The 70,970-nt window shown below is 42.6% G+C and overlaps 4 protein-coding genes, 1 long non-coding RNA gene and 5 other non-coding genes across 14 annotated transcripts in view; 5 read left to right on the top strand and 5 right to left on the bottom strand.

Moving 5' to 3' along the window:
* The window catches only part of LOC141789400 (uncharacterized), a 9,523-nt gene extending 421 nt beyond the window's left edge, over positions 1–9,102 (bottom strand). The window contains exons 1-4 of the mRNA XM_074668801.1: positions 8,650–9,102; positions 7,253–7,437; positions 4,764–4,905; positions 1–199 (exon numbers count right to left, since the gene is read on the bottom strand). The exon at positions 1–199 is cut by the window's left edge and continues 421 nt beyond it. Of these exons, the coding sequence (XP_074524902.1) occupies positions 10–199; positions 4,764–4,905; positions 7,253–7,385 (465 nt within the window). The 5' untranslated portion in view covers positions 7,386–7,437; positions 8,650–9,102 and the 3' untranslated portion in view covers positions 1–9. The remainder of the gene's footprint in view (positions 200–4,763; positions 4,906–7,252; positions 7,438–8,649) is intronic.
* A 4,761-nt stretch (positions 9,103–13,863) lies between these two features.
* On the bottom strand, positions 13,864–18,253 carry LOC141789461 (uncharacterized). The gene is made up of 2 exons (XM_074668868.1): positions 17,623–18,253; positions 13,864–15,260 (listed from the first exon to the last, which is right to left on the bottom strand). Exons 1-2 carry the CDS (start codon positions 17,934–17,936, stop codon positions 15,023–15,025), a joined length of 552 nt encoding a protein of 183 aa, XP_074524969.1. The 5' UTR covers positions 17,937–18,253; the 3' UTR covers positions 13,864–15,022.
* Positions 18,254–20,755: 2,502 nt separating this feature from the next.
* Positions 20,756–31,477, top strand: dhcr24 (24-dehydrocholesterol reductase). Its single transcript, XM_074668565.1, is given in 10 exon segments — positions 20,756–21,097; positions 22,871–23,026; positions 25,069–25,174; positions 25,608–25,726; positions 26,174–26,198; positions 26,201–26,388; positions 27,608–27,751; positions 30,448–30,645; positions 30,718–30,896; positions 31,001–31,477. Coding segments are annotated over 10 exon segments (1,500 nt in total). The 5' UTR covers positions 20,756–20,866; the 3' UTR covers positions 31,155–31,477.
* Positions 31,478–38,620: 7,143 nt separating this feature from the next.
* Positions 38,621–38,726, bottom strand: LOC141789710 (U6 spliceosomal RNA). Its single transcript, XR_012598240.1, has one exon. It is a non-coding gene; the product is annotated as a U6 spliceosomal RNA (small nuclear RNA).
* Positions 38,727–42,847: 4,121 nt separating this feature from the next.
* LOC141789697 (U6 spliceosomal RNA) lies at positions 42,848–42,953 on the bottom strand. The gene has a single exon (XR_012598228.1). It is a non-coding gene; the product is annotated as a U6 spliceosomal RNA (small nuclear RNA).
* Positions 42,954–43,946: 993 nt separating this feature from the next.
* On the top strand, positions 43,947–66,458 carry LOC141789034 (uncharacterized). Of its 5 annotated transcripts, XR_012598178.1 has the most exons (5): positions 43,947–44,255; positions 45,643–46,345; positions 46,640–46,748; positions 56,912–57,047; positions 66,338–66,458. It is a non-coding gene; the product is annotated as an uncharacterized LOC141789034 (long non-coding RNA). The 5 variants fall into 5 exon arrangements; XR_012598174.1 differs by having other exon boundaries at positions 45,643–46,748; XR_012598175.1 differs by lacking the exon at positions 66,338–66,458 and adding an exon at positions 63,900–64,411 and having other exon boundaries at positions 45,643–46,748.
* Positions 47,207–47,312, top strand: LOC141789709 (U6 spliceosomal RNA). Its single transcript, XR_012598239.1, has one exon. It is a non-coding gene; the product is annotated as a U6 spliceosomal RNA (small nuclear RNA).
* LOC141789712 (U6 spliceosomal RNA) lies at positions 48,481–48,586 on the top strand. The gene has a single exon (XR_012598242.1). It is a non-coding gene; the product is annotated as a U6 spliceosomal RNA (small nuclear RNA).
* Positions 51,033–51,138, top strand: LOC141789711 (U6 spliceosomal RNA). The gene has a single exon (XR_012598241.1). It is a non-coding gene; the product is annotated as a U6 spliceosomal RNA (small nuclear RNA).
* LOC141789033 (aquaporin-4-like) lies at positions 56,600–63,199 on the bottom strand. The gene is made up of 4 exons (XM_074668302.1): positions 62,747–63,199; positions 62,466–62,630; positions 58,989–59,069; positions 56,600–57,104 (listed from the first exon to the last, which is right to left on the bottom strand). The coding sequence occupies exons 1-4, from the start codon at positions 63,128–63,130 to the stop codon at positions 56,853–56,855; spliced, it is 882 nt and encodes a 293-aa protein (XP_074524403.1). The 5' UTR covers positions 63,131–63,199; the 3' UTR covers positions 56,600–56,852.
* Positions 66,459–70,970: the final 4,512 nt, after the last annotated feature.

Below are 70,970 nucleotides of genomic sequence, written 5' to 3'. Positions count from 1 at the left end.
GCACACATGCTAACAGACACGCTGTGGCTCCATTTGAGGGCTTTCACCAGCTGGAGTCTCTTCCTGTTTCATCACTGTGTCGTAGGACGGAGGCGGCTCCATTGTCCAGGGTGGTGGGGTAGACGGGAGATATGGTTCAGGCTCTGCCCTCACACTGACTGAATCCTCAGACATCTCCCGACGAATCCGATCCAACCTCCTGCGAAAAGCCAGAGACACCATGAGAAGTTACATCTGCTCTTCCTCTTAATACTCACTATCCAATTCCTTCAACTGTCCTGTTAACTTCCCTTCAACCAAAATCACAACCCCAACCCTTAATCTAACCCAACCACAACCCAAACCCTAACACATTATCTTAATCCAACCCCAACCCTAACTCTTGATCTGATCCAAACCCCTAAACTGAACCTGAGCCCCAAATCTAACCTCAACACCAACTTTAGCCCTAAGACTACATCTAAAAATAACCTCAACCCCAACTCTGAATGTAACCCCAACTTCAACCCTTACACTTTACTTAACCCCAACCCTTAATCTAGCTCAACTCAAGCTCCCAAGCTCAACTCTTTCACTAAATCTAACCCCAACCAAAACCCCAACCCTAAACCTGAATCTAACTCCAACCCAAACTGTTAATCTAACCCCAACCCCAACGTCAACCCTAACACTAAACCGTAATATAACTCCGACCCCAACTCTGAATGTAACCCTAACTTTAAAACTAACACTAAACTTAACCCCTAATCTAATCTCAACTACAACTTCAACCCCTAACCCCAATCTAAAAAGACAAACACCCCTGCACAAACACAGTGTATGGATATAAGACACACAGAATCAGCATAGGGAGGATGTGTGTGGCTTTTAAACTTTGAACACTTTCCGTTGCAACCGTTCCCAAACTGCAGTGGGCAGTGTATCACAAATGCGAGTCTGTTCGCAGTACTAAACTAGAGGAGAAGGTATTTACACTGTTACAACATTTTTTGTTTAAATTCCTCCTCTCTGATGAGTGTGGACGCAATTCAATACCAGGAATTGTTTATCACACATGATGATCTCTGTGTGATGGATCATTACATGCCAGTATTCTTTGTACTTCAGACTCTGGGAGCTCCGGTTCGTTTCTGAGTTTCTGTGTGGAAGCTTGACATTTTTGCAGGTGTGTTACATGGACATGCTCTGCTTGAAAAGGACCTGGCGAGGGGGTGAGGCTGTTAAACTGATGTCATTCATCAGCATGAAGCAGCACAGACCTCACAGATGTGTCAAACAGAAACCAAGCTTTAGGCTGTTGTTGTCACATTTCACTGAGACTGAGAGCTGGTTTTAACAGAGAGAGAGCGCTGTGAGACAATGAGTAAATGAGATGGACGCTGTTTGCTCTGGTGTTTTCTGTGTCTTTACCCCCCTGAACCCAGTTTTAGCTTTGACCTCTGCTTACCTAGAAGGCAGGACAAGGCAGGGCAAGTTTATTTGAAGAGCACAATTCATACACAAGGCAATTCAAAGTGCTTGGTAGCTAAAACCAAATCAAATAACAAGAAGACAGAATAAATCCTTCCATAAAACATTGAAAATTATTACCTTGTGAAATTTAAAGTGAGGAGTTCAGATGAAATTCTTTCAGTTGTCATAAAGTTAAAAAGATATGTTCTCAGCCTGGACCTAAACAGTGTCTGGGTTGAGGCCTGTCTCACATCTTCTGAATACTGGTCCAGATTTTAGGAGCATAGAGCTGACTCTGGACACCATCAGGAGACCCCTCCTTGAGGTTCTCAGTGTCTGGTTCACATGGCTCTAACATGTCAGAGATGTACTCTGACCCTAAACAATGGAGAGACTTGTACCCAAGCAGAGCTGTTCTAAAGCCTGTTCCCTGAGCAACAGGAAGCCAGTGCAGAAACCTGAACGCTGGACTAATATGGTTGTATTTCTTGGTTCTGGTCCGTACCGGAGCTAACCTTGCAGAGCAGATGGACCTGCCTGATTCAGTTTCTAAAATCCTGCAGATCCATCTTGTCAGGCTCCAATGACCAACGATTTCACTAAATTCTGACCGGCCCAATCAGGGAAGAGAGGCAGGAGCAGCGTAAGTGACGAGTAGACGTCAGCAGACTTTCGTACTTGTCAGTCTTCCTTTGATTCTTAAGTTGACTTTACAAAAAACAGCAGCAGTCGTCTAACGCTATTATCACAACTGTTTCTCGTGTTCCTGTAGTTGTTTGTCTTGTTTCTCAGCAGCGGCAAACATAAGCTGCGTCATACCGTGGCTTGATGCGGATTGGTCTGTGGTGAGTGTGTCAATCAGAACGGTCGTCCAATCAACAGCTGCTGATTTTTTTTGAAGGTCTCGCCCCTGAAAACAAATCTGAAGAGCTGCAACCCAGATGGACTAGTGAAATATTTCCGTGGCGGATATATGAAACTGTCTGTATGGCGTGCCAGGTTATACCGGAGCAGCAGTGTTCTGGATGTACTGCAGCTGTCTTACAGTCTTTCTGAGTCAGGTTTAGACACTACTCCTTTGTCTCTGATGTTTTTAAATGGTAAAAAGCTGCTGATGTGTTTGATTTAATGTGGCTGTTAAGGTTCAGCACCGAGATTTCTAACCTGGTTGTTCACATTTAGAGAAAGAGTCTTGGGTAACTGATAACACTCTGTTTCTGTGGACCAAAGACGATGGTTTCAGAAGCAGATCTGTGGGCACAAGTTTAATCTACAGGCCCATGGTCTCCTGCTTTCAGTGAAATCTGAGTGTCATATGCATAGCTGTTGTAGGACAGCTATTATGGCTGCAGCCTTACAGAAGCATGTACATATTAAAGAATAGGGGTCCCAGGATTGATCCCTGGGGAACCCCACAGGTCATCACCATTTGGTCTGAGACACAGTGACCAATTACAACAAAGATATCCTGTCCTCAAGACAGGACTTGAATCAGTTTAAAACAGTTCCAGAGACTCCCACCCATTGTTGTCACCTGTGTAATAAGGTCATATGGTCATCTGTGTCAAAGGCAGCACTCAGGTGCAGCAGTACTAAAGCTGCGTTTCCACCAAGCAGTACGGGTCGGTTCAGTACGGTTTGGGACAGTTAAGTCTCATCCCGTTTGCGTTTCCACAGCAAACTGTGCCCTCTCGTGGTGGGCGGCGTGTAAGCCGGATGCCGGGAGCCACAACTGGTAAACAATAGCGCGACGCCGTAGCAGCTTACCCCGCTATTAAATCCAACAAAGAAGAAAAACGCGACACAGTAAACAAAGAGCACGGATCGAAGACATGCAGCATGTCGTCCTCTCTGTGATTTTCATGTAACTCTCTGTTACAAAGTGCAATCAAGCTTCGTTTCAGAGAAGTCTGTGAGCTGCCAGGAGAAATGCAGCCGCTGTCGGGGTAAGTGACGATTCTTTTGACCAATCAACCGTCTGCAGTGTGTTGCTCCACCTCCCGAGAGCGGATCGGTTCAGTCTGGCACCCATACAAAAGGGTCCCAAAAAAGTGGGACGGCTCGTCTCGGTTTTTAGGGATCCGTCCCGGGATGAGTCAGTGGAAACGCCGCTAAAAGCGCACCGTACCAAGACGAACCGACCCGGACTGCTTGGTGGAAACGCGGCTTAAGACTGGGACTTTGCTGAAGAATGATAAAGGGTGGACACTGCTGAAGCACAGGGTTCTGTTGAGCTTGTGTTTCTTTCCTCACTTTCTTCACTTCCTCCCTTTTATTGGTTGGGGGAGATTTCTTTAACATCCAAACTCATATCTTATTTAACTAACCAAACATCAGGGGAGCTGCAGATCAGGCACATTGAGTGCTTGGTCTGCATGACTTTACCGAGAGAAGGACCCAGATGATCCACAGCCTGACACTGGCTCTTGGCTGACTGTGGTTCCTGTGTCAGGGCCATCAGGTTGAAAGTCCTTCAGAGTAAGCACCACTCCTCTGAGCTCACAGGCTGTTCAGGACCACCAGCCAGCCGGAGGCATGTGTGTGTTTAGAAACAGTAAGGTGTACTGCTGCTGTCCCTGCTCCTGGACAATCAGCAGAGCCTCTCTGTTTACCTCAAGACACCTTGTCGACTGAGACGATGCGTCGTCTTGAGGTGACTCAGGACTAAGTCTGTGAGCCACATGCATGTGTGTCTGCTGCAGACTGACTTATATTACAAAAACAGAGACACCCAAGGTCTCAGTGAAGCAAATCCAAATCAGGTTTTTGATCGCAAGGCCCCCTTTTCTTCTGAGATTACCTCACAAAAAGGTCATGGAAACAAAAGATCTTGGGGGCAGGGTCTCAGGATCACCATGTCAAAGACACTGTATGGTCACAATGATATGTTTTACAATAGGGAAAAATGTTTCTTTGGATCATACAGTTTAGGGGTTCAGGTGAATAGAGAGCAGACGTCACAGGAGCTGTAATTTACAACGCTTTTGAAATGTTGTAAATGCAGGAAACACGTTACCCAGCAGACTGACCCTACGGCTTTCACTCTGAGTTGTGTTGATGCATCACTACAACTAACTAGGATACACTGAACATGAGGCTGTTAGCGTTGTAACTGTGTATGTTTACATGCTGATGTTAGCACTTAGCTGAAGTACCTGGTGTCCTGTGTAGCTCTGACAGCATGTTTTTCTGTGGTTGATCTGCATTCTTAAAACACAGAGAGGCTTTTGGTGCTGTATTCAAAGCCTCCCACCCTTCAGGAGGTCCAGACTCCATCCCCTCAGTCTCCCTCACAGTGTACAGGTGCGTACCTCTGTATGGCCAGGGCCTGCTGAGGGCTGAAGCGGGTCCCTGTGCGCGGGTGCAGCAAAGAGTGTCCTGGCACTGACACCTGGAGTTTCTTCATGGCCAAGCAGAGTCCCCAGACCAGTAGGCCCACTCCGCCCAGTATGGCTGCTCGAGACAGAGATCGTGATCACTATGGTTTGTATAATGAGAAGATCATGACTGCTGAACATGATCACATGGTTTTACTGGATGAAACAGCCCCTTAAAGTGTGCTTCAACAACCAGCTTTAACCCTGTCACATCCTAAACCTTAATACAGTAACTTATAGAGGGATTATTTGTTTATCAACAATGGTGGATGTAAACACAGTTTGAGTGCAGAGGCACTGTTGAGCAAAATGGTTTGTCAACCGACATGAGGGAGTTAACCACCAAAAAACACATTTTTTAACTTAATATCACTTTGACGGATGGTAAATGGCTCTGCGGTTTGTGAAGCAAACAGTGGGTGGTGAGAAGAGATCAGCAAGTGGACAGATATTAGGTGGACAGATGTTATTAGCTGAGAAATTGAGCATGTACCCCAGAGAGGAATTTAGAAAGACACAAGTCACACTTTTTTCATGACTGCATTATACGAGGACACTTACCAAACTGTGACAGACCAGGACATAAACGTCTGTCAATAATCAGAAACCCCCTCTGAACTAAAAAGAGCACACAGACTGCTGAGTCTGAGACACGGTTCATAATAAAAGAAACAGAAACTACATCCAGAGAACTGCACCACGTCAGATTGTTAATGGTTGAGTATTCCAGGCCTAATTGACTGGTTCATTTCATAATATTCCCTTATTTTACTTTGATCCGAAAAACTGTTTCTGTTAATCATTATTTATAGCTTCACTTATTATTTCTTCTCTATATTGAGTCCATGTTTGGTCAGAACCTCGGCCCCAAACCAACTTTTTCATTAAATAAGCAAAGTCATATACAATCCTGTATTTTGAATATTAGCAGTTCATATTGCTTGTTTGTGGTTAAACCTGTTAACTAGGGTTGAATAAAGAAGACACATTTAATAACACACCCACAGACGTCACTGGTGTTTCAGTGTAAAGTGTGACCATGCTAACTGGTGACTCTCGGCCATTAATCACTGATACCTACAGCTGGGAGTCACCAGTTAGCATTGTAGCTATTAACTCCAAAACACTGGTTGCTCTGTAACTGTCCAATCTTGATAGACTCTGTTGTACAGTATCGTTTCTGACAGCTAGGGATGGGTACCTTTCACATTTGAAACAATACGGTACTGATGCCTTGTACCTGGCAATTGGTATTGGTACTCAACAGTACCAATTTTCAGTGCTTTTTTTGTGTTTTTTTGGTAAAAATATAGATTCTTTTAATAATAAAAACTAAGTTTTTTCAATTTGGCGTATTTATTCTCAGTGTATAAACTTGCAATGCTATGTTCATGTCCAGCATGGAAAATCACCTACTCTTCCACTCCCTTACAGTCACAAGGATGTGTTTATGTACCTAAACATGGTACCTTTTGATTTTACACGAGTCGATACCTGGTACTTTTGACAGAATTTGGTCAGTACCTATGAAAGTACCTATAGGGTACCCATCCCAACTGACAGCTGACCACAGAGCAACCTTAGATTTTGATGCTGCTAATAGGTTAAATTAAGTGTAAAAAAAAAACTGAATAAAAGGCTGAATAAATGGAGCTAAATGCTGCTTCTATGACATAGACTGATAATCCCTCTATATTTATAAAACTATTAAGGAGGGTGATTCAGACAGGTAGTTCACCGCGAATTCACTTCCTACACCTTTCTCTTTATCAGTCATCCCTTACTTTCCCCCTTATCTGATCTGATCTAATGTGGTCTGACCTGTTCAAACCTGACCTGTTCTGACCCAATGTGGTCTGACCTGGTCAGACCTAATGTGGTCTGGCCTGTTCAAACCAGACCTGATCTGACCTAATGTGGTCTGACCTGGTCAGACCTAATATAATCTGACCTGACCTGGCCTGACCTGACCTGACCTGACCTGACCTGACCTGACCTGACCTGATCTGATCTGTTCTGAACTGATCTCAACTGGTCTGTTCTGATCTGATCTGACCCAATCTGATCTGATCTGACTTGGTCTGATATGACCTGACCTGACCTGATCTGTTCTGACCTAATCTCAACTGGTCTGTTCTGATCTGACCTGACCCAATCTAATCTGATCTGATCTGACTTGGTCTGATCTGACCTGACCTGACCTGACCTGACCTGACCTGACCTGACATGACATGACCTGGTCTGATTTGACCTGACCTGACCTGACCTGGTCTGATTTGACTTACTGTGGAGGACTAAAGGGGGGTGAGCTCCATCTTCAATGTGGGCCATAATTTGCAGAAGTGGAGGGCAGAATCTTAGTGACTGACTGGTATGAAAGAGAAATCCTGGTTTAAAGACTATGATCCTTCTCCAAACCTTACCCCCCAGTTCCAGAAACAGCAAGGCTCCGAAAAATGAAGCAGAATGGTATGGCAGGCCAACACACACAGCAACAGCGCCCCCAGCTGTCAGCAGGAGGCCTACACAGATAAGCAGGCCCTGGGGTGGTGGCATCTCTGGGGACCCCTATGCTCTCAGGGCCAGATCCTTCTTCCAGCTTCAGAGTCTGCAAAGAGAAGGGGCAGGGTCTCAGTGTACACCTCCTGATAGGCACTGTGTGTGTGTGTGTGTGTGTGTGTGTGTGTGTGTGCGTGTAGGTGTGTGTGCGTGTGTATATGTGTGTGTGTGTGTGTGTGTGTGTGTGTGTGTGTGTGTGTGCGTGTGTGTGCGTGTAGGTGTGTGTGTGTGTGTGTGTGTGTGTGTGCGTGTGTGTGCGTGTGTGTGTGTGTGTGTGTGTGTGTATGTGTGTGTCTCAACATATAGTGATCATAGAAAAAAACAGTTTTTTTCCCTGACACCTGTCGAGTCCCTCTGCCTCCTCTGACTACGGGGACTTCTGATAACTCTGTGAGTACACCACTGGGACAGCAAGGAAGCAGTCTGTGCCTACAGCTGAGCAAGGTGTGTGTGTGTGTGTGAGTATAAGTGTCTTGGTTATTACAGATATTGAAATGAACGTAGCAACTGAAAAATACTTGAATGGCAGGTGAAAAAAAATCTGTTCTGTTTCAAATTTGACTTGACTATTAACCCAAAGGGGTAAGATGTAGCAACAGATCAATAAAGTGAAGGAAAATCATATCCTTACATATTATCCATCTGAATCTGATCCCTTTAAACCCAGGGTCCCCAAACTTTTCTTGCTCAAGACCCAAATGAGAAACTTGGTGTCTCCCTATGACCCAAACTTAACTTTCCCTTGTACCTGACCATTCATGATCCTCCATCACTACTGTTGTTCTCCTTAGACAAACTTCATCAGCTGTGATGGAGGATCATCATATTAAGGCAAGCTTTGTCAAGAGGTAAGTTTACACACACACACACACACACACACACACACACACACACACACACACACACACACACACACACACACACACACACACACACACACACATCCAAGGTTATTTTATATTGTATTTTTGTATTCATTTTAAAGTTAGTGTCAGAGTTGAACTCATGACGTGTCGTGTTAACAGATTTTTATGAGGTCCCTGACACTCTGATAACCTCTTCAGTAACCAGTGTCACACAGCCACCTGCTGTGTCCGGGTGTAAGAGAGGGTCTCAAGCATCTTTTGGATCAAACCAACTACTGGTCAGCGCGGACCGACAGCCTGAGCTCGCGTAAACTGAACTGTCACAGGAGTGGAGATTGACTCTGAGCCTAAAGCTGCTCCACCAGCTTCTCCATCAGCTCGCTGAGTTTCTTTACCTGATCAGCAGACAGGATTTGTCCAGCAGCGGGGGCGTGGACTCAGAGCTTCTTTTCTTCTCTTTTCTTCTCTTCTTTCACTCCGCCCCTGATGCCCGCACAGCCTGGAAACGCTGCCCGCCTCGGTGCTTGAATCCACGGCTCATGGTGAGGTCCTCTGCCGCCTCTCTTTTCTCTCTCCCCGCAGAGGGAGCACATCCGGGTTTGGAGCTCCAGTGGTACCGAGGCTCGGCAGGATGTGGGCAGATGTCGCCAGCGCTGGGCGCTGCGTCCACAGCAGCGGGGTCGGGATCTGGAGCGGGAATGTGAGGGATGAGGAAGTGTTTTTCAAGAGGCAGGCTCTTGGAGACGAGGGCTGGAGGGCAGGGCGGGCTGGACCCTGTCTCTGCGCCTTTCTGCGCCTGTGTTTGGGCAGGCTGTTTACTCAAAGACAGAAAGAGGGTCCCATGAAAGAGGGACCGATGAGCCGAGGAGGAGCTGTGCAGGGGGTGGAGCTGGAGGATGTCCGCTGGCCTACAATCAGGAGGGGAGGGGAGAGGAGAGGAGGGAAGGGGGTGTCAGATAGGTTTTATGTTACTTTATCGATTATGAATAAAGTGGAGAGGAGGGCCAATAACAAGGCCCTGAGTGAATTCATTCTGAGTCAGGAGCCTGTCTCACAGTGAGCTCAGCAAACAGCTGCACCTCACTGAATGAATATACTGTGAACATGTGGTGAATATATGGTAAATAGGTTCATTATTCTCTGACTTCAACAAAAAGAAATGTATAAATAAAAAAAGGGAAACTCATATTTTCCAGAGATGGAGCTCTTTCAGGGGGGAAATGATACAGGCATTTACAGTTTTTCCTTTGGTTATGACGGTTCTGGATGACAGTGGGATAATCTAGTGACAAAGTTAAATCTTGAAAAGTAAAGGAGTCACCCTCCGGTCAGATGATGAACTGTAAACACCTGCAATGGTTTCCTCAGCCTTTAAGTGCTCTCTGGGTCTGGTTCTGTCAGAGACATGATCATGGTCCTGACTGACAGCTGTCCAGGAGACAGACACTGACCCCTTCCACAGGGAGGATCAGACTCTACAGGTTCCTGCTGAAGAAGCTGTGTGCTCACAGGAAGAGGAGAGGAAGGAACAGACCTCAGCCTGGAGAAGCATGTCTCATTCCTCGTGTCAGACCCCTTCTAAACCAGAGACCACCACAGGGGAGTCTGACGTAGACTAAAGGGGAAAACAGTCAGTGGGGGGGCATGTCCTCTGTTGCCAGGGGCGTAGCTACAATTAGGCAAACACAGGCAGTTGCCTGGGGCCCCAAGATTCCCAGGGGCCCCCAAAGCATCTCTTAAAAACTGATTTATAAAGTTCTCTTCAATTGAAAGCATTTCTTTTTTCTAAATCTTACTTCACATGCTTCAAAATACATCAAAAGGCTTAATCTTTAATGCTGGTTTTGGGTACTCCCCCTCCCTTCTTATTCAATGGGCTATTCCATGTTCCAACACATCTGAAAATTTGATTCAGGAAGAAAGTGGTAAAAACACTTTTTTCCCCAATTTTTTCTTATTTTCAACCAAGTAGGAAATAAAAACAATGATGCTCTGAGATCTGAAATAAACACATAAGACTTTTAGGATTTTAAGGACTTTATCTAGCTCAGAAAATAGGATAATTTTCTCAAAATCAAAATTTTGAGTTGATGATAAACTTTATTGCACAAAGTCTCTTTTTTGGATACATAACTCACTGGACAGGGGGTCAAATAAAAATACATTAACTTTAGAATAATAGAACCAAAAAGTATGGTAACTGTAAATATCACCTCTTTCAGTAGATTTTTTTCCAGGTTTATGTTGTGCTTGATGTTTACATATTTTTTCTTTACTAAATTATCATTTTTCAATATTTATCTATTGGAATGTTTTTCACTTCATACTTTCTTGTTTGTTACTGTTACTCTGTAAATTCTCCACTGTGGGACAAATAAGCTGTCAATTGACCATAAAAGATTTCAAATCTAGGACAAAGTGGACTAAATTATGTATTCACTTTTTTCAAAATCAAACTAAAGTACAGAACTTGAGGAAATGCATTTAGTTGCGTTAAGTTACCATGTACAAGATTAGCACTGTCTCATGCCTTGATTCTCAGAAAGAGACAGTGGACCCAGGGAAGGCCAGTCTAGCTCTGAGGAAGATGAGTTACAAGGACATGGAGGGCCCCATTGACTGGGTTTGCCTTGGGCCCCCAAACGACTAAATACGCCCCTGTCTGTTGCTAAGGGGTCCACTGGGTTTCTGAAATCCAGAGTCAACACAGATGTTAACCAGGACATGTTAGAGCACTGTTAGTGCTTCATCTGCTGACGAGCTTCATGGAGATGATGGTTTCACTGTCAGGCAGGACCTGGCTCCTCTCCATCGAGCCAGAAGAATAGCGCAGCAGATAATTGCAAATTTCACACAAATACTCTCTAAGAGACATTCTTTTGAAATAAATCGTTAAAAACTCAAGATGGCGGCCATTTTTCAAGATCGCTGACATTTCTATCAAACGCTTGTTGTTTCAATGTTCAAACGGTGATGCAAAGATGAAATTTTTGAAATATAACATTAGATATGTGAAAATTCAAGATGGTGGCCATTTCTTGAGAGGGCTGCCATTTCTGTTGTACGCAGATTTTTTCAATAATTCAAATTGTAATGCAAGCTTAAAAGACAGCACACTCCATTGGTCACTCATTCGAATGAAGAAATCAGACAATTGAAAATTAAAGATGGTAGTTTTTTAAGATAGCCACCACCTTAGTAGAAAATTGGTATTAACACTGTTTGTGAGGTCACTTTACCTGAAACCATTTACAGTCATTTTAAATTTCCAAACTGAAGGTCAAGAGTGTTTATTTGGCTGTGTTTAATCTAACTCTTTACCCTCAACCGGTCTAATTTGGTCAAACCTGCCAGGAGTGCCTCCTCACAGCATAGCTCACAGGGTTCATTAAAGTACGCAAACTCCCTTACCGCGACAAGGTAACAGCCACAAGAGACTTTTGTTTGTTTGTTTTCTTTGTTTTTGGTTTGATTTAATATTTCTAAACCTTTTTCTTCTTCGTCTTCCTCTTCTTCTTCTCCTTTTTTTTTTTTTTTTTTTCGCTTTTTCATATATCTAGAAAGAAACAGTAACTTTGTCAATTCAATTCAGGGGAAAGGGAAACTAAAGGACAGATGAGTAAGTAGCACAGATGTGACGCTGAATTGTCATAGCAGCAAAATTACGATTTAACCAATGATGAATGGCAATATGACCAGCTCCTGAGGCAACAGCAGCTCTGACTGACTTGGTGTTTTCTTGCAGAGTAAGAAAACCTAACAAATGAAAGATAGGGGTGCTGAGTTTACAAACTGAACTTAACTTAACTTACTAATAAAAGGTCAGTAGAAAACAATACACTACAAATAAACTAAAAAATGGGATTCACTTTTCAAATCAGAGATCAAATGGTGTTCTCACGGTTGTCTCACAGTGGTCTGATGGGGTTTCCTCATGGTGGTCTCATGATGTTCTCATGGTGTTGTCAAAGTGGTCTGATGGTGTTCTCACAGTGGTTTTATGGTGTTTTCTCATGGTGGTCTCACAATTGTCTTATGATGGTCTCAGTGTTTTGACAGTGGTCTCATGGTGGTCTCACAGAGGCCTTTCTTGCTCTCACAGTGGTCTTATGGAGCTCTCATAGTGTTCTCATAGCGTTCTCGTGGTGGCCTCAAGGCGTTCTCTTGGTGGTCTCATGGTGGTATCACCATGGTCTCACAGAGGTCTTTCATTGTTCTCACAGTGGTCTGATGGAGGGCTCATGGTGTTCTCATAGCGCTCTCATGGTGGTCTCAAAGCGTTCTCTTGGTGGTCTCATGGTGGTCTCATGGTGGTCTCATGGTGTTCTCTTGGTGTTCTCTTGGTGGTCTCATGGTGGTCTCATGGAGATCTCATGGTGGTCTCATAGTGGTCTCATGTTGAGAATTAAAACAGCTAAAGACGATTCTCAGAACACTCTGAAGGTCTTTCACACTTTTATTCAGACATGGAGTCTAGCAGGACAGAAACATGGAAACGTGAAACAACTTGGATTCGGAACGCAGGGGCCAGATTTTTCTTGAACATACATTAACACTGACACAGTCTTTCTAAAGACAGCATTTCCATGGTAACTTAGGGACAGGTCCTCCTACTTGAAGCTGAAACCTGATGCTTCTTTTCCAGAAAACTTAGTCTTCCGTCCCCTGGTTGTGCTCATGTGGGCCACAGGTCTGATTCTCCTGTTATCATGCTTATCATTTAACCTTTTATGATCCACAAAGTCTGGTGGAGTATATCTTCACGTTAACATGCTGTACAGTCATACTTTGTATAAAACTTGTGCTACACATCAATAAAACTCGTATATCCCCAAATTTTAAAAATGTATAAAGTAATGTCCACACTTAGTAAATAAATGGCCAAAAAGTGCAATAAACCATAAAAAAAATCAATATTTCCTACTAATTTTTTCTAAACACAGAAATGTCAAGGCCAAAGGTCTGCAACCTGCATCTCTGGAGCCTCATGCAACTCCTTGTCTCCTTTTGATGGCTCCTTAAAGCTTCAAAATCACATCATTGAAATAAAGATTTTTCTTTTTCCTTACAGATTGTTTTGCATCATTTTTTAAATTTCAAAAATGTTTTGAATTTTTGCAATTTTTTGATATTCCAAAAATATAAAAATATGATATTTTGACTTTCAGAAGATATTTTAAATTTCAAAATTGTCTGGAATTTTTACAAGTTTGTCAAATTTTCAAAATTTCTTAATTTTATTTATTTATTTATTTATTTATTTATTTTTTATTTTTTTTTTTTTGGGGGGGGGGGGGGGGGGGGGGGGGGTCAACAAGATTTGGCAGATTATTTAGATAATAATTATTTTTGTGAATTATTTATAATTTTTTTTTTTTAGATCAAACATAAATAAAGATGACAAATTCTTTTTTTTTTTTTTTGATATTTTCAAAATTATTTTTAAATTTTTGCTTATTCTTGAAACTTGTTTAAATTGTCCAATATTTTTACATTGTGACGTTTTTATTTTTGCATGTTTTGATTCTGTTTCATTTTTTGCAAGTTTTTTAAAATCCAAAAATATTTAAAATTTTGGGAAAAGAAAAAGAATAAGACATTGAGTGTACAATTTCACAAAAACCAAAACATAATAAAAAATAACTTTTTTAGATTTTTATTCACTAGAATTTAACTATGTACAGAAATTTACTCTGGCTCCTGTAAAAGCATAGGTTGCAGACCCCTGGCTATGGCTGTATGTTCATAAATGTAAATGTGAAAATGATAGGATGTGATGTGCATAACTGGATGGAAATGTTTTTGTTATTTATGCTTTCAACTGGATTTCTGCAAACACATCAGTGGAGTGAAATGGCGCTCTGGGGCATGTTGGAAACACATTAGAGTGTAACTCTCCAGATTTTATCTGCAAAATGGCAGGATCCATTCATCATGTCTGGTTTTCTAATCCACCACTGGTCCAAGATTAATATACAAATCATAGGACTGGCACTACACAGGGCTCTGTAGGGTCAAAGAACATGAATAAACCTGATCAGGGAACAGTGTACTAATACCTGACTGTAGAAAACATGTTCTCATGCCTGACGTCTGTTTTTAGCCAATATGAAGATGTGGTGAGCCCCTAACCAGAAAATGAAAGAAGCAAAGGGAACAGGCAGGATGTCGTCCTCACTGTGTTGTCCTGGGTGTGGGTCTGTGGGCCAGGGTGTCACTGCTTGTTTACAGCCTGATGAAGTATCTGCAGCTCTAAGGGGCAAACATTCAATGCCTCTGTTTACACAAGTCTTCATGGTGTGTGTCAGTGTGACGTCTGCCTGCCCCATGTCCTACCTTGACTGTAGGATGATCTGAAGTCTGTCACATCACGCTGACCGTTGTAAAAAACACTCTCATTGTGGAAACGTTTCAAATGTGCATTTACAGCTAGGCTAGCTTAAATCTTCTCCCTGTTCCCTCTTTGTGCTAAGCTAACCGTGTAATTAACAGACATGGCAGTAGTGTACATCTTTAATGGTACTCAGGGTAAGAAATCAGTTGTTCACATTCACACTGTGCTGCACCCTTTGGTAGAGCGTATGGGTTTTTGGATCAGCTAAGGCTGCATGTGGGTCAGTCTGGAATCTTAATGTGCATATAGATATCTTTAATAAGTAACTCAGAGTAAACATGCGACAACCTTCTCTTCAACAGCTGAATGGAGCATGCTTCAGATGTTCGATAAAGTCTGTCCACGTCCAAAGGCAGCCCCGACCAGGTCCTCAGTCACACCTCAAAGCTGATCTCTCTGGACTGTGCAAACAGAGGCTCTGTGGCCAGGTGTGTGTCTGAATATGCACGCCGCAGGTGTGTGGAGCTGCATGTTGTCTTGATGGCCACCTCATAGGGAGGGGGAGGCTCCAGCCACGGGGGAGGATGAGGGGTCGGACTGAAACCACCAGGCTCCATGGGGGGGTAATCAAAGTCCTCACCACGGGTACCATGCCGATGGCGCTCCATGGTCCTGCATGAAACAGAGGCAGTTAAAAATCCATTTGATGGCGTTCAGGGTCCAAAGAGGTCCTAGCTGAGGCTCAGATGGACAGCAGAGAGATGCTCTGGTACGGGGCCTGGTGGGTGTCAGACAATTAGCAAAAGCCACCACCAGAATGCAAAAAGTGACGACACAAATGCAAAAGCCACAACACAATGTAAGTTAAAAAGTTAAGTTAACCCAACGAATTCAGAAAAGTTGCCAGAGTAAGAAAATGATTATCTTTTTTTTAACTTCATCCATGATAAATATAGCTTGGTGAGGGTCTCACCTTGTGATATCCTTCAAAGTTCTTATACTTTTTATTTTCCAGAAAAATACGTCATCCTATATTAAGCTTTAATTACCATTGGCATTAAAGTGATGTTTATCATTGCTTAAGTTAGAAAAAGAAAACAATCATTGATTGACTGTCACAACTTCTCTGTATCTGTTGTCCTCTTAACTTCCATTGTGGTGTTTACTTTCCTGGTGTTACTTTTGCATTCATGTTGTTGCCTTTGCAAATCGTCTGACACTACTGGCCACCGTAAGCTTGAGTCCAAAGGGGGCTGTGTCTATCAAAGGCATAACAGACTTCTTCACTGTGTGTGAAACAAAGTGATTTCACTTTCTACCCCCTTAAGAGCTAACCTTTCCTTGAGCCAGAGCACAACCTCTGCTGAGCTTCAATCCTGAACTTTAACTTTGTAACGCTCACAGCTTGTCATCAATCAGTCCATTCAGTTGAACCCGAGGACTGTCCTCCACACACACAGGACCAAGAGCTCAACTTAGGCTTCAGCTGTTACTGGAGCTGAAAGACACTTCAAAAAACCAGAGACAGCACTCTGGGTCAGACTCTGACAAGAATTGATGATGTTCCCAGAGCAGGAGACAGACAGGAGACAGGTAAACCAAGAGTTTCCAAGAGTCAGGAGGAGGAGAGAGAAGGATCATCAAGAAACTAGGATGGGGGTGGGGGGTGGGGATGGGGGGTGGGGGTGGGGGGTGGGGGTTGGGGTGGGGGGGGTCTTGTGTTGAGGGTTGATGACGCTACAGTACCCCGTCAGGAAATGCAAAGAATTTAAAGAAAACCTCAAGCGGTCAGCACCAATACTGGGCCTGGGTCTGGGTCTGGGACTGGGTCTGGGTCCTGGCTTTCTCTTCCACCATGAAAATGAGCCAAAAGCACAGGCTGTATAATGAGTGGACTTAGTCTCCCAGACGTCACCTGACTGTTTCTGAAACAGACTTCTGAAGCAGATCGGCTAAAGCAGCCATATTGGAAGTACAGTACAGTGTGTGCTGATAGTAAAATGAGAGATTCAGACAGGAGACGTTTTTAAAACAAGCTGGAAATATGTTTATTCCTGCAATGAAAACAGCCTTTTTCTTTTTTAGCTTGGTGTGTATGTGACTTCCTGTACTACAGAAGTCCGATTCAAGATGACAATTGAGAAACAGCAGGTTTCAGCACTTCAGCATTGTCTCATATGTTTGGACTAGAAGTTTCCACTAGGCCAAAACACAGGTGGCTCCTGGTGAAGAACTAGCTCCAGGAAACCAAAGTGAACCGTATTGACAGGCTCGCACGAAGCCCTGACTTGAATTCAAGTAACAACCTGTAAGGTGGGGCTGAACTGAAGACCAGGGTACATGTCAGGACAGCATCAGATCTGAAGGATCTTGACGGATTAGCCAAAGAAGAATGTGTCAGACCCCAGCTAACACCTGCACGCTGTGATCCAGCAAAAAGGACTCACAGCTGACCATTAGCTGTTAGAGGGTGCTGAGGATCCTGATCCTGGTAGTTTTTGTCAAATCATTTTGTTTCTGCAAGCAAAGCTAAATAATATCAGCATTCAAAATAAATCTGGGATGTTTGGAAAAGCCGATTAAAAAATGGTCTGATTTTTTCATTTTTGATTTTTGAAAAAAAAAAGAAAAAAAAAACCCTTCAACTTCATCATTTGGACCTGGACTGTGAGTTCACCAGCAGAAAGAGCTGAGAGGGCTGAGCTCTGCCACCAGAGGGGGACAAAACCCTTTCTCTCCTCCAGTTTGAATCCACACCAAAACCAGGTCCATGTGAGAGGAAGTCAAAGTGAAGGAGCTGTTAGGATGCTTCTTTTCTTTCTCTGACTGACCCTGGAAACTGAAAAACCCAAACTTCCTGAATATCAGCCCAAAGCTGCTATCAGATATGAAAGCACAAGAAACCATCTTTAGAATGTAACAAAACACACTGCTGGCCCACATAGAAGCTAATTTACAGCTTAATAATGGATGTTTTGCTGTAGTTTCCCAGAAACAGACCAAAATAACGGATGGTGTGCTTGTTTTTACCCACCTGGGCAGGAACACAGACTGGGATTCTGGGAAGCGGCCTCCTGGGGGTGTGAAGAGTGCGTGGCTCCCGAAGTTTGGGTAATCGTAGGGGTAATGTGGACAGTCTGGGTCGAAGTCCCGGTGGTTGTAGTTTGACACACTTTTGCTGTTCATGGCCCAAAAGAGCCCCAGGATGAGCATGACCACCCCCAGCACCACGCAGCACAGGGAGAATGCCTGCAGGCGGCTCTGGTAAGAGGCGAGGAAGGCTGTGGAGCCCCCGGTGACAATGAGGAAGGCTCCGACGAAGATGGCTCCATGGTGCAGAGAAGGCATCCTCCTCCGGGACTGATCTGAGATTACTGTGTGGACTGGATGGTGTCTCTCAAACAGTCCCCCATTCACTCCGAAGCAGAACAGACATCCAGAGACTCCACAGGGACAGACCCACACCTGAACCACTGCAGACTCTTCGGTCCTTTCTCCAACACAAGACTGAATCTTACATCATGGTTCCCATATTTTCTTCAAGGACTGAAAATACGCACTGACCATGAACCACAGCCACCAGTCCTCTTCCCAACTTGGTGTTAGAATTAAGTTTTTATAAGAATATATACAAAAACAGCCGTCAGGACAGCGATGTGCTCCAAGCTAATGTGGGTGAGCTGTGTTCATCATCAGGGCAGATGGACAGCAGGAAAGCAGAGCCCATTAAGAAATCTTTACTGGCGCCCCACCCTCCCTGTCTAATGTGTCTGAAGGTTCCACTTTAGCCCTGTGTGTGTGTGTGTGTGTGTGTGTGTGTGTGTGTGTGTGTGTGTGTGTGTGTGTGTGTGTGTGTGTGTGTGTGTGTGTGTGTGTGTGTGTGTGTGTGTGTGTGTCTTTGTGTGTGTGTGTGTGTGTGTGTGTGCACATGAGCATGTGGTAGGTTTCTGTAAATACATATAAAATCTTGCTTTGAACTGAATAAGCAGCTGACTGATGGACACTCTGAGCTCTGAATATGACTTTCAAATGGCCAAAACAAAACTCCAAACCTTCAACAAGAGTCAGTGTTTTTAAATCAGCATATTTCACTACTGAAATATAAATATGTTGCTCTGAAACATGTGCAATGACAAACAAAGCTATTCCTGACTCCTTGCTATGTTTAAATTAGTATGTGTGAATATCTGTGTTAACATATACATTATAAATGTTTTTATGTTTACATCAGCATGTTAGAATGAATGTGTGTAGATCTACATGTTTAACATGTCTATGTTTCAACAGCAGTTTTACAGTTTGCAGCTTTGGGTGGCAAAGTGGTTTTGTGCCATTTTTGATTAATTTCTGACCTCTCAGAGATTTCCAGTTTTCTGGCTCAAACTAGGGATAAACCCATAAAATCAGTTTGAAACTCCTCACTCTTGTTCACAGGGCTGACACTTTTAACACTTTTTGACGAAGAGAAGCTGTAACAAAAAGCAGTTTCCCTTAGGGCAGGGGTCTGCAACCTTTACTTTCAAAGGAGCCATTTTCTCAGCTCACCTGGATTAAAGTCATTCTGTACCCACAAAATCTACTTAATCTTCAGAAGACTCTGGGGTGCATAACATTCTATACAACATTAAAATCTAGAAAATAATTATCTAAATGAGAAGTTTTATTTGGAAGTTTTGAAATTATACATGTGATATCTCAGTTTTCTGTTTTTATTTAAACACTTATATACATTTTGCTTTTCATTATGAAGTTACAACAACAAAAACCATGCTAAACAGCAACTTTGGTTTCAGGCAAAAGTTCATATAGCCTTTTTGTAAACAGACCTTTCTACTCAGACTTTCGGTATCGCTTTATATTAAGGTCCTGTAATAAGCATTAATAAGACCTTTGTAAGTGCTTATAAGATGCTTATTCACATTATTATTTGTTTATAAGACCATATAACTGCTTAATAAGTGTTTAATAAGGTCATTGTAAGGGTTAGGCGTGAGGCCCCACAGGTTAGGTTAGGTATGGGGCCCTGAATGGTTTGGTTTAAGGGAAGGTCTGGGGTAGGGCTCATGAGAGACAAAAGCAGAAGACAAAAAAACGAAGAGGGTTAGGGTTAGGTTCCATATACCTTATAGATTAAGTTGTCTTGTATTAACTATTACAATGACCTTATTAAACACTTATTAAGCATTATATAGTCTTATATACAAATACTAATGTTAATTAGCATCTTATAAGTACTTACAGAGGTCTTATTAGTGCTTACTACAGGACCTTAATATAAAGCGTTACCAGACTTTCTGATGGGTTTTAAAGTCAATCCACTTTTTCCATTTTCTTTGGCAGAGATGGTTGAAGTCTTAAATTTTGTGTAAAGATCACCATGTTGTATAGCTTTTTCACAATGTTCAGCCTGCTTTCCAGAGTTTTTTTTTTTTTTTTTTTTTTTGGGGGGGGGGGTTCCGTCTAACACCACTTTATTGTTACAGCTTTCTTAGATGCCACAAGTGATTTTCCAATCAGGTATCTATGATATTTTCCCAGATACTGCGCTTTACATGTCTTAAGAATTTCATGACCCAAGGTTGATTTAATTTCTTTCCACACTTCATCCCAGGACTGACTCATTGTTAAAACACATGAGCACATGGTCCACGTCATGGCCCCCACACCGTCTCCAGCAAGGTTGGGGGACAAGTGAGGATTTTCCTTTGATTTTTGGGTTGATGAAAAATCTTACTATATTTCTCCAACCTTGATGTTTTACTTTGCATCACTGCCACTCTTCTTTGGTTATTTTTCTCTTTAGTTCTTTTTCCCACTTGTAGGAGTAGGTGGCAGGCTTTATTGACAGATGTGATACATGTGTCTTAAATTATCAGTCCCCTGAGAAAGAAAACTGTATTTATATAAAAGTCATAGTTGTGGGTTAGCTTGAGGTTTACAGTTTTTCTGTCTTAACTGGTCTCTGGTCAGTCTCAGATGTCAGAATCTGCACCAGTCTGAGGACAGCGTGGTGTGACAGCCTCTCTACTCCATCATTGGTCTAACCTCAGAGCCCAGTTACTCGTTTGACCAATGAGAATGAAGCTTTGAGGTCATTCCCCGCCCATTTCCAGCTCTGACCAATCAGGGTGTGAAAGGTAAGGGTCCGCCCACCTGTGGAATGAAAGGGTGATCTTTGTCCGACAACTCCATAGTTCAGCCACATGTTGGTCCATCTCTCAGGTCAGGTCTGACTGAAACTAACAGAGACCTGCGGACTCCAGGTGTGTGCAGAGACCATGGAGCCGCTACTGTACCTGTCCGGCGCGCTCGTGCTGTTCGTGCTGTGGATCAGAGTCAAGGGTTTGGATTATGTGATCGTCCATCAGAGGTGGATCTTTGTCTGCCTCTTCCTGCTGCCTCTCTCCGTCATCTTTGATGTTTATTATTATGTGCGCGCGTGGATCATATTCAAGATGTGCTCTGCGCCCAAGCTGCACGACCAGCGCGTGCGCGATATCCAGCGACAGGTGAGCTCCTGATGTCTGTCAGTGTCAGCCTGCACAGGAGTGTGCATGGGAGTGTTGGATTTATGTGTGTAGAGATGTGAGCAGAGATCACTGCAGGGACCAACTGTGACTTTAAGACAGAGCATGTAAGGATCTGTTCAGGTGTGTGACCTACAGCGCGAGGCCAACACAGTAGGTAAAATAATAAGGGTCAGACTGAAGGTTAAGGTGTGTGACTTACAGTAGGATTATGATAGAATAATAATAATATAAACACTGATATGATTAGAGTCAGGCTGCATGAGTTTTACAACTGTTCACCGCTGTATACAGCTATTTTACAACTGTTTATAAGTTTTACTAAATTTTTTACAGCCGTTTACAACTATTTAGATTTATACACAATTGTCAACAACTGTAAACATCTCTGAACACCTAAAAAAACCTTAAAACTGTCACACCTTTTTATATTTCTTTACTGCTGTTTATACCTGTTAACAACTGTGTACACCTGTTTGCAGCTTTTTACAGATTTAAACACCTGTATACACTTCTTTACAAATAATTACACCTTATTATGACTTTTTAGAACTGTGTATACCTGTTAACACCTGTTTACAACTATTAACACATGTGCACAGGTGTTACAACTTAAGTTCTGTTTACATTATACACCTGTTTATTATGGTTTACACCTACGACTACAACTGTTGTATACAGTTATCTTCAACTGTTTACACCCATGTACAGCTGCTTACAACTGTTAACAACTGTGTACAACAGTTACACCTGTTCACAACTTTTTATGAGCGTTTTCGGTATCGCTTTATATTAAGGTCCTGTAATAACCATTAATAAGACCTTTGTAAGTACTTATAAGATGATTATTCACGTTATTGTTTGTTTATAAGACTATATAACTGCTTAATAAGTGTTAAATAAGGTCATTGTAAGGGTTAGGCGTGAGGCCCCACAGGTTAGGTTAGGTATAGGGCCCTGAATGGTTAGGTTTAGGGGAAGGGCTGGGGTAGGGCTCATGAGAGACAAAAGCAGAAGACAAAAAACAAAGAGGGCTAGGTTCCATATACCTTATAGATTAAGTTGTCCTGTATTAACTATTACAATGACCTAATTAAACACTTATTTAGCAGTTATATAGTCTTATATACAAATAATAATGTTAATAAGCATCTTATACGTACTTACAAAGGTCTTATTGATGCTTATTACAGGACCTTAATATAAAGCGTTACAGAGTTTTCTTTACAACTGTTGATGACTTATTTTTTTTATATCTGTACAGCTGTTTAAAACTGTTAATTTTTTAAAACTATTAATGCTTGTGTACACATTTTAACAACTTTTAAAAACTGTTCACCTCTGTGTAAATGTTTTATAACTGATTGACCTGTTCACAGCTCTTTGCAACTATTACTTTTTTCCACTGTTTTTACCTGGTTACAACTGTAAACCTATTTACACCTGTGTTGACTTGTTTCAATATGAGTCCAGCTGTCGACACCTGTTTACACCTGTATACACCTCTTCTCAGTTATAAGATCTCATAAGTCTGTAGGACGTCCTCAGTCTATAGCATGTCCATAGTTATCAGGATGTCTTCAGCATCAGGGTGTCCTCAGTAGTAATGATGTCCCAAGTGATCAGGATTTCCTCAGTGATCAAAATGCCCTCAGTGACCAGGATGTCTTTTCACTGACAGGCAGATGGAGATTGAGCAGCTCGTAGACAGGTGTTCTGTCTCATGTAGTGTGATTTCTGTTTTTCTTCATTCAGGTGCGTGAGTGGAGGAAGGACGGCAGTAGGACCCACATGTGCACAGGTAGACCCGGCTGGCTCACAGTGTCCCTCAGAGTGGGCAAATATAAAAAAACCAACAAAAACATCATGATTAACATGATGGACATCCTGGAGGTGGACACACACAGACAGGTAGGCAACATACACACACACACACACGCACACACACACACACACACACACACACACACACACACGCACACGTACTCGCACACACACACACACACACACACACACACACACACACACACACACACACACACACACACACACACACACACAGAGTTGTTATTTAAGTATAGACTGGACATCCTGTTTCAACCCTGTTTACAGTCCTGTCTGAGTAGACCAGGAAAGGCACAGACCAGCATGTTCAAGGAAAGCCACCCCTCATGACCCTCCTCAGCTAATGTAGTCCCTGCATTCCAGGTGCTAAACTTTTCTGCTCACCCAACATTTAAGAGGTGAAGGAAAGGCTAAAGGTTTACAGATGTAAATACACATTAAAGATCAACAATAAACAGTCGCCTTTCCTCCATCACTTACAGGATTTTATAAAGTGTTTACATGAAATGATCAATAAAAACTTAAGTGGAATTTTATAACTGCCCTGTAACCCACCACTCCATTGTGAGAGCCCTGCTGCCTTCACACTTAACCTATAGTGGGAGGCAAACTGAACGCCTGGCTTCTTGCTCTGGACTTCTTCTGCAGTAGGTAGGACCAACCCTCGGGCTTCTTACTTAGGGATCACCTCACCTAGTGTCATTCTAGTAAGTGCACATGCAGGTTTAGGCCCAGGGTGATCACTCACTGTACCTGCAATCAGCTTCTTCCCCCATTGAGGCAGGAACAGACTCTGGGGATGGGCCTCACATACTCTAACTCCAAACACAGGCTGAAAGGCTTTGCTTCATGTAGGGTTCTGTTTTATGTCTTCTAGACTAGAGCTGGAAGGACAGAGGGACAAAAGACAGAGGGACAGAGGACAGATAAACATACGACAGAGGGAAAACAGGCTTAGGGACAGAGGAAAGAGGGACAGAAGACAGAAGAGAGGAGAGGGACAGACAACAGAAGGAAGGACGACAGAGAGACAGATAGAGGACAGAGGGAAAGAGGGACAGAGATACAGAGGACAGAGGGACGGACAACAGAAGGAAGGAGGACAGAGGCACAGATAGAAGACAGAGGGAAAGAGGGACAGAGATGCAGAGGACAGAGGGACAGAGGGACAGACAACAGAAGGAAGGAGGACAGAGAGACAGAAAGAGGACAGAGGGGAAGAGGGGCAGAGATACAGAGGACAGAGGGAAAGAGGGACAGACAACAGAAGGAAGGAGGACAGAGGGACAGATAGAAGACAGAGGGAAAGAGGGACAGACAACAGAAGGAAGGAGGACAGAGAGACAGGGAGACAGGGGACAGAAGACCGAGGAAAGGGGATGGGGGAAAAGAGGACAGAGGGAAAGAGGGACAGCAAGACAGGAGACAGAGGACAGAGGGACATGGAGAAAGAGGACTAAGGGACAGTTGGACATGTGACACCTGTCACTGACTTGTCACAACTGTCACTCACACATTTTACACCTGACACACTGTACCTGTCTCTGACACGTCACAACGTTCACAGACACGTTTCACATCTGTCACTGACAAACAGTTGAATAAATCTTGCAGAAGATTTGAGACAGGACACTCTGACAGTGTTCAAATCCAGGCTAAAATTATCTGTTGTTTTTAGCTTTATGACAACTGAAACTACTTTATCTGCACTCCTCGCTGTTCATTTCATGAATCAATGTTTTTTAATGTTTTTAATGTTTTGATTTCATTCTGCTTTCTAGTTATTTTATTTTATTTTAGCTGTAAAGCACTTTGAATTGCCTTTTGTATGAATTGTGTTCTACAAATAAACTTACCCTACCGTGCCTTGGGCTGGGGTAAAAGTAGAGTCACTCACACTCAGAGACTGCTTTGCACTTTTTTTTTTTAACTTAGAAAATCAATCATAATCATGTTTTAAAAATGTTTTACCTTCTGCTGTCTGTTTCATTTTTGTATTTTTTAAGTTGTCAAAGGCCACCTCTAGTCATTTAGAGATGATGCCAGTGGCTGAATTAGAAATATGACGAACATCCTCTGACAGCTGCTCACTGCTCTGTGTCCTTTAGGTGGTGAGAGTCGAGCCGCTGGCTAACATGGGTCAGGTGACAGCCCTCTTGACCTCTATTGGCTGGACTCTGCCAGTGCTCCCTGAGCTGGATGACCTCACTGTGGGTATGTTCTCCATGTCACTGTGGAGTATTGTCTTCATCGTTGCTGTCTGAGTTCAGCTGTTGCTGGAGGACGTACTCCATCAGTCTCTGCTCCCTGCTCAGAGTCTCCGTCACTCCTCAAATCATATTACAGGCCTGATGTTGTAGCTCAGGAGATGAAACTGGGAGGAAATGGCTGCAGAGCTGGAGGCTCCCCTGGATCAGGTTTCATAATGGATTTCCTGATGCCATAAACTGCACATCAACAACATAATGTTTTCCCATTAAGCCGGGGTACATTCATTTATCCTGACGTCTGTGCAGACAAACACAGTCACCACAGTGGGCAGCTGCAGCTTTCTGCTCGCACTCTGTCTCTGCAGTGCTCAGCTGAGGATGTTAAATCTTTGACCACAAACACTCACTGCTATCAAACGTTTGTTCTGTCCTCTCAGGTGGCCTGGTGATGGGAACAGGCATCGAGTCTTCCTCTCACATTTATGGGCTGTTTCAGCACATCTGCGTTGCGTTTGAACTGGTGCTCGCTGATGGCAGCTTGGTGCGCTGCACTGAGGTTAGTGAAGAGTTTCTCAAACAACCTAACCCCGAGTCACAAGCCTGAGCATGAGCCTAAGTGAGGTCCAGAGACGGCACTCGGTAGACCACGAGAGGCTTAACAGCTCAAGACACTCCTTGGTTTCATACCCGCCCATCTGTTCTGATTAGACAAAGCTAATATGAGAGCTAGCCTGAGCTTTATGGCTATTGTTAGCCACCAGAGCCAGTTTGAGTTGGTAACAGAAATTTAGGGCCCTGACTTAGCACACCTGATCCAGAGCCATAAGCCATTTAATACCAACATACAACTCCTGATCCAGCAACCCACCAAGACCTAACCCTGAGGCTGACACCCTACAGGTGTGCTACAGGTGTGCTACAGGTGTGCTACAGGTGTGCTACAGGTGTGCTACAGGTGTGTGTGTTCTTGTTCAAACAGGAGATGATCTTTTCTGTCTTACAGGAGGAGAACTCAGACCTGTTCCACGCAGAATAGTCCCAGCTAAGCCCTGGGTAAAGCTGCACTACGAGCCCGTCCAGGGACTGGAAAACATCTGCAAGCGCTTTGCCGAAGCATCAGAGAACAAGCAGAACACGTTCGTGGAAGGTCTGCAGTACAGTCTGGACTCTGCAGTCATCATGACAGGAACCATGACAGACCACGCAGAGCCTGATAAGGTGAGGTCTTCCCTTTCTCTTTGACCCTTTTTGGTAGGGGAGGGGTTGGGGGATATATCAGTGTAGCATTAACCAGAAGGGTCGTGAACTGAGCCCAAAGTTATTGTAATTAACAGTAATAAACCTTTGAGATTCAAGCTATAAAACTTTATTAATATGACATTTGTTCCTGCGCAGGCGTGTGCGTAGACATGTTCATTATTCTGCTCTGTGTCACAGCAGCTAGCTCCACAGCTAACAGCTGACAGTTGACTGTCACAAACAGATCAAATAACAACTCTAAACAACTCGAAGGTTCAGATCTATCAGACTTTGTTTCCTGAGTGAGACTCAGCGCCTCCTTCTGCTGAGGGACAGACTGACAGCAGGAGAGGAGGCTCTGGACAGCTTCACAGGAGCTACCTCAGAAAGTGTCAGTTTCTCCAGTTCCTCAGTGAGTCACTGTCAGTTAATGTAACTCTGACAGAGGAAATGTTCCTGTGCAGAGACATTTCTAAAAAAACAGATTAAAATGATGTTAGTCAGCTCATATTTTTGATTATTTATTAAAAGTCACCTTTCCCTGAATTTCCAGGAACACTGATGCATAAAGAAAAGAAAGAGGAGTATTTCAGATAAACTAGTCTGTGCGTGTTTTCAAGCAGCAGTTTTCTGAGTGGATTTGTTAGAGTAATCAGGTGGTAGCGGTGGGTGTGAAAAAATCTTTTCTCCAAAAGGGGGCACAGTAAAAAAAGTTTTAGAATCACTGATCCAGAAAGTGTGAAGAGTTTGGACTTGTGCCTCACAGTGGGAGACCCTTGATTCCGTTTGAAATACTTGGTGAGGTGAGAGCTAAGACTGGGGTCCAGACAGACTGTGGATTAATGCCTCCTGCTTCTGAGTTTAACTTCAGCCCAGGGTTTGGGTTCAGTTTTTTCCCTGAGCCGACACAAACCAGGGTGAGCAGAGCCAAGGATGGAGCAGAGAAGATGGTCTCAACACTTTTAGTCAAACTGTTTGACTGTTTACTCTGACTAACGATAGATAGATAGATAGATAGATAGATAGATAGATAGATAGATAGATAGATAGATAGATAGATAGATAAATGGATAGATAGATAGATAGATAGATAGATAGATAGATAGATAGATAGATAGATAGATAGATAAATGGATAGATAGATAGATAGATAAATAGATAAATAAATAAAGACTGTTGTCATTTGTTGTGCTATCAGATTAACAGGATTGGGCTACACTTTAAACCCTGGTTCTTCAAACACGTGGAGGGATACCTGACAGGTAACCACAGCGGAGTGGAGTACATCCCTTTAAGACAGTACTACCACAGACACACACGCAGCATCTTCTGGGAACTTCAGGTACACACACACACACACACACACACACACACACACACACACCAAAAGCCATTAGTGTAAAAAGCCCAGCTTCCTCTGTAGTAAATGGTGTGATGAATTATGCATGGTCTCAGTTTGACAGATGTCTGCAGGGGAGAGAAAGAGAGTACCTCTCTCTTGAAATGAACCACACAGAGAAAAATGATGGAATCAGAGAGATCTGAAAAACACAATTTGAAAATCGAAGAGATCAGCAAGTGGACAGACACTTTTAGTAAAGATATATAGCATGAACCCAGAGAGGAATTTAAACACACGACTGTCACTCAAAGCTCATGACTGCCGTGTGGACACTTACCAGACTGTGACAGACCAGGATGTAAACATGTGTCAGTAAATCAGAAACCCTCTCAAACCAAAAAGAGCACACAGACTGCTGAGTCTGAGACCTGGTTCATAATAAAAGAACCAGATCCAGAGAACTGCACCAAGTCAGAATGTTAATAGTTGAGTATTTCAGAGTTAATTGACTGGTTCATTATTTCATCGTATTCCCTTATTTGACTTTGATCCTAAAATCTGTTTCTGTTAATCATTATTTATAGCTTCACTTATTATTTCCTCTCTATATTGAGTCCATGTTTGGTCAGAACCTTGGCCCCAAACCAACTTTTTTATTAAATAAGAGTCAAAGTCTAATCTGTATTTTTAATATCAGCAGTTAATGTTGCTTGTTTGTGGTCAAACCTATTAACTGAGGTTGGATAAATACGACACATTTAATAACACACCGACAGACGTCGCTGGTGTTTCAGTGTAATGTGTGACCATGCTAACTGGTGACTCTCTGCCGTTAATCACTGATACCTCCAGCTGAGAGTCACCAGTTAGCATTGCCGCTAATTCCAAAACAACGGTTGCTCTGCAACCATCCAAAGTTAATAGATGTAGCCTCTGTTGTATAGAACCGTTTCTAAAAACTGAGCACAGAACAACTGTACATTTTGATGCTGCTAACAGGTTGAATTCAGTGTTTAAAAACTCTAGCTTGTTTGAGTGAATGGAGCTAAATGCTGCTTCTGTGGTCATCTTTATGATGATGTAGACTGATAATCCCTCATTAAGACAAGAGCCGCTCAGACATGGAGACACACAGCTCCAGCCTTAACTCCAGGCCCTGACAACCTGAAAAAACAGATGCTAAAATTCAGAGGTCCTTAATTTAACCCTGCTTTATTCACTTTATGTTCAGCTTGTCTCTTATCACCCCCACCTGTAGAAATAAAAGTACATTATTACCAAACAATAACAGAGTCGTCAGTGCTGGCAGCAACCTGGGGAAATTCTCCTGCAGCATCCTGAACCATCACCTGCAGGGCTACACCCAACCTCCACGTCCATCAGAAACAAGAGAAAACCTGTGTTTCACTGAATCGATGTATCATACTTTGAAATGTGCTGTTCGAACTGGAAACCTAGAAACTTCAATGAATTCCCCAAAGCAGAGTGGTGAAACAGGGCTGCAGTCTCAGCTTTAAAGAGATCAAACATGACCATACCAGTGTTTCTCCTACCATTATAGTGGAGGGCTCTGCTCGGCTTTCGAGCTCTTTTTTACCCATTTTGTTTGTTGTTATTTTTGTTCTGACAAATCAAACCTGTTTTTCAAAGGCAATCACAGCAAATGCTGACGGTTGAGTCCGTGTACACCGTTAAAATCGAACGCGCTAAGTAGTGAAAAGTCCAGCATGGACAGTAAACACAACAATAATCAAATCAATATAATTGGGTTCAAACATTTTGAAGCTGAGTCACAATTAATTTAATTAAGCTGAGTTTCACCATCATGACGTGAAATTAATGACCATTAAACATTTCAGAATACAGAATAAAATGATCGTTTGATTTCTCTATCCATTCATCACTAGGAGCATGGAGTGCTTTTTTTCCCCCTCATCTTTTTCCCCTTTTTGTACCAACTAATCACAGCTTTAAGCAGACTGCGTCATAACTAGTAACAGGGTCAACCACACCTCCTCACGAAGTTTAAAGTTTCTGTTCCCTTTTTACTCTGAGCTGCTCTCAGAAACTTCTGAATCACTCCGAAGCTCAAACTCCTTGCTGAGAGTTTTGGGGCTAAGTTAGGAATTCTCTGAGCGGACTCTGAGAAGCTTTGTGAATATAAATCATTCTTTTATTTTACAGACTAAACAGCCTGATGGTATATATCTTATTCACAGGCTTTACCCAAGGCTGTGAACCATGGGAAAACACTGCATACTAATTCCATCCAGCTTAACATTTTCCAGTTGGTCACTGAACCTGTCGTCCTGTAGGAGGTGAAGTGTAGGGTCCTCCCACCAATCAGGAGTTTGAAAAGTGGAACAAACACCACGCTAAAGCCTTCACACAGAGATCTACACAACTATTCTCATAGCCGACAGAAACGCCCCCCACAATGGATCCCAGGCCCAGCTGGGCCAATTTCCCCTTTTGAATCCCAGCCCACCAAAAAGAGCCATCTCCTGGTCTTCATGCAGCCATCACATCACCTGACAAGGGGCTCCTTCCAGGCGTTCTGTCCTCTGTGGAGTGTTTGGGGGATAAAGGGGGTACATGGATTGGAGCCTGGGGTGGGGACTGTTCAGGTATGATGCACAGAGGTTATGGAGGCATCAGGTGTTTACAGGTATGTTGCTGTTGTTGCTTCTTCTTAGGACATTATCCCCTTCGGGAACAACCCAGTGTTTCGCTGTCTGTTTGGGTGGATGGTTCCTCCTAAGATCTCTCTGCTAAAGCTCACCCAGGGGGAGACCATCAGACGCCTGTATGAACAGCACCATGTAGTCCAGGACATGCTGGTGCCCATGAAGCACCTGCAGGATGCCATCACACGCTTCCACCAGGACATCCAAGTGAGACTCTGCTCCAATACCTGATGTCTATGGCCTGTCCCCTGCTTCATGTAGCTTCTGCTGTTGTCTCAGGTTTACCCCCTGTGGCTGTGTCCCTTCCTGCTCCCCCCTGGCAGGGGGATGGTCCACCCCAAAGGGCAGGAGGAGGAGCTGTATGTAGACATCGGGGCTTATGGAGAGCCCAAAGTCAAGCACTTTGAAGCCACAGCAACGACGCGTCGGTTGGAAAAGTTTGTCAGGGATGTGCATGGGTAAGTCTCTTTTTTCAATCTTAGCATTTCAGTAAACTGTGTTTGTGATTCCTGCGTATCTGAAATTACTTATTATTTCTGTGTTATTAATCTGCCTCCTGCAGCTTCCAGATGCTGTATGCAGACGTCTACATGGACAGAGAGGAGTTCTGGGAGATGTTTGATGGACAACTGTATCACAGACTGAGAGAAGAGCTTGGCTGTAAGGACGCCTTTCCTGAGGTGTACCACAAAATCTGTAAATCTGCCCGACACTGACCCTCACCCCCAGCTGGCGCTCTCTGCAGCTGATCCAGCACCTGGATCTTCCTGGAAGCTCCTCAGAGTTCTTCAAGGTGATCAGTGTCTCTAAGAAAAGCTGACATTTGATTTCTTTGTGAGCAGTATCTGCTGATCTGTGAATGTACAGTCAGAGCTAAATGTGGCGTCACTTTTAAATGTCATGAAAATATGCTTTTTTTGTTTTTACATCCATCTTTCTAAAGAAATAAATCGTAATCATTTATCAATCTTTGTTTACGTAATATCTATCTATCTGTATATCTATCTATCTATCTATCTATCTATCTATCTATCTATATATATATATATATATATATATATATATATATATATATATATATATATATATATATAAATATAGCCCAGTGGTTTTTCAAAGTGTGAGGTGCTCCCCTCCCCTGGGCGGCGCCAAAGGAGGCACGAGAAAAGGAACAAAAAACAAAGCAAAAAATACAAATAATCATGAATAAAAAATGTCTGAGATCTGTTTCACAAAGCAGTTTCAATAAACTCTGAGTCTAATTCTGAACTGTGAGTTGATCTACTTTGAGATAGAAAACTCTGAGTTTTCGGTTTCAAAACAGCTGATTAGAGTTAGCTTAATCAACCTGGAGTTGTTCCACCTTGGCTGTTTCCCATAGCCAAGGTACCTCGCCTTGCCTTGCCTTTGAAGGCAGTGCCTCCGAAGCCACTTCCTTCCAATCCAAGGCAAGTGTCCTGCCTCTGCTCAAAAGGAGATGCTAATGGATGAATGAAACATTTGGATCTCCTATGATCTTACAATCTCTGGTATCCAGTTGCTGCCCTGCGCTGCCCTGCGCTGCCCTGCGCTGCCCTGCGCTGCCCTGCGCTGCGCTACAGAGATGCATCCAGTGTGAATTGGTGCTTGCACCAAAACCGCGGCCCTTTATGTGTGGGTCAGAGTCGCCTAAGCCCGTCCTCTCTCTGCTTTTCATTTGAGTGATATTTAGTGACTGAACTAATAGGTCGGAGTCAGTTGGGAGCCTTGTGTTGTTTAAACCTGCCCATATCATCTCCCTGTCATGTCACCAGGGCAGTGGCGATTTTGGGGAGTGGCCTGGGGTGGCCAGTGCCACCCCTGAAAACTCATTGGCCACCCCATTGGCCACCCCAGATCTGATAGGTAGTTGGCCAAGTTTGTCAACACAAGAAACAAGAGAAATGCTGTCAATCAATGGTGATGGCTGACTGACGGATCTAGAGTCAGTTTTACACTTTTAACTACCAGCATATGATCGGACTGAGGCTGCAGAGAGCTGATTTCTGATCAGTGGAGCTTTTTCCAGTGACCATGTAGGTCTTGGATCAGTATAGCCACGAGATAAGCACGCTGCATCTCCGTGTCACCTGCACCTGCTGACAACATTCATTGTAACTTGATAAAAATGGATTCAGACGATTGAGAGGTATGGTAATTTACAGTGTTGGGCAGTAATCTCAAATAGCATCGTTAGTAGCTTAACTACATTTTTCAGTAACGACGTGGCACCGTGGTTTACAAAAAGAAAGTTCATCTCAAAAGCTTGGTTGAGTTTTTGGTCATGCAGCACAATAGCGAACGCAAAAGTTACATTAAATATTTTCAAATGATTCATATTGATGTGCTTGAAGCGAAGCTTTCTCCTGCAGTCTCATCTCACACTTGTAAGGATCAGACACTGACGCCATCCAAACACCGTGGTGTCTGACCAATAGAAGCGGAGGAACTGTTGATGTCGTCACTCAACAATCCCTGCCTGCGACTTCACTGCCCACACACACACACACACACACACACACACACACATGCCTGCTTCAGTTCACTGAGAGATGACAGAAAAGGAAGGAGAAGAGGAGCAGCCGGAGCAGTCACCTACCTAAATCGACGAGTTTATGTAAAAAAAATAAAATAAATGGAGAAAAGTTCTGTGTTCAGATGCCTACTGTGCCAACCCAAGGGGAAGTTTCTGTCAACTTCAACAACTTCAGACACAAATCAGAGAACCCATATACAGGGGACTACTAAATATGCAGAAGCAGCAGTTAAGCTAACCACCACATGTCAACTGTAGAATAAGACGTCAACACAAACAAGCTACTTTTCAACAGCAAACAATTTGTGTGGCAGTAAATTGATTAAATTAAGCGTGAGGATGTAGTGGCAGTGTTTGAGTGTGTGTGAGGTGGGGGATAAAATAATTAAATTGATACATATAGGAGATATGGGAGAAAATGATCCAACAGTAAAACAAAAATCTGTATTCAGTATTACTGTTAACACTAACAAGCAAATGGCTAAAAAAATAATACAAAGGGAAACAAAAGTGATGACATTAACAATCAAATGTCTTAATCTTACACTGAAGACCAAAACAGAGTTCAGTAGTAGAGAATAAAGCAATATACTTAATAAAAAAAACTTGATTTAAGTAGACACTGATAGTAAAATAAACAATTTACCAAATTCTCTCTCTCTCTCTCTCTCTCTCTCTCTCTCTCTCTCTCTCTATATATATATATATATATATATATATATATATATATATATATATATATATACACATATATATATGTATGTATGTGTGTGTGTGTGTGTGTGTGTGTGTGTGTGTGTGTGTGTAAGATAGAGAGAGAGAGTATAATTCCGTGATACCAAGGCCGCCCCAGACAAACTTTGTGTCCCATCCTGGCCACCGTGATAAAAATGTCCTGGATACGCCACTGCTCCAGGGAATTAGTGAATATTTTATTGAACATTAGGTGTCGTGAATTTTGTGCTATTAGGTGTTCCCCTACAATTATAAAAGCCTTAATAGCCTTTTGTAATTTATCTTATTTACGTGACAGGATGCCATTTGTCTGTACCGGTGGCGTCATTAGGCCTAATTTGAGGGGCTGAAGCCCCCCCTCAAAACATCATTAAGCCCCCCTAAATGAGTTGAGGTAATTTCAACATACTACTTAGACACGCTGTGGTTTTCGCGGGAGATATGTAATCGCAAACGAGTTGAGTCTTTTAAATAGCTTTTGTAAATAAATGGTGATAACCGATCCACAGTTAAGAGTGAGCTGCTCGTTCTGAAACGTGCAGGCAATTTGTATACAGTAATGGCCTGCAAACAAAGACACAGAATCGTTTATTTTTGTTCACTGAAAAGCGCTGTTCAAAAGAGTCGACTCGTCTGAGAACGTCCCATCTCTCGTGAAAACCATCGCGGTACTAGGACAACACAAGTTACGAAACAAAGCCTCTTTTTAGTAGTGGAAGGAGATAACACTTTGATAGTAGAAGCTAGCTTAACTAATGTCGTAAAAACGACTCACAAAGGACACACAAGACCGTTTGGAGGGCTGAAGAGTTTATCTGATGAGGCAGAGACAGGCTAAACTTTCATATTGACTCCGTCTCTATTTCCTTGTTACTGGACGGACAGTCAAAAGGATGGAGTCTATCTTCTTGTCATGGACTCAGGAGTAAAGCAAGACACAAGAAGTCTTTGTTTAAGCCATCAATATAGAATGGATATCAGGAAGTTTTTCCAAAAAGTAAGTATTTTTCACTGATGGTCGTTAACAATTGACTTTAGTCCCCCGCTAACAGTAGTTTATGATTATTAATTATGATTATTATCATATTATTATGATGAATATAACTATAATAATAGAGACTCCGCCATCCCTATTGATCTGTAGGAGTCAGGGCAGAGGAGCACAGGGAATGAGATGACCTCCACTGGAAAGGTGAGTCTAAAGATAGAGTCATTTGTCTGTAGGACACTGAAAATAAATAAAATAAAATTTGAATAAGTAATATGGTAAAAATGAGATAGCCTAACTCGGTGGGTAATAATAACAGCTAAAGCAGAGCGGTCATAAAATTAGAAGTAATCTGGTCTAAAAAGGAGAAATAAAACAGGTTACGAGGATTTAAATAAATAAAATAATAACAATAAATTATACTAAATACAATCAGCTGAAAGCCAGACTAAAAAGGTAGGTCTTGAGTTTACTTTTAAAAATATGAACAGTAGAATATAATAGAATAGAATAGAAAACACTTTATTTATCCCCGAGGGGAAATTCAGGAGTCACCGCAGCATTTAAGAAAACAAAAGTAAGAAAGAGTATAGAAAGTGCAAAAAAGTCCATAAGAAATTAGATGACGACATCCCATCCACCACTCGTCCACCACTCTCCAGCCCAGCCAGTCTCCACCTCCACAGGGTCCAGGACTGAGCCACCCCAGAAGTCCATTCAGTCTCTGTCTCCTGGATCCTGTCTGCTTACAGCAGGCGAAGCTCCTCCGATGTGTCGCGGTGTCCGATGTCAGCTCCGTCAGCCACGTCCATGAACGATGCCGCTGGGTTAGCACAGGTAGCTCGTCCATCCCCCGGGGCTAGATCCCACGTTCCCAACAACGATGGATGGAAGGACAGGTCCACATCGTCACCTCCCAGCTCACATCCGAGAACCAGCACTTCGTCCTCATCTCCTCCTCCTCAGCTCAAGGGAAATCATCAAGCCCTACACTAGTTAGCATTGACATGCTACAGGCTGCTAACAGCTAATTTCACATGTAAACAATGCAGCCATGGTTACATGTAGGATCTCCAGACAAACACAGGAGAAAAGTAGTAAAAAGTATCGCCGAAGCCACAAAAAGTTTGGTGTCCGTGACCGACAATGAACCATACAAAGTGATGATCCACTCTAAATACAAAGATTACGAAAAAGAGACAAAAAAATTACAAGAAACGGACAAAGACGAGAGAGCTGCTGCAACAGGCAGCTACTTGGGCAGCGCCTAGCAACGGAAAATGTAGTAGTAGCAGTAGGAGCTACCCTCAGGTCTTTAGGTAGGCTGTTCCACAGATAAGATAAGATAAGATAAGTCATACTTTATTAATCCCCGGAGGGAAATTCAAGATGGGGGACACAATAATAGAAAGAGGCTTCCCCAAGTGTTTTAATTCTAACTTCAGGTACCATTAAAGACGACCTGAGAACCCGACTTGGCTCAAATGATAAAAGCAAATCTGATAAATATAAAGGAGCAAAACCATTAAGAGGTTTTTTAGACTAATAAAAGAACCTTAAATTCTATTCTAAATCTTTTCTAGTTACTTAAGTGCCAAAATTTTATCAGTCTGACTCCAAAATACAAAACTATTATTGTGTTGTCTGTGAAAGTAATGGCATTAGCCTCTATGTTGACCAGTTATTAACTCTATTTGTTGTGTTTCGTTTGTTACACATTTGATCATTTGTAACTCCTGGGGCTGAAGCCCCCCCTGTCCCTAAATCCTAGCCCCTGGTCTGTACATTCTTGTGTTCGCGTCTCCTCTTTTTCTCTGAGTTGCACACGGCACCCTGATGCGCGCGCGCACACACACACACACACACACACACACACACACACACACTAGTTTTTAAATTTTGGCACATACCAGGTTATAGAATATATAATAATAATAGGTTATGTTTTTCTTCTGATGTTTTAAATTTTCAGATATTGGCATTTGCCTGGTATTATCTTTCCCTATATTGTTTAATTTTGGTATTTTGGTGTAAGCTTGATAGATTTTTCTCAAGATGGTTTCAATTTTGAAATTTTGGCATATACCTGGTAACTCTGTATCATTTAACTTTATCATTTTTGTATAAGGACATAAAGGACTCAAGAACCAAAGATAGAACAAAGGAAACAAAGGTGAAGGAAAATCATGTCTTTGACAGGAAATTCAAAAATTTAGAAAAAAATAAAGTCTGGCCTGAGAGGCTTTATATAGTTTACCCAGTTTTCCCAGCTTGAATCAAAAAGTTCCAATTTTTGATTAACACGTGCTGCAATCTTTTCCATTTTGTAAATATCTATTGTGATGTCCATCCATGTTTTTATAAAAGAGCTCTCCTGGGATAGCCAGTTCTTTGTTAAAGGATAATACTTAGAATACTTTATGAAGATAGTGAAAGGCACTGGAGAAAGCAGGCCTTGAAATGTCAGCTTGTGTTGGTAACTCCACTGATGGAGCTGCTTACATGCAGAGACAGTACAAAGGCCTTTCTGCACCGCTTTCTCACAAATCTCCCCAACAAGTCCACATATGGTGTCCTGCACATGCTGACCTTGGTGTTGTCAGATACCACTGGAGTCCACTTCACTATTTTCACTGTTAAACAATGTAGCAGTCTTCATGTGGGAGTCCTACAAACGGATGCTTCAGTGGGAGAAAGTCAGTGAGGACAAGAGGCACAGATGGCTAGCTCCAATAGGAGCAACCAGGAGGCTGGCAAAAGACGAGGCCCTGAGAAAAGTTTTTTGGGTGTTTTGGAAACCCTGATAATGCTCTTTATGTTGACGTGGTGATCACACTAACAACATAGAGCAAGACCAGTTCTTATGGGTCCACCACTGGCTGCATGAGGAGGGTGGACATGCTCAGGAACCTGAAGAGAGCAGACACAGTGAGGAACTTGAGGAGGACCTGGAGCTAGAGAGCAGTTGTTCTTCTTGTAAAAAAACTGCCCCATATGCTGCTATGCTATCCTGTCCCAATATGCTAAGCAATACTTACCCTATCAATGCTCTAGGGTACAAGTTTTTGCTTACCCTGTCACACAAATGGCCCGTGAAAGGACCTTTTCCACACTGAAATTTGTGAAGACCAGTCTTAGATCGTCCATGAGCTAAGACCGCCTAGAGGAAATGAAAATGTAATGCTAATATTAATTCACAAAGTATGGTGAGTCTAGCCCAAAAAAGCTACACAGGTAACGTCTGAGACCCCCTCTTCAGGTAGGATAAGCAGTTGACCTACAATTTTCATTTATAAAATGAACATTGGTGTTTGCATGTACTATTAGCTATGACCAGCTGACATCTAAATCATTTGATGACAAAATAATATATACTTTTTAATTCCACATGTTATATAAATGATAGAAAGGAAAACATTGGAAAAATTGGTAAGGGTAATGAAGAAATTACAAAAGAGAAAAGTATTGGACTGTATGGAGCTGTCATCATGGTTGTGTTAAATAGACTTACTGTCAGTTTAGTAGTGTTATAATTATTAAAATTACATTTTTCTCCATACAGTTCCAAATTTTATTTTTGTCCCAAGCCTAAAAATGGTCTTGTCTGTATTGTTTTAATTTTCTCAAAACACAGTCCTCCTTGCCTCATTCAATAAACACAAGTCTGTTTGGTCCATGTCAAACAAGGACCAATCAATACCATGAAGAGAGAGAAAGAAAGAAGCAGATTTGAGTATGTCTCAGCTCATTTGCTTCTGATAAGTACTCTTACTCTGTGTAATCAGTGTGAGGCACACAGAGTGTCTGCAGTTCACCACTCTGCCACTGCTTCAAGGGGGGTCGCTGTTTCCCAGCGACAGTGAAATAGAATAATATACAACAATACAATTGTCACATTTTATGGACAAAAGAAGGAACGCTTCACGAATTTGCGTGTCATCCTTGCGCAGGGGCCATGCTAATCTTCTCTGTATCGTTCCAATTTTAATATATGTGTTAGAGAACTAACACAAACTTTGCCAGCAACCGCTCCCCACTATATAGGATACTGTCCCTGCACACCCCACACTCCTGGTGGGCCACACAACAACCTCATTGGGGATCAAACTGCTTCTACTGAATGAATGAGATCACAGCCTGAATCTCTGGACAATCCCAATCAGGTTGTTGTCTTTTTTTAATCTCTGATACTCAGCATAACTTAGTTTGACTGATTCTGTGATGTGTTTTCAGTTCTTTTGGATATCATAGTGCATGCTGGGAAATTCAGAGGCACTGAGTGTACGTCAGAGTGTGGGGACTGGGCAGGAGCAAGAACAATAGGCTGAACCCCCCACCCCCCTCAAGAAGCTCTCCAGCACCACTCTGACCCCTCAGGGCTGGGCGGGTGTCAGTGGTCAAGTGCTGCATGAGGGACCCAGTGGAGAGAGAGGGAGGGTAAGGAGACACACACACACACACTCAAGAAAAGAAACTGGTCTGCTCTTGTTTGAGTTGCGTCATCCTGTAGAGCCGGAAGCGATGAGGCAGACACCAGCAGCAGAAAATTCCTCTCTGTTCTAAACACTGAAAAACACAGAAACACAGGACACTTATCTGAACTTCCACCGGCAGCTGGCTTCACCTTCAACCCCTGTGTGCAGTTAAAAAAAAACAGCACATATATGTCTGTGACCCTCCAGCTGATCTGGACTCAGAACGAAAGAATAAAAGAGTACTCTTCCTCCTTCTGTATACTTTAATGTCTGCTAACTGAAACCTGCCTCTAAAATCAGGATGGTTTCCATTCTGATAGTTAAAAACAGCTGCTCTGCTGTAGTTGTGTTTACTGTTAAAATGATTAGATGCAGTACCACCAACTTGCCACTGAGTGTCACAGTCTGACTGTCTTCAGAGGAGCTTCTTGGTGGCTGCCCTTCTCCATGACACTAAGGCCCCGTTTACACGGAGACTCCCGCAACGATTCTTCCTTTGCGTTTTCAAAAGCCGCCCACGTTTACATGAGGACGGCGTGAAAACGATCCGCGTTCATACGACTCCAGGAGGAGAAGTCTCCTCTTCTGTTCTTTCTTTTTCTGCCGTTTTGTTGTGTGAGACGGTCGGCAATCCAACCATAACGCGCATTACCGCCAACTACTGGCTCAACTGGAAATGTGGCTGAGTGCGGAGCCTTCACCTGAAACTGCGAGTGCGCATGCGTTGACGTCAGCGTTTCACCCTGAGACGCTCCGCTCTGTGTTTACACGAAGCTGGATGGAGGAGCGGATTCAGATCTTTCCACTCTGGGGAGCGTTTTCAAAAGTTTGCGTTTTCACTGAAAACGCAACGTGGTCTCGTCTAAATGGAAGGCCAAAACGCAACGAAATGTTTGCGGAATCGACCGTTTTCGGCGTCGTGTAAACGGGGCCTAAGGACGCGGTCACACTGGCCAACCGTGCCGTGCCGTGCCTAAGCACGCTTCAGCCGTAAAGCACGTTTGGAATGGCCAGTGTGACCGCAACTGTGCCGTTCTCAAGCACGATTCCCTTCCGTGCGTCGGCACGCTTCGGAGAGGTGGGCTTCGGCACTGTTAACTTCATGCACGAGCACAAGCACGCGGACAGCACGTGTGATCCTTGACGTATGATCACCATGAGCGCATCCCTCGATGATCAATTTAAACAAAGCAGGGGTGTTAGAGGGCTGTGTCGGGCCAAAACAACTTAATATAAGTCCAAAAGTCTCTAAAGTTGTAGCAGTGCTCTCTGCGCTATATTGTGCTGACTGATGAGAATGCGCTTCATGTAAACATACGCTTCACGATGACGTAAGCGGACCATGCGCGTGTGTGAAAAGTCTGGTTTATATTGGGGTAGTGTGACCGCTGGCTGTACTCTCCAGCTGGGAATCGGCGCTGCGGGGGGGCAATCGTGCTGAAGCACGGAACGTTTCGGATGGCCAGTGTGACTGCGTCCTAAAAGACAAAGGAATGTTTTTTTTCACTATATCATACCAATTTTTTTTTTTTTATCCCAGGCAAAGTAATTTTCTTCTCTGTTGATTCATTTTTTGAAATTTTGGTGTACAATGCTTAACATTTTTCTCTTTATTGTTCCAATTTTGAAATTTGGCGTACTATGGGTAACGTTATCTGTATCGTTACAAGTTTGACTTTCAATTCATTCCAAGTAACACTGTTCTGTTAATCGTTCCAATCTGAAAGTCTTAGTCCAGAGTCAGGTTAAGTTCTTCTTTGCATTGTTCCAATTTAATCTATTTATTGTTTTATCCAGGGCCAGGTGTTGGTCTTCTCTATATTGTTCCAAATGGGAATATTCTTTGGGTGGCAATGTATCCTGTTTTGCCCGTTTTGTTCTTTTTGAAATTTTGGTATATGCCAGGTAACAAACTTTCAATTAGTAATTTTTAGTTCAGAGTCAGGTAATGTTCATCCTTTTATTGTACCAATTTTGAAATTAAGGTTCATTGAAGATTACATTTTTCTCTGTATCGTTCCCATTTGTAATTCTAGTCCAGGGGCAGGTAATGTTCTTCTCTGTCTTGTTTCAATTTTGAAAATCTGATTCATTCCAGATTACATCTTTCTCTGTGTAGTTCCAATTTGTAATTCTTATTATGGTGCGAGGTAATGTTCTTCTCTCTATTGTTCCAAATGTTTATTTTTGAGTCCCGGGCAAGGTAAACTTCTTCTCTGTTCAGTTCCAATTTTGGATACTTGTTTGGAGACGATGTTGCCGTTTTTTTCTTTATTGTTTCAATTTTCAATTTTTGGTGCATGTCAGATTGCATTCATCTCATTACTGTCCAATCCTGACATTAAATTCTTGAAACCTGAGTTTTCACCAAAAAACAGTCCTCCTTGCCTCATCAGAATCAGAATCAGAATCAGCTTTATTCGCCAAGTATTTTCAAGAATACAAGGAACTTGACTTGGAGGAAGGGGGTTTCTCCTAAAGTCCACTGTCATCTCCACAGTCTTGAGCGGGTTCAGCTCCAGGTGGTTCTGACCACACCAGAGGACCAGCTGTTCCACCTCCTGTCTGTAAGTGGCTTTGTCACCATCCTGGATGAGACCGATGATGAAGTGTCATCTGCAAACTTCAGGAGTTTCACAGAGGGGTCCCCTGAGGTGCAGTCATTAATGTAAAGGGAGAAGAGCAGTGGGGAGAGCACACACCCCCTGGGGGCGCTGGTATTGACGGTCTGTGTGCTGGATGTGATGGACCCCAGCCTCACCTGCTGGGTCCTGCCAGTCAGGAAGCTGGATATCCACTGACGGGTGGGGGCTGGCACAAACAGGTGGGACAGCTTGTGGTGGAGGATGTCAGGGATGATGGTGTTGAACGCCGAGCTGAAGTCCACAAACAGGATCGTCACGTACGTCCCTGCAAAGTCCAGGTGCTGTAGGATGTAATGCAGTCCCATGTTGACTGCATCCTCAGCTGACCTGTTTGCCCTGTAGGCAAACTGCAGGGGTCCAGCAGGGGTCCTGTGATGTCCTTCAAGTAGCTCAGCACCAGACGTTCAAAAGACTTCATGACTACAGATGTCAGGGCGACAGGCCTGTAGTCATTCAGTCCTGTTATGGAGGGTTTCTTTGGGACTGGGATGATGGTGGAGCGTTTGAAGCAGGAGGGCACCTCACACAGCTCCAGAGATCTGTTGAAGATCCGGGTGAAGATGGGGGCCAGCTGGTCCGCGCAGGCCCTCAGACATGAGGGGGAGACACCATCAGGTCCTGGAGCCTTCTTGGTCTTTTGTCTCTAGAATTGCTGGCACACATCCTCTTCACGGATCGTCAGTACGGGTAGGGTTGTAGAGGGGGGTGCAGTCCAGGGGGGCAGGTAGTCCTTTGTTGACCGTAGTCCTTTGTTCCATTAAATGAACACAAGTCCGTTTGGTCCATGTCAAACAAGGACCAATTAATACCATTAAGAGAGAGAAAGAAAGAAGCAGATTTGAGTATGTCTCAGCTCATTTGCTTCTGAAAAATACTCTTACTCTGTGTAATCAGTGTGAGGCACACAGAGTGTCTGCAGTTCACCACTATGCCGCTGCTTCAAGGGGGTCGCTGTTTCCCAGCGACAGGAAATAGAATACTATACAACAATAAAAATATCATATTTTATGGACAAAAGAAGGAACGCTTCACGAATTTGCGTGTCATCCTTGCGCAGGGGCCATGCTAATCTTCTCTGTATCGTTCCAATTTTAATATATGTGTTAGAGAACTAACACAAACTCGTATCACAACCGCTCCCCCATATATAGGATAATGTCCTTGCACGCCCCACACTCCTGGTGGGCCAAACAACAACCTCATTGGGGATCAAACTGCTTCTACTGAATGAATGAGATCACAGTCTGAATCTCTGGACAATCCCAATCAGGTTGTTGTCTTTTTTTAATCACTGATACTCAGCATAACTTAGTTTGACTGATTCTGTGATGTGTTTTCGGTTCTTTTGGCTATCATAGTGCATGCTGGGAAATTCAGAGGCACTGAGTGTACGTCAGAGCGTGGGGCTGAACCCCCCACCCCCCTTGAGCTGCTGTCCAGCACCCCTCAGGGGTGGGCGGGGGTCGGTGGTCGTTCGAAGAGTGCTGCACGAGGGACCCAGAGGACAGAGAGAGGGAGGGGGAGGACAGAGAGAGGGAGGGGGAGGAAAAACACACACACACACACACACACACACACACACACACACACACACACACACACACACACACACACACACACACGCACACACACACACACACACACACACACACACACACAAGATCTAAACCCTGCTGTGCTTGAGCACGCTTTAGCCCCAAAGCATGTTTTGAATGACAAATGTGACCGTAACCGTGCAGTGCTCGAGCACGATTCACTTCTCTGCTTGGGCACACTTGGGAGAGGTTGGCTTTGGCACTGTTTTCTTCATGCACGAGCGCAAGCACGCGGACAGCGCGTGTGATCCATGACGTATTTTCACCCTGAGTGCATCTCCCGACAATTATTTTAAACGAGGGGTATGTTAGAGGGCTGTGTTTGACAAAAACGTCGTACTGTAAGTCTATAAATCTCTAAAGCTGTTGCAGTGCTCGCTGTGTCTCATTGTGCTGGCTCTGATGAGATCGCACTGCATGTAAACAGACGCTTGACGATGACGTGGCGCCAGCGCGTGTGTGATACCTGCTAATAGGTTGACACATACATCCGGGTATTCGTGGGCGGTACCAACAGTGACATTTTTTCGGAGGTGCAAAGCACCATAGCAACCATAACAACCCATGCCAGAAGACTATCATCTCAGACTTGACCGCTCGAAAAAATGGTAAAGTGGTGCAGTGCGAGGACTTGTAAGAATAATTATTATATGAAGAAAGAGGATGGGACACAGCAGTACTCATGCTACAGGTTTCCGTTCCAACTTAAAAGAAGCTGTAAGGAGGGAACTGTGGGCAACCGCCTCGACCCGGTTACGAAGAAGGCATGGGCGCCACGGCATGAGGCGAAGGCTGTGTATGTGTGTTCGGCACACTTCATTAGTGGCAAGTACAGTACGTCTAAGTGTAACCATGGTTAGAGTTTGTTTTGTGGTAGTTTAGCAGAACCACACACTTCACGACCCTCACTACTACTAGCCTGCAAAGCTTCGTTGCTGTCGTCAGCCGCAATATACTCTTCCGGCTGTCTGATCCCAAAAAGCACACAAATAAATTAAATATGTAAGGTTAAATCAGAAGATCATGATGACAAGGTGAGGTGACTAGATTTCTAACTGGGACAGCTAAAGATATTGCTAAGAAACCTGTCATTTATCTTAGCTGCTGTCACTTGGTCATAGTAAAATAGCCTACTGAATGAATGAAACTTTAAACAGGAGAGCTTCATGAAGAATAAAAATCTCATTCACATTACCACATGCAGCGAAAAAAGGGGAATCTCTGAAGTAAAAGCCCACCCACGGCCTTAGCTTCTTTACAATTGACTATGTATCTCATAGTTGTGACTTACTACCTCATTATTATGACTTACTTTCTCATACTTAAAAAAATGCATCTAATAGTTATAACTTATCTCATAATTATACTTTACCATCTCGTATTTATGACTATGTATACCATAATTATGACTTACTATCTCAATAATTACGACTTATGCTGAACAACAAATTAAACAGGAGAAACTCTGTTTCAAACTATGAGTCATATTCACACACAACTTTGACTCGTATCAACCTACTTGGAAATTTCTAGCATAGTTACCTGGAGTTTCAATAAGGTAAACGTAGATGTTGCTGCAACTCACTTGTGGCCATTCTTGTGAAATAATAGGTAATAGATGATGCTAGTTATTGTGTTCAATTCATATATATATATATATATATATATATATATATATATATATATATATATATATATATATATATATATATATATATATATAATGGACTGGAATGTATCTTCCTTTTAATTGTTAAACACCAAATGTGTTTTCACTTGTAGTGACATACACTTTTGAACATTTAAAGGCACAATATACCAAATAATATAAATTAAAAAAAAATCTTCAGCTTTTATAAAAGAAAAAAAGAAAACCAAACTCTTCAGTTTTAAAAATAAACCAAATTCTCTTCAGCCTGAACAGGAAATATCCTACGTTTCCACGTTTTGGATGGCCAGTGTGACCGTGTCCTAAGACTGGCTGCAGCTCGGCATGTCTCATGCTCTCCCCCCTCAGCAGTAATCAAGTACCACCCCCTGAACTCTCCTGCTTTGAAATCGCCGCTCTACAGCCGTAAAGCGTAGCTTACTGCTGTAGCATTTAGAAACAGTTTGCATGCTGATTGAGCTGAATAATAGACCAGTTAAATAACCACTGGGTTACACAAGTACCTAGATGGAGCTCAACTGTGACCGGTGCTTTTCTTTTCAGAACGTGCCTTGGTTCTTGCGGGCGACAAGATGCCGCGGGCACCGCATTGGTGACCCCAGATTAAGAGCATCAACTGTATTTTTTAACAAACCATCAACGGTTATTGGCAGGTAAGCAAGCCATTATACCTGAACTGAAGCTTACTGGACTTCTGTGTATTTCAGCAAACGTTAGCAGTTTGTCTTCGTACCTGTCAGTGTTTTTTTTCAAGTTTGATGTGGGTTCCCTGGATGATGACAGAACTTTGTTGTTCCCCTCTTCTGATTTAAACTGAAAATGGTGCTGCAGTTTCCTCCAAGTGAAGGCTTTTTTTGACCAGAAGTGACCATAATGATGAACTACCTCAGCTTACGTTATGTTGACATACAGCTCGAGGCAACGAGGATGGTCACTGTACATGCTGGTTTGTTGTGATTTTGCGCTGCGTTGCAATGCGTGCTCACTGTTCATGTATCTGCTACATTTTAGTAAATCCTCTTGATTTTAGAATGTAATCCTTCTAAAGTTCACCTTTTTTTAAAAAATATACCAGTTATCTGATTACACATTTTCTGTACTGTAGTGGATTATAGTTTTGTTTTTTCATAATCTGATTATGTAGCGCCGTTACATGTAACCCTTTACTCCACAAGCCTGGTCATGGAGAAGGGCAGCCACCAAGAAGCTCCTCTGAAGACAGTCAGACTGTGACACTCAGTGGCAAGTTGGTGGTACTGCATCTAATCATTTTAACAGTAAACACAACTACAGCAGAGCAGCTGTTTTTAACTATCAGAATGGAAACCATCCTGATTTTAGAGGCAGGTTTCAGTTAGCAGACATTAAAGTATACAGAAGGAGGAGGACTACTCTTTTATTCTTTCGTTCTGAGTCCAGATCAGCTGGAGGGTCACAGACATATATATGCTGTTTTTTTTTAACTGCACACAGGGGTTGAAGGTGAAGCCAGCTGCCGGTGGAAGTTCAGATAAGTGTCCTGTGTTTCTGTGTTTTTCAGTGTTTAGAACAGAGTGGAATTTTCTGCTGCTGGAGTCTGCCTCGTCTCTTCCGGCTCTACTGGATGACGCAACTCAAACAAGAGCAGACCGGTTTCTTCTTTTTTGCGTGTGAGTGTGTGTGTGTGTCTCCTCACCCTCCCTCTCTATCCACTGGGTCCCTGTTGCAGCACTATGGGAACGACCACCAACCCCCGCCCAGCCCTGGGGGGTCAGAGTGGTGCTGGAGAGCTGCTTGAAGGGGTGGGGGGTTCAGCCTATTGTTCTTGCTCCTGCCCAGTCCCCACACTCTGACGTATACTCAGTGCCTCTGAATTTCCCAGCATGCACTATGATATCCAAAAGAACTGAAAACACATCACAGAATCAGTCAAACTAAGTTATGCTGAGTATCAGAGATTAAAAAAAGACAACAACCTGATTGGGATTGTCCAGAGATTCAGGCTGTGATCTCATTCATTCAGTAGAAGCAGTTTGATCCCCAATGAGGTTGTTGTTTGGCCCACCAGGAGTGTGGGGTGTGCAGGGACAGTATCCTATATAGTGGGGAGCGGTTGCTGGCAAAGTTTGTGTTAGTTCTCTAACACATATATTAAAATTGGAACGATACAGAGAAGATTAGCATGGCCCCTGCGCAAGGATGACACGCAAATTCGTGAAGCGTTCCTTCTTTTGTCCATAAAATGTGACAATTGTATTGTTGTATATTATTCTATTTCCTGTAGCTGGGAAACAGCGACCCCCCTTAAAGCAGTGGCAGAGTGGTGAACTGCAGACACTCTGTGTTCTTCACACTGATTACACAGAGTAAGAGTACTTATCAGAAGCAAATGAGCTGAGACATACTCAAATCTGCTTCTTTCTTTCTCTCTCTTCATGGTATTGATTGGTCCTTGTTTGACATGGACCAAACAGACTTGTGTTTATTGAATGAGGCAAGGAGGACTGTTTTTAAGTGAAAACTCAAGTTTTAAGAATTTATTATCAGGATTGGACAGTAATGAGATGAATGCAATCTGGCATGCACCAAAAATTAAAAATTGAAACATTAAAGAAAAAAGGGCACATCGTCCCTGAACAAGTAACCAAAATTGGAACTGAACAGAGAAGATTTTTACCTTGCCGGGGACTCAAAAATAAAAATCGGAACAATAGAGAGAAGAACATTACCCCACACTGGGATAAGAATAACAAATTGGAACTACACAGAGAAAGATGTAATCTGGAATGAATCAGATTTTCAAAATTGAAACGTTACAGATAGGAACTATCCTGGCCCCGAACTAAGAATAAAATTTGGAATGTTACAGGGAACAATGTAATATGGAATGAACTCAAATTTAAAATTTGAACGAGACAGAGAAGAACGGTCCCTGCCCCTGGACTAAAAATTACAAATTGAAATGAAACAGAGGTAAATGTAATTTGGAATGAACCTTAATTTCAAAATTGAATTAAACAAGGATAAACGTTTCCACCAACCCCCGCCCAGCCCTGAGGGGTCAAGGTGGTGCTGGAGAGCTGCTTGAGAGGGGTGGGGGTTTCAGCCTATTGTTCTTGCTCCTTCCCAGTCCCCACACTCAGTGCCTCTGAATTTCCCAGCATGCACTATGATATCCAGAACCGAAAACACATTACAGAATCAGTCAAACTAAGTTATGCTGAGTATCAGAGATTTTAAAAAAGACAAACTGATTGGGATTGTCCAGAGATTCAGGCTGTGATCTCATTCATTCGGTAGAAGCAGTTTGATCCCCAATGAGGTTGTTGTTTGGCCCACCAGGAGTGTGGGGTGTGCAGGGACAGTATCCTATATAGTGGGGAGCGGTTGCTGGCAAAGTTTGTGTTAGTTCTCTAACACATATACTAAAATTGGAACGATACAGAGAAGATTAGCATGGCCCCTGCGCAAGGATGACACGCAAATTCGTGAAGCGTTCCTTCTTTTGTCCATAAAATATGACATTTTTATTGTTGTATATTATTCTATTTCCTGTAGCTGGGAAACAGTGACCCCCCTTGAAGCAGTGGCATAGGGGTGAACTGCAGACACTCAGTATGCTTCACACTGATTACACAGAGTCAGAGTATTTACCAGAAGCAAATGAGCATCGACATACTCAAATCTGCTCCTTCTTCCTCTCTCTTAAAATTGTAGGTCAACTGCCTATCCTACCTGAAGAGGGGGTCTCAAACGCTACCTGTGTAGCTGTTTTGGGCTAGACTCACCATACTTTGTGCATTAATATTAGCATTACATTTTCATTTCCTCTAGGCGGTCTTAGCTCATGGATGATCCAAGACTGGTCTTCACAAATTTCAGTGTGGAAAAGGTCCTTTCACAGGCCATTTGTGTGACAGGGTCAGCAAAAACTTGTACCCTAGAGCATTGATAGGGTAAGTGTTGCTTAGCATATTGGGACAGGATAGCATAGCAGCATATGGGGCAGTTTTTTACAAGAGGAACAACTGCTCTCTAGCTCCAGGTCCTCCTCAAGTTCCTCACTGTGTCTGCTCTCTTCAGGTTGGTGAACTGCAGACACTCTGTGTGCTTCTCATATATAGCTACCCAAGTAGCTGCCTGTTGCAGCAGCTCTCTCGTCTTTGTCTGTTTCTTGTAATTTCTTCGTCTCTTCTTCGTAATCTTTGTATTTGGAGTGGATCATCACTTTGTATGGTTCATTGTCGGTCACAGACACCAAACTTTTTGTGGCTTCGGCTGTATTTTTTACTACTTTTCTCCTGTGTTTGTCTGGAGATCCTACATGTAACCATGGCTGCATTGTTTACATGCGAAATTAGCTGTTAGCAGCCTGTAGCATGTCAATGCTAACTAGTGTAGGGCTTGATGATTTCCCTCGAGCTGAGGAGGAGGAGGTGAGGACGACGTGCTGGTTCTCGGATGTGAGCTTGGAGGTGACGACGTGGACCTGTCCTTCCATCCATCGTTGTTGGGAACGTGGGATCTCGCTCTGGGGGATGGACGAGCTAGCTGTGCTAACCCAGCGGCATCGTGCTGTTCACGGACGTGGCTGACGGAGCTGACATCGGACGCCGCGACACATCGGAGGAGCTTCGCCTGCTGTGAGCAAACAGGATCCAGGAGACAGAGACTGAACAGACTGCTGGGGAGACTCAGTCCTGGACCCTGTGGAGGTGGAGACTGGCTGGGCTGGAGAGTGGTGGACGAGTGGTGGACGCGATGTCGTCATCTAATTTCTTATGGACATTTTTGCACTTTCTATACTCTTTCTTACTTTTGTTTTCTTAAATGCTGCGGTGACTCCTGAATTTCCCCTCAGGGATAAATAAAGTATTTTCTATTCTATTCTATTCAAACTGATTACACAGAGTAAGAGTACTTATCAGAAGCAAATGAGCTGAGACATACTCAAATCTGCTTCTTTCTTTCTCTCTCTTCATGGTATTGATTGGTCCTTGTTTGACATGGACCAAACAGACTTGTGTTCATTGAATGAGGCAAGGAGGACTGTTTTTAAGTGAAAACTCAAGTTTTAAGAATTTATTATCAGGATTGGACAGTAACGAGATGAATGCAATCTGGCATGCACCAAAAATTAAAAATTGAAACATTAAAGAAAAAAGGGCACATCGTCCCTGAACAAGTTACCAAAATTGAAACTGAACAGAGAAGATTTTTACCTTGCCAGGGACTCAAAAATAAAAATCGGAACAATAGAGAGAAGAACATTACCCCACACTGGGATAAGAATAACAAATTGGAACTACACAGAGAAAGATGTAATCTGGAATGAACCAGATTTTCAAAATTGAAACGTTACAGATAGGAACTATCCTGGCCCCGAACTAAGAATAAAATTTGGAATGTTACAGGGAACAATGTAATATGGAATGAACTCAAATTTAAAATTTGAACGAGACAGAGAAGAACGGTCCCTGCCCCTGGACTAAAAATTACAAATTGAAATGAAACAGAGGTAAATGTAATTTGGAATGAACCTTAATTTCAAAATTGAATTAAACAAGAATAAACGTTACCACCAACCCCTGCCCAGCCCTGAGGGGTCAGAGTGGTGCTGGAGAGCTGCTTGAGAGGGGTGGGGGTTTCAGCCTATTGTTCTTGCTCCTTCCCAGTCCCCACACTCAGTGCCTCTGAATTTCCCAGCATGCACTATGATATCCAAAAGAACCGACAACACATCACAGGATCAGTCAAACTAAGTTATGCTCAGTATCAGAGATTTTAAAAAAGACAACAACCTGATTGGGATTGTCCAGAGTTTCAGGCTATGATCTCATTCATTCAGTAGAAGCAGTTTGATCCCCAATGAGGTTGTTGTTTGGCCCACCGTGAGTGTGGGGTGTGCAGGGACAGTATCCCTTTATATGGGGGAGCGGTTGTGAAGAAAGTTTGTGTTAGTTCTCTAACACATATACTAAAATTGGAACGATACAGAGAAGATTAGCATGGCCCCTGCGCAAGGATGACACGCAAATTCGTGAAGCGTTCCTTCTTTTGTCCATAAAATATGACATTTTTATTGTTGTATATTATTCTATTTCCTGTAGCTGGGAAGCATGTTATCTCAAATGAATCAATAATTCAAAATCAGAATGATAAGAATAGAATAGAATAGAACAGAACAGAACTTTATTGTCAGTAGCCACGGATACATAAGGAGTTTTTCGTCTTCTGAATGGAATCTTTCTGAATGACTTTTCCGAAGACAATAGTATACATGGAAAGGAATATTCCGATCTCTGGTCTACATGCGCCGCTGTTATCAAATAGAATAGTCAATGGGGCATGCGCAGAAAAATGTAATAATCTTGAGATTTTTCAAAGCTGGAGGACGACAGTTTGTTTATCACGGTGGTGCAATACTCCGTATTGAGTTCGTCCAGTCTTGAAATTATGTTAATTTCTTTCAAAATTTGGATCAAAAACAAACTTTCCGTAGCAGTCCAGTGCTGACGGCTCAACACCATTTTTAAAGTTGAGGAACGTCTCTAGTTGCATCTTACGTCAAATCTGAGCACGGCCGATTGGAGCTGTGGCCGTAAGGTGGTTGGTGCCTGTCAGGGCGGCAACACCCGAACCCGCTGGTGGACACAAGCGGTGAGGGATGCCGTCCAGCTGAAGAAGGAATCTTATTGTGCCTTTTTGGCTTGTGGGACTCCTGAGGCAGCAGACAGGTATTGACAGTCCAAGCAGAACTCAGCTTTGGCGGTCGCCCAGGCAAAAACCCGGACATGGGAGGAGTTCGGTGGACCACCATCCGGCATCTCAGGAGGGGGAAGCAGTGCACCGTAAACACTGTGTTCAGTGGGGATGGTGCGCTGCTGAATACTTCGAAGACCACCTCAATCCCACCGGCACGCCTTCCTTGGAGGAAGCAGGGCTTGGGAATGTAGGGGTGGGCTCTTCCATCTCTGGGGTTGAGGTCGCCAAGGTGGTTAAAAAGCTCCTCGGTGGCAGGGCCCCGGGTGTGGATGAGATCCGCCCAGGGTTCCTCAAGGCCCTGGATGTTGTGGGTCTGTCGTGGCTGACACGACTTTGCAACATCACGTGGACATCAGGGGCAGTGCATCTGGATTGGCAGACCGGGGTGGTGGTCCCTCTTTTTAAGAAGGGGGGCCGGAAGGTGTGTTCCAACTACAGGGGGATCACACTCCTCAGCCTTCCTGGTAAGGTCTATTCAGGGTACTGGAGAGGAGGGTGCGTAGGATAGTCAAACCTCGGATTCAGGAGGAGCAATGTGGTTTTCGCCCTGGTCGTGGAACTGTGGACCAGCTCTATACCCTCAGCAGGGTCCTCAAGGGTGCATGGGAGTTTGCCCAACCTGTCCACATGTGTTTTGTGGACTTGGAGAAGGCATTCGACCTTGTCCCTTGGGGAGTCCTGTGGGGGGGTTCTCCGGGAGTATGGGGTGTCGGGCTGCTTGTTACGAGCTGTCCGTTTCCTGTACGACCGGTGCCAGAGCTTGGTCCGCATTGCCGGCAGTAAGTCAGACTCGTCTGGTTTGGTGACCTCAGGATTGGATCACTGCTTTTTGCAGATAACGAGGTCCTGTTGGCTTCATCAAGCCGTGACCTTCAACTGTCTCCAGATCGGTTTGCAGCCCAGTGTAAAGCGGCTGGGATGAGAATCAGCACCTCCAAATCCGAGTCCATGGTCCTCAGCCGGAAAAGGGCGGAGTGCCCTCTCCGGGTCAAGGAGGATATCCTGCCCCAAGTGGAGGAGTTTAAGTATCTTGGGGTCTTGTTCACGAGTGAGGGAAGGATGGAGCGAGAGATTGGCAGGCGGATTGGTGCAGCGTCTGCAGTAATGCGGACTCTGCACAGGTCTGTCGTGGGGAAGAGGGAGCTGAGCTGGAAGGCAAAGCTCTCTGTTTACCGGTCGATCTTCGTTCCCACCCTCACCTATGTTCATGAGCTTTGGGTATTGACCGAAAGAACAAGATCGCGGGTACAAGCGGCCGAAATGAGCTTCCTCCGTAGGGTGGCCGGGCTTTCCCTCAGAGATGGGGTGAGAAGCTCGGCTATCCTGGAGGAGCTTGGAGTAGAGTCGCTGCTCCTCCGCGTTGAGAGGAGCCAGATAAGGTGGCTCGGGCATCTGACCAGGATGCCTCCCGGACGCCTCCCTGGTGAGGTGTTCAGGGCACGTTCCACCGGGAGGAGACCCCGGAGCAGACCCGGGACACGCTGGGGAGACTATATCTCTCGGCTGGCCTGGGAACGCCTCGGGATCCCCCGGGAAGAGCTGGCCGAAGTGGCTAGGGAGAGGGAAGTCTGGGCTTCCCTGCTTAGGCTGCTGCCCCCGCGACCCGACCTCGGATAAGCGGAAGAAGATGGATGGATGGATGGATAGTACCCAAGATTTGGAAACATTCAGTTATTGTTCCAATAGCAAAGAGTAGCTCCACAAAAACATTTAATGAGTTTAGGCCCGTAGCTCTGACTTCTCTTGTGATGAAGACTTTTGAGAAGATTACAAAGACTCAAATTTTATTGCATGTTGAGCAACATCTTGATCCACTGCAATTTGCATACAGAGCTGGCAGAGGTGTGGAAGATGCAGTGGCTACTTTATTGCACTTTTTGTTCAGGCAACTGCAAGGGCAGAAGACACATGCCAGGCTCCTATTCATAGATTTTTCCTCAGCATTCAATACCATTCAACCCTTACTACCTGCTGATAGGCTCCTCCATCATTTTAATCTAGATCCTAACCTGATTGGTTGGATAACTGACTTTCTAACCAACAAATGTGAGAGTTAATGGTTGTTTTTCCAGTGTGCTCTCCTCTTCCACTGGCACTCCCCAAAGGTGCTGCTTGTTGCCCCTCCTTTTTATTCTATACACTAATGAGTGCAGCGCAGAGCAGCTTCAGCAACAGACACATTTTGAAGTTTGCAGTCATTGTGATTCTTCTTAAGGAGGGTGAGGAGGAACATGGGCCTGCTCTAGATGGTTTTGTGGCTTGGAGTGATGAGTCTTCTCTTGAGCTGAACATGTCAAAAACCAAAGACATGATTATCACTTTCAGGAAGTCTCCCTCTTTTACTCCACCTACAGTTATCAAAGGTGCTGATGTTGAGATGGTGGAGACCTATAAATATTTGGGGGTGGTCTTTGACAACAAACTGTGTTTTGAACCCCATGTTAACGCAACCTCCAAGAGGGTTTAACAAAAATTGTTCTTCCTGAGGAAAATTAGAACCTTCCAGGTTTCTACTGAAATGATGACTCTCTTCTATAGAAGTTTTATTGAATCTGTTTTGACCTTTTGTATTGTTGCTTGGTTTGGGAACCTGGACCTGAATAACAAGAATCGTCTTGGCAGTCTTGTAAAAACTGCAGAAAAAATCTCAGATGACGTGAGCGCATACAACAGGACTGTTGTTACGATCTTCACGAACTACCGCATTGTGCTTGTGATGCTCAATCTGCTGAACCTGCTGACCGACTTTTTCACTGCATTTTCACTGCGTTTTAGCGTTTTCAGATAAAACGTCTTGAACACGGGACCTGAGGCAAAAGAAAAAAGCACATATATTTTTTTTTACAAAAATGAAAAGAAAAGTAACGCACAGTGATTTGGATAAGTAACTTTAATCTGATTACTGGTTTGGAAATAGTAACCCATTAGATTACTTGTTACTGACAAAAGTGGTCAAATCAGAGTATCAAGTAGGGCATTACCAGCATCACTGGTGGCAACACATTTCTTGTAAAAGGACAATAAAGATCCGTCACACCTGTGGACCATGTTCTCAATCATAAGCTTACGATGGCCCAGGTTTGTTGAAGGATGCAGCCAAAAGCTGGGAGAACAACTGTGTTCTCAATCATCCAGACTTTTTGTGGAAAGAGAAGATCTTTGTTGTGATGTGGATGAGAATTTGTGGCCCAGCATACGGGAACAGAAGGAGGTGTCGGAAGAATGCACTGACCTGTAATTCCCACAGCACTGCATGAACAGATTGCCCCAAAGAGACTGTTCTATGTTCACATTTCGACTTTTTTTTTTCTCGTTTTTTTCTTTGTGGGATGCAGCGCCTTCTTCTCCCTTCTGTATCAATGATGAGGTCAGTCAACAAATCACAGCACAAACAGAGAAAGAGAAAATATGAATATTGTCCAATCTCCTGTAACCAATCTCCCACACACACTAAGATGTAACTTACAATTTACAATAACTGTCATCATAGCTTTAGGCATAGTTTACATCAGAACGTCCTTCCAGAGTTCACTGTTATACTGTGCTGGAAACGTGGTGTTTTTCCCCCACTTTGTAAAAACTTGATTAATATTTATCAACTTCACATACCTGTCATTATGGATATTAATCATCAGACATAATCACCAGGGTACTTAAGATAAACACAATTAAGTCCTACACAGAGTACTCTTTAAAATAAAAACATCTGACCCCCTGTTTTTACCTTAAATTCACCACGTCTCCTGGCGTTTGTTGATGATGAAAACCGAAGATGAGGTAAATGACTCAGTTCTCAATTGATACTGCGATTTATTAATTACAAATGAGTCAAGGATGTACACCAGATCTGGGTCCAGTTACTTTTTCCTGTCATCAGACATATGCTGAGGTAAAAGAACCCCCTATCTTGTCCCTCGAACCCTTTTATCATTCTTTTCAGCTCCTCCTAGTTTAGACATGTCATTTCCCTGGTCTGAGTCTTCTGGTGTGCGTCACATCACCGCCCCTGTGCTCGTTCATGTTGTTGTTCTCTTGGGGCACAGGACAACCATAGATTTCCTAGAAAAGAGTTACAGATACAGACACATGCAGACATCTACACCCATGGCCTTTGTTAAGACAGACCTTTAACTTCTTCCCTTCTATGTCTGTTTTCCACAAAACCACAGTTTCACTTGTGCAGTTGAACTTCCAGTTTTTGTCTGCACCTGCAAACCACCCTCACTCGTGTTAAAACTGAAAACACATCATTTATCTAAAAAACACACTAACACACAAGATTTCTTCTTTGTCCCCGCCCTAAGCTAAATTCTTCAAATTCATTTTATTCCTCCATTGTTCTGAGTGACCTGTAAAGAAACTGTTAATCCATGACTGCATATGAGCACATTTTGATAATATTTAAGCAAAGCACATATACACAAGTTAAGTATTCTAACAACTGACAACATGACTCAGCACTTTGACTGTCCTAGCCATACACACTGACATCAGGACTCGTCATTCTGAGGCACTGACATGTTCACTGACACAGACATTTACTTTCGAGGGATGAACTAAGGATTCTGAGAAGGATAGTGGCTTTTGACGGTGATCCATGGTGTTTTGCTATTTGTACAAACTGTTTTGCAAATGCACTCACTGTTATGATGATTCCGAAAATGTACCAAAGCAAATGAGAAAAACTGTAAATGAAGTCATTTTTCATGGTTGAAACCAAAGGTTGCCCCCTGTTTCTCATCCAAAAAATGTGGTGTTCTGCTCAGTAATATGTTTCTAAGTAAGAAGTAAGTATTCCTTCTAAGTATCTTTTCTCCAACTGTTAGAATTCTCCTCTGTCTGCTTTTCAAAGGCCTTTAACTTAAATATGCAGAGGAAAGAACAGTTCTGCAGTCACAGTACAAACACTGAGCAGGCTGAACTCCTGTGTCAGTCTATAAGAGGTCGGTCTCCTTCAGAACCAACTGTTCATCAGCCAGTGTGGCTTCAGCATCAGGTGTCCTTTCTAGTCATACAGAGGACAACACCTCCCCTGACACCTCCCTCTCTTTCTTTTCCTTCCTCTCAGCTCTCTCCATATCCATGACAGTGAAGAGAGGTTCCTGGGCCGTGACTGAGTCCTGCCGGTGTTTGCTAGCAGTAAAGGGTGTTTTGATGAAGGCGTCAGAGTACCGTTTCTTCAGCTCAGGGTCCGGACAGAACAGGTACTCATACAGGGCTGCAGCCAGTGCTCCACCAAGAGCAGGACCCACCCAGTATACCTGAGGATCAGGACCACAAACATACAAGAGCACAAAGACAGAAATGAGTCCCATCAGTAGGAACATCTCTTCATAATGGTCATCTCGTCAAACCAAAGTATTTCCTCCAATTATTCATCAGTAAATGATTTTTCAGGTGTTAGTGTGTTGGGAAGACAGGTGAGAGAACAGAGACAGGTAGATGACACAAAACAGGACAACAATGCAAGAAGAAAACACAAAGGTAAACACAAAACACCAACAGACCAGTAGAGGGCAGTGAGGAACACAAAGGTTATTCAGGTCAGCACTGCACAAGATCAAGGCCTTCTGTGCAGTGCTGCAGTTAGCCTGTTAGCATGGTGGATGTTCAGCCTGTGCTGGCTTTGATGATGTTTATTTATTGCAGACAAATTTTTGGCACTTGAAAGGAGGCAAAAATATTTCAGAAAACCCCAAACAGCCTTAGCTGGTGAATCACCGGTCCATTTGGGCGTCCAAAGGATGCAGAGGTGGAGCATGTTTCAGCTGAACTCATCGGCTGCCACTCATGTCCAAAGACCTGAGTGATGTTTTCCAGCAGGGCAGGCTGGAGGACAGTCTGGCAGAGCTTGTCCAGTAAATTGTCCAGTTAACAGGGTCACTCTTTGAACTGGAACACCAGGGGTCTGTTTCACAAAGCAGTTTCAGTAAACTCTGAGTCGAATTCCGAACTGTGAGTTGATCTACTTTGAGATAGAAAACTCTTGAGTTTTCGGTTTCAGAACAGCTGATTTGAGTAAGTTTAATTAACTTGGAGTACGTTAACCTGGAGTTAAACAAGAATTGAGAAATAAACATGTATTACAGCAGTCAGAGACTTTATAACTTCACGTATCCAGGATCAAACTAAGGGTGTTTTCACACCTGATAGTGCGCACCCTGGTGCGGCTTGGAATGTCATATTAATACTTTGTTGCCATTTTGCAGTTAGTGCGGTTCCTTTCACATCTGCTTTTTGTCACTCGGGACCAAACGCCGCAGTATTTTGAGAGCGTCATGTTTCCATGACGACAACGGCTAGAGCGCGTGCAGCGTACTTTCAGTTGAAAGCTGGAAGCGCCAAGAGAACTGTTTGCTTAAATCAGAGATGATGGAGAGTCAGATAGGCCTACGCCGAGTTTTTATAGTGCTTAAAATTCATTTCTATATTGTTTGTGTGTATAACCATCTGCAAACGAAAGTGTTTGAAAATGAAGCGCAGCTGCAGCTTGAAAAAAGCATACAGATGCACTGGAGACACCGAATGGAAATATCTGCCCGATTCCGGAGAAGGCGAAGATTAATAGAGTAGAATAAAATAGAAAATACTTTTTTTTTTATCCCCGAGGGGAAAGTCAGAAATAATGATTCTTACCATGTACTGTGAGATCCTCATCAGACGGAGATACACACGACCGACAAGGTAATTAATGCCTGTGATATGATAGGCCATATAAAACGATGTGTTTTTGACGTGAGGAGTCAGGGGAGAGCCCTGCTTTTTAGATGAGTATATAAGGGTAGTTAAGGATGTTGGAGTGCGGCCAGAGCCGAACCGAAATCACCTCCTCTGGCCGCACCAGTTTGGTGTGCACCAGAGTCCGATTTTGGTTTCACACCAACCCAAACGGGACCAAATATAGGTCGATCTAAATTTTGGTCGACCTAACACTGTAGGTGTGAAAACACCCTAAGACCAGGGCAAGACAACAGCAAAAGACTGGAACACTTAAAGTAATTATCTGTGGATGTAAGTAGAAGCTGAGGTGATTCTTTTTTGATTCTTTGTAGGAGAAAAACAAAAGCAGAAGGCTCCTTCTAATGATCTGAAAAATTAATGATAACTACGCACGCACGCAAGCACGCACGCAGAAGTGGACTCACCCACTGGTTTTCCCAGCTCCATGTGACCACAGCGGGGCCAAATGACCGGGCAGGGTTCATACTGGCTCCAGTGTAGGGGATCTGAAGGAACAATCACAGCACATGTCACACCACCCCCAGAACCACAAGAGAGAAGGGTCCTAAAGACTTCAGGCTGGACTTGAACAAAGCTCGGACAAAATTCAGGTCTTTCAGATGACCAGCTTTAAGAAAATCAACAAATCAGAGAAGACCTCCTTAAAATGCTTTCACCCCCAGGCCCCGGCTGTTCCACAGAATATGAATGAGCTTGAATAAGCTCCATCAGATAAATGTCCCGACTTTTGAAAAGTTAGGGGAGCTTCTATGCTAGCTTGACTCAAATCCTGACAAACTGTCTATAATAGAGTGAAGACCTAAATCACGTTATCAGGCGCTAAACACCAGGAGCTGTCAGGCTGTCTAAGCTGGAGATGCAGAGCTAGCCGTAGTGCAGTGCTGTCGGGGCGCACAGATTGTTCCTCATCAATATTCCTCATGTATGAACTTAGTGATCTTTTCCCATAGAAGTATCCGTTGACGTGGCGCCCCATGTAGTACACAGATGAGCATTCACCGCCTTGATTTTGCCATATGACAACAATAAAACCAAAAACATGATGTATCTACCATATTTTCCACACCACAAGGCGCACCTAAAAGCCTTCAGTTTTCTCAAAAGTCGACAGTGCGCCTTATAATCTGATGCGCCTTATATATGGATCGATATTGATTACGTATTTCCCGCACTATAAGGCGCACCTAAAAGCCTTCGGCTTTCTCAAAAGCCGACAGTGTGCCTTATAATCCAATGCGCCTTATATATGGATCAATATTGATTAATCATGGCTACTGTAGTCAGGGAGCGTCGTCGGAGTAACAGCGGTAAGCAGTAGAACCTGTAAAGAGGAATTCTGCTAAGTGCTAACATTAGCTCACAGGCTGGCCCGGGCTTCTTCTCTTGTTTATTGTTAGAGCAATATAGCGCCCCCAAACGTCTGGCATTTGAACTGATCTCTGGAAACGGCTTTTGTGGCCGGCAGAAACAGCTTCGTCTTTACAGCGTGCTTTTTTTGAAAACGGCACAGAAAACAGTTGGATAAGAAAATGTGCGGCTCTGTGTGGATGTAGCCTGAGCTTGACTGACTTATTGACTGTTTTGTTGATATTCCTTTTAGCACAGCTCCATCTAGTGGATGCATGACGCAACCCCAGCCACTACTACAGCTTATTCTATGCGCCTTAAAATGCGGTGCGCCCTATATATGAAAACAGTTTTCAGATAGGCCATTCATTGAAGGTGCGCCCTATATTCCGAAGCGCCTTGTAGTGTGGAAAATACGGTACTGTTAAAATTTGTGTCAATGAACTTTTATAGTCAACAAGTCAGTTGCGTCAACCAATTGGTGCAGCCCTACTGGCAGCACACAGCCTTCTCTGAAACAAAGCTTGATTGTTCTTTGTAACAAAGAGCTACATGCCAATCACACAGAAGACAACCGCTGAAAGTCTTCATCATTGCTCTTTGTTTACTATGTTGCATTTTTCTTCTTCATTGGATTTATTAGTGGGCTACACTGTGGAGCGATTCAATGGCTTCACGCTATTGCGTAGCTGACTCAGCTATCAGCATCCAGCTTACATGCCGCCTACCAAGAAGGGCACGGGTGGCTGTGGAAACACTAACGGGATCAGGCTTTAATGATCCAACCTGTACCAACCTGTACTGATCCAGACCGGACCACTGGGTGGAGACAAGAACAGTGAACAAGAACAAGAACCATTCTGTTTCTCCACTGACAAAGATCCACTTCATGACCTCACTGAGTACGTCTCTCTTTGACTGGAACACGTCAGGAGTCAGTCAGAGTTTATGAATAAACACAGTAATCTGGATAAAGAACTTTTTTTTTTAGAGGTCTAATCTTTTTTTATGTCAGCATACGCTCAGATGGGGCTGAAGTCCCTGATTTTTTTTCTTTTACGTCACATTGAATCCACTGTTCCTCAGAGGAGGAGCTGAACGCTATCAGGCTTCAAGTTTCCTCATCAGGAGCAGGAATCACCTCTCCACTGATTTCATGAGACAGAGAGGAAAAGATCCTGATGGGAGGAGGAGGGTTAACAGTCAGTATAAACAAATGAATGAATGAATACACAGCATGAGCATGACACCGATCATCATGGTCGCCTCAAAATGATCAGCACAAAGTTCAGAGAAATTTACAGCTACAGGAGGAGTTAGAGGAACTCCGCTGCTTGTTCTGGATTTAAAGATGGAAATAAAGACTGAAGAATTGATCCGTAACCCCACTTCTCGGGAAACACTTTGTTTTGAGTATTTCTTTTCATTCGGGCTGTTTGTAGTCACAACAAAATTTGAAGTGGGGTGATTTTGGACATGATAACGCCGTTGTTAGTTTGAACTCTAGTTCTTCCTCTTATGCAGGGGTCTGCAACCTTTACTTTCATCAGAGCCATTTTGCCTCATCTCACTTGGGAAAGTCAGCAAGAAGCCACAAAGTCTACTTTATCTTCACAATAAAGACAAAGTATGAAAAAGATTCTACCATCCAGTGAATGATTATCAAAATGAAATGTTTTGTAGTCAATGAAATTGTATATTATGTTTTTTTTCTTTTGTTCTCATTTTGAATACATTTGCATAAATTTCAAGAATTTTAAATGTCAAAAATTTGCACATGTTGTAATTAAAAGAGTTTGCAAAACTTCAAAAAAATTTAAATTTTCAAAAAAATAAAGAGAAATTTAATTATTTTTTTAAAGTTTCAAAATGTCTGAAATTTCATAACTTAGCAACATTTTAAAATATTGAATTTAAAAAGATGCAAAAATAAAAAAGAAATTGAATTTTTTTAAAAATCTTTTTCTTTTTAAATGAAAAAAAAAACTTGCAGAAAGTTCAAAGTTATCTTAAATTAAAACAATTTGAGTTTAGAAAAAAAACTGGTAACAATAAAAAATAAAGAACTTTGATACGTTGTAAAAAACGTTTAGTTATTTGCGAATGTCTTGCCACATATCAAGCATGTTTATTAAGCTGGCACGTTGTCAGTGAAATGAATCCATCCACGCAGAATTAAAATCTGTATCTTCTTCCAGATTAGTCTTTTTGTAGATGTAGTTATCTTCCCAAGGCTGTAAAACTTGAGGTTAGCCACAGGTGCATGGAAAGTTAGTGGGCTGTTGATATTGTAGGAGGTGAAGTAGAGCGGTGGCAGGCTTTATTGACAGATGGGATGAAGATTTAGTTCAACTAAATGTTAACACTTGATTTTATTTAGTGTCAGTGTCTTGAATCATCAATACCCTCTGGAAGAAAAATAAGAACTCTTCATTTCACTAACATTTGTTTAAAGCAACAAGGAGCCACTGCAGAGGAGTCAAAGGGTCACATGGAGCCACAGGTTGAAGACTCATGCTCTTGCAGGTACTTACAGCAAAGAGGTGACCGATGCACACAGACAGGCCAATGGCCAGAGCAGAGGAACCCTTCAGGTCGTTACGTTTATGGTCACAGGTGGCAAACACAGTGAAGACCAGCTGAAAGGTGATGAAGAGTTCTACGACCAGGGCGTTCCCCACAGAAATGCTCTTGTTCACCTGGATCACAAAGAAAACAGCTGATTATCAAATACTCATAAAACCTTATGGTCTGATTAGTGTGCCACTTTTAATCATGCACAGCACATTTTTATGACTGGACCCTAAAGACACACCGTAGTGACCCCCATGCCCCCCCGAACAGAGGCTGGGGTAATACCAAACAGAATGGCAGCCCCCACTATGGCTCCGACACACTGGGACAGCAGGTAGAACGCAGCCTTGGCCAAGCTGAGCTTCCGAGTGACCACCATGGCTGCTGTGACCGCGGGGTTGATATGAGCCCCGCTGATGTGTCCGAAGCACTGCACCATGGTGGCAATACTCAGGCCGAAGCAAAGAGAGATGAGCAGCAGGTCAGGGGGGTGGGGGACCTCCTCGACAGCCCCCCAGTGGATGGTTGATCCCAGGCTGAGCAGGACAAAGAGCACCATGGCGAAGAACTCGGCCCCCACACAGCGCCAGAACTCCTGGGTCCAGATGCCTTTGAATGCAGTCATAGCTTTGTCTTCACAGCAGCAGCGAGGGGGCCAACTCTGACAGGACAAGGAGCGGCAAGGAAAGCAACAGCTCCTGGAGAGGATGACAGGAGAGCCAGGATTCTATGACATGGGACTGTAATCTCCAATCCCAAACACCAGATGTGTCGGCGCCAACATATTGCACTTTGAATGACCATTATTCCTAAACGGTTTGCACAGCTATTTTGTACTTTTAACTATTTTGCACTGACTGAAGGGCTGTTGCAATTTCGTTGCACTTGTTACAATGACAAAGTTCTATTCTATTCTATTCTATTCAATCCTAAAAATTCTAACAGTATGTGAGAGCTAAAACTGTGCTTTTTCAGCTGATATGCCGTTTTTAGAGTAATTTCACTCAGGCGTTAATGAAAAACAGGAAATACACACAAGAGTGTGGAGCAGATGCAGGGCAGGAGTGCACAGAGAGAACAGAGCTGAGTTCTCCTAAAAATGCTAAAAAAGAAGATCCTCCCTGGTTTTTGAACCTCCACTGAGATTTCTGCATGATTCTGAGACTGAAGGAGCATCTGAGGAAGTAACTTCATGTGAAAAGAGCCAACATTAATGTGATGAACTCCATGGTGAATAAAGCTCTCACTATCTAGTTTTACCGTTGCATAATTTCATGTGCAGATTGATGCTTGTATTTTGCGCTAACCTTCGTAAAACAATGAGCCATTCCTTGTTTGTACTCTGCAGTGTGTGTAACCAGCTGGTTATCTTTCTCCTTTACTTTCACTTTCAGGGACCTGATATCCTCAAGTAGCCTGTGCCAGGAGAAGGAAAAGCTGTGGGGCTGTTTTAGTTTATCCAGTTAAGTTTGTTCCTGATGTATGTTGTGTTTTTTCCTTCACTAAACCTCTTTAAATTGATTCTGTTCTTTAGTTTTTCTTCATTTCAAACTGTTTTACTCTCATATAACATGCAGTGAATTGGAAATTACTCAAAGTATTTAAAGTTCAAAGTATTCCAGAAAATGGGCCAAAGCATCATGACTCACAGGACATTTTTTGACAATTTTATAGTTATAATAAACAAACATGCCCTGACAAACATTTTGAGGCTGGGGGGTTAAAGGGTTTACCACAATCACACTTTAAAAGTTTGAAGTGGAGCTGCCATTTGGGATTTGAGAGACTGTTTCTCTTGTTAAACAGTGGCAAAAAGTGAACTTCTTTCAGTTACCTTACACCCTCCTTCTGGCAGTAATATCTTACTACAACCAAAGGCTGGTTGAAAAAATACAAATAAAGTTTGTTAGATGAGATAATAGCCACATGAACTATGTGATATTTAATAACTGAACTTTTTTTTTTTAACTTTCAAATTCTCATAACCCATATGTTGCTCATCGACTTCTGATTTGATGGTGACCTGAAATATGGTGTTAAGAGGGAAAATGAATTCTATTCATCATTTAACATAGACACGAGTTGAACACTGAGCCATAATTAGGTAGGAAGGTTTTTAAGGTCCTGGAAACAGGCCATGAGTATGAAAAAGAGAGATGATGGATATGATTTGAGATGTATGGCCTGGTTACAAAGTTTAACGATGTTATCACAACCATGAGTCATATTTACCTGAATTCCCATGATAAGTGAAAAAAAGGCTTTATATTTACTGTGAGTAATTTTGGGGATTTGAAAAAAAAAGCTTGTCCGCTGAACATTTTGCCAGCCCACACAGTCTCTCTGCTCTGTCATTAAAAACAGGAGCTCATTCTGCTGGTGTGCATTAAAATGGTCTTTTTGTGTATTTTATTAAACTGGAACAATATCATATCCTCATATCATTATAAATCCCAGAATGCCTTTCACTCAGTAATTATATTGGTGCCTTGTCACTTTGTAGTTCATACATGGAAGCTTCAGCACAGTAAGGCCATTGTAGGACCAAACAAATGAGTGGGCTCAGAGAGGAGGGTGATGTTCTGGAAGAACAACAGATTGAAGTTCTTTATGAACAGAACAAAAGAAATCAAGATGGGTCAAGATGGATAAATGTTCCTTTTGAATAAAAAATAAATTCCTTTAATAAGTAGCTCAATGTTTCACTCAAAAACAAAATCATGTTGAAGTTGCTGTTTTACTGAAACCATCATTTTACATAGTTAGATGAATCCCTTCTAGACACTGATGCACATTTCCCCAGATTTCTTCTTTCTTTAAATTAATTAATACATCGATATATAAATATATATCTTAAATTAAATTTTTTTTTTCTGAATTCTATGCTTTACAAGATAACCCTATTTACCACCTGTAAAGTTCTGCCAGCTGATGCTGGTGCTAGTTCCAGACTAGCACCAGACTAGTTCCAGACTTTGCAAGCACCAACTCTTTACTGGGCCAGAGAGAAACACCAACTCTATCAGGGGGCTGGGTTGTCTTTGATTTGGGGTGATCGTGACACGGTGGAAAACAGATACTCCTAAAACTGTCAATTACATCATTTGTTATTTCATTAGAGTCTCTCTTTGAAAACCTAGACTGAAGGCCACATTACAATAGTAGCGGTTGAAGGAGGAGAACCAGTGCTTCCTGGTACTGTGGTTGTCCAAAGAGATTCAGAGGAATATCGACAGAGCCAAACCACCATACATTGGTTTGAGGACCAAACCACTGTATGAAAAGCACCAGCAGGAAATACGGGCAGAGCATCAAGCAGCTCCTGAGTGAACTCAAAAAGTTAAAGGGGCTGTCAGGAGTTTGTAAGAGATCTTGAAGATATCTTTCTCCCATGATCTTGGAGCCTCCTACCACCAAAAAAGTCGCTAGGTTTGTCGCTAGTTTTCTCAAATTTTCTTGCTGGGGGGTCCAGAAAGTCGCAAAAAATAGCGACAAAGTCGCTAAGTTGGCAACACTGTGAAGAAGAGCCCTCACTTCAAGTTGTTGAATCCGGTACTTGGCAACCGACTGACCAACAGTACCACTGGAGCCCTAAAGTCAGCCACGGCCATGAAAGAGTCCATGCTGGTCACCCTGTTGTTAGCCTGCAATATGCTTGCAACATTATTCCCTCATCATTAGAAAGAATTTTACACCAGCTAACGTGGTGCTCGTTGTTGTTTACTAGACAGTTAACTGCTGGCAAGCTAACAAACAATAACAACACCTTACGCCCATTTAAGAATATTACTGAACCATGTGTTCAGTAATACATGTTTCTTGCTTATTTTAGAGTTGTCGACCGTGGATTTGGAGGCCCTGTTTCCACAGCCAGCATCACCTGTCCCAACCTGCAGCTGATCTGCCTCAAGCATCAACATGAACAATGTTATCTTTTGGCTCATCCTTAAATCTCAAAAAACAACATTTGCCTGAAGTTAATTTTGTTTATGAATAAAGAAAACTATTCAAAACAACTCATAGTTTTTGGAGTTTTTATGCTGGAAAGAGGCAGCGAGATGCTGCCATGGAGTGCTGCAGTATCTGGTGTGGTCAGAGGAACAGTCTATGGAACAGAACAGAACCAACGGGACCAAGACCTGGACCCTGGACACTGACATGCTCCACAACCTCCAGTCCAGGACATGGATGAAAACTCCACAGTGAGAAGATTCTGTCCACGCATATATATCAGGGTTGTCAATCGATTGAAATATTGAATCACAGTTTATCGTAAGTTTGTCCATTGTTAACTGATGGTTAATCTCAAATTGATTGCACTTTTTTTTTTTTTATCATTTCCAAATGAACCTTAAAGGGATAATTTTCAGTGTTTAAAGTAAACAGCCTGTTTTTTTTAGGCAGCTCAACACAAACAAACAAGCTTATGTATCACAACAACAAACAAATTGTACAACAAGTACTTTTGGTCAACAAAAAAAAATTACCCTGACACTTTAGACTTAAAGAAATTATCTCACAGAATGTATCTCTTTGCAGCCTCTGTATGCTTGGCCAGCAAGTGGTATTTGAGGACGCAGTCACACTGGTGAACTGTACTGTGCTTAAGCTGCTTCAACCCCAAAGCTCAGTTTGTTTGGCCAGTGTGACCGCAAAAATATTAAGATTAGAAATGACAAAACTGTCAGTCACAGAGCACTGATAGAGTTACATCCCACACACCATAATCTGCGCTTTTGTCTCAATAGATTAACTTTCACTTTGTATTTACATAGGCCTGAACATCTCTCTATTAAAACAGGATGTCAAGATGAGCAGGAGCTGGTAGCTGCAGGTGACTGTCAGACTGCTGCTTAGTTGGCTCATTATTTTTAACATTTAACCTTTGTTAACCAGGTCCCACTGACATTAAAAACCTCCTTTTTTAAGGGAGGCCTGGCCAAGACAGGCAGCAGCAAAACGCAAAGTTACAGACGGAAGGAGAGACCAGTGATGGATCAGTGATGGGAACTGACTATCCTGACTGTCTTGAGATCAAGGTGGTTTGAGCGTCAGATATTTAGAGGTGATCAGTTTGTTAAATGACTGTAATATCATCCACCTGCCCCTACGAGAGTCCAGCTGCAGACCTCCACGGTCAGATCCCCTCCACTGTCAGAAGGAAGTGATGTCAGGATGTGAAGCAAAAACTATCAAATAAAACCAAGAGCATTGCCTTCAGAGTTACATTGGTACACATTTCCATTTTTTTTGTATTTAGATCAGTGTTACCCAACCCTGGTCCTGGAGGACCCCTGCCCTGCATGTTCTAGATGTTACCCCACTCCAGCACACCTGATTCAAATGAATGGCTCGTTATCAGGCTCCAGCAGAGCTTGATGACGAGCTGATTTAGATTTGGATTTAACATTTAGATTTATATTTATATTTAACATTTAGATTTTAACATTTATATTCAAGATTTGTTTTTAAGATTTATATTCAAATTTATATTTAACATTTATTTTTATATTTCAAATTTATACTTATATTTAGCATTTACATTTACATATCGCATTTACGTGTGACATTTAATATTTAAATTCAACTAATTGAGATAATTCTAAGATGACAAATATTGCTCTAAATGTCATAAAAGGTCACTAGAAAAAAATCACACCCGTTTTTTTTTTTTTTTTTTTTTTTTTAGCATGCGCTGCTCTACAAACGTCGCCCCATATTCTGGAAGTTTGAATCACTCATCCCCAGCGCCTAACACTTAGATAAATGAAAAAGGACGAGTGATGCACTTTTTTTTCTTTGCTCAATCCGGAAAAATAGACCGCGGACAAACCAAATCACCCGTCGTTAAGAATGAGTAAAATAAGTAAAAAGACAAAACAACGCATTTATATTCACATGATGAAAATAAGGGGTCTGTAACTCCGTCAAATCAGAGAAAAAAAGCACGGGGTCTTATGTCTTAAAAAGCAGACATCATTCTGATTTCAGGGGCATCTTTTCATTCCGGGTCTCTGTCGGAGACTCCGTCCTTAGATCCTGTGTGTGTCTGCGCCGTACTCACCTCAGGCGCTCCAGAGCCCCTCCGCCCTCCGTCATGACTCCACCGCCCCGCCGCTCGTCCCCGGGTTTTATAGCGGGGCTGTGTTGCGTGAGAGACTGTTTGTTGAACGTTCAGATCTGGTTTGTCCTGGTCTGGCCCGGATTGGATGAGATCTGAAGCAGCGACAAACAGAGAGAGGGAAGATGCGAAAAACAGCACAACACATGTGAAACGGTTTCTCATTTTGACTTTATGTTTTATTTTTATTTGAAAAGTTGTGCTTTTTTTCCCCCCAAAATGAAACCCTGAAATTACAGAAAGCATGATTATACTGTGTACTGACTGTGTGATTAAAAATGTGGTCATGATGGGACTAAATTAGACATTATACTCCTCAAATGTCTTTAGAGAGGAGTAAATCAAGAGTCTGAAACTGCGAAAATGAATAAATAAATTAACAAATAAAAAAATTAAAAAAACAAAACAACAACAGAAAAAAAAACAATGCATCGTAATCAACTGATTACTGATGTTATGCATATTTAATCTCAATTTTAATATAATCCTCAGCTTTCTAATATTTTTCTTGGGAAAATAACTCATTTTATGTGTTTATTCTTTTCGTAAAAACAGGGACATCATGAAATGGCATGGGCATTTAGAGAGTTAATTTAATATTTGGCGTTTTTGAATATGATGAAATAAAAGATCTGAAGAAAAAAAAGAGGTGAAATATTAATATAACCTAAGGGGGTCCTAAATGAAGAAACTGAAGCTGCAAAAAAAAAAAAAAAAAAAAAAAAAACAAGCAAATGCAACTACTACTACTACTACTACTACTACTACTACTACTACTACTACTACTACTACTAATAATAATAATAATAATAATAATAATATTAATACTGATAAAAATAAATAAAAATTGATTTCATTACTGATATTATTTATTTTAAATGTAAATGTTATATTTTGGTAATCAAAAATAAATTATATCAAATAATTTAGTTATTTTTGAATTTATTTATTTTTATTTTTTCAGAAAAAAACAGACACTGAATTCAAAAGGGCATTTAAAGGGTTGAAAATAAATAACTAAATGATTAAATATATTGGGATTAAAGTAAGTTAAAATATTTTAGCAAAAATTGTAGAAAAAACATTTATCTATTGTGTTTTTATAAAATTTTTTGGTAGAGGACATTTTTGTCCTCTAATGTATCGTCAAACTTGGCCCATAAGTGTATTGTTGATCTTAGAAAAAAAAAAGAAATTTAAATTTTGATATTTTTCATGAGAAAAACCTTCTTACAAATCATCATTACTTTCAGTAACAAAACCAAAGTTACGTCTAAAAATTGAGCAAAAACACAACCTTGAAGAACAAAAATGTCCCTTATTACCTCTGAAGGTTAAAGAACACATAAACATTGTCTTACCGTTGAAAATACACATTTTTTTCCCATGGAAAGAGCCAAAATAGGCTGACAGAAATGTTTACTTGTGTGTGAGGAGAGAAGAACAGTAGAAAGAAATGGGGGGTCAAATTCATGTTGATGTAGGACCACAAAAGGAGCAGACTTTCAAAACCCTTTGTCTGGTTAGTGTTATTTTGTTCCTTCAGAGTTTGATAACTGCTCCAAATGAAATGTCATTCATATCAAAGAAAGTGAAACCTTTGTTATCTTTCTTACTGACATGTGGAGCCAGTGAGAGCTGCTGTGGATCTCAAAACACCAAATGTTGAGTCTCAGTGCAGCTCAGATCTAATGACAGCATTAAGGATGGAGTCAGAAGCTCATGTGCACAGCTGTCATAAGATGAAAAAACTCTGAGCTCATCAGACTGTTCCAGCCAGCCACTCTGCAGGTTGTCAGTCGTATTGTTTGCAAAACACCCCCCCCCCCCCACCCCCACACAACACCCAAATACTCCTGGAGGAGAAATATTGACACTCTGTAAGGACAGAAAGCTGTGAGTGTTTATGTGTCATCAGACAGGGGAGTCCTCCTTCAGGCTCCTCACACACAACCAGCACACATTACTCACACACACACACACACACACACACACACACACACACACAGACACACACACACACACACACACACACACACACACACACACACACACACACACACACACACACACACACACACACACACACACACACACACACACACACACACACAGCTCATTGTATCTCTTATGTAAGAATTACATAATTACAACAAAAAAACAAAACAGACAATTATTGAACTTTGGAGACGAGGGCACTGTTTAAAACAAAGTGCTGGATATGTAACCTCCAAACCCCTAAAGCAGTTTTCTTTTTGTGTGTGCCGTTTATTAGGAAAAGATCCACATTTGGTGTCTTCTCTTCTGGCCATTGTGATTGTTTCCACCTGTGTCCCTTCACCTC

Source organism: Halichoeres trimaculatus, unplaced genomic scaffold, assembly GCF_033239565.1.
Source record: "Halichoeres trimaculatus isolate MK-OKI-2021-1 unplaced genomic scaffold, fHalTri1.1 fHalTri1_scaffold_4, whole genome shotgun sequence".
NCBI classification, from domain to species: Eukaryota; Metazoa; Chordata; class Actinopteri; order Labriformes; family Labridae; genus Halichoeres; species Halichoeres trimaculatus.
This window is presented reverse-complemented; position numbering and strand designations above follow the sequence as displayed.

Bases quoted from the DNA above. Each gene is read 5' to 3' on its own strand.
- LOC141789461 (XM_074668868.1), bottom strand. From the start codon at position 17,936: ATGCCTTCTCTGCACCATGGAGCCATCTTCGTCGGAGCCTTCCTCATT. The intron at 15,261-17,622 runs GTGGGTAAAAAC...TGTTTCATGCAG, and splicing joins CAGTCTGTGTTCCTGCCCAG to GACCATGGAGCGCCATCGGC.
- LOC141789033 (XM_074668302.1), bottom strand. From the start codon at position 63,130: ATGACTGCATTCAAAGGCATCTGGACCCAGGAGTTCTGGCGCTGTGTG. The intron at 62,631-62,746 runs GTGTGTCTTTAG...TTTGTGATCCAG, and splicing joins GGGGCATGGGGGTCACTACG to GTGAACAAGAGCATTTCTGT. The intron at 59,070-62,465 runs GTAAGTACCTGC...TTGTTCCTTCAG, and splicing joins GCATCGGTCACCTCTTTGCT to ATCCCCTACACTGGAGCCAG.